Raw genomic sequence first — 72089 nt, forward strand, 5'->3', positions numbered from 1 at the left:
ACTTTATATTTTCAGAATTATCACCAAAAGGCAGAGCAGTAAACTCATCCAATTTTTTTTAATTGAAAGTTAATATGTGCTCCAATATACTGTGAAATAAAAATGGTGGTGTTTTGACTGCCACTATGAGTATTTCAGGTTTTACTTTTTTCTGCCTCCGTGAGAGGGATTTTGGACACGTACTGTAAGATAATAAGTATAAGTGTATCCATACCTTTATGAGGATATATTTGAAATAATGGTCAGTAAATCTAATACCAAACGTGTAGTCTAGTGAATGCCGCTCCAGTTCATACAATTTTTTTAAGAACAATACTTGGCTTGTGGTAGCTGAGGGGAAAAGAGTCCAAATGGCTCAGAAATGTGAAATGATGCTCTTTTCCTGGAATTTACCCATTTTTCAAGTGTTTAGTTTACGGAAACATGGTATCAACATACACTAGACTGTTACTGTGCATTAGAGGATAAATGGAAATACTAATTTACATAAAATTATTCAAATAATACACTTCAATCATAAAACTTACTTTCAAAGATAGGTGAAATGAGTCTGGCTGAACTGCTGTTGTACAAAGCCAGCCTCACTTTCACTGTAGAAGTACATTCTTCCAGAACCTTTGGTGATGGGAGGGCTGACCGAACAAATGATGTTGCTCATGGGTACATAACAGACATCTCTCTCCCTTGAAGGCCAGTGAAATGATCTGGCAGGGCCACAAGGGTGCATAAATTTCACTTACACATCATGTTCTTCCTCCTGTTTAGAAATCACTAATCCAAAAATCACATGGCATGCCTGAAAATAAATTTTACATCATTTTGGCTCCTAAAATTTTAATCAAGGCAGTTGCATTTATTATACATAAAATCTAGACTGGTTTTAAATATTTTTTCATTTCTCTGAGGCTATAGGGAGAATCTACTCCCTCATCCCACTCCCATAGTTACGCCACTGACCTGAACTATGTAACTCATTATTGGCCGTCCCTTACCCTTCTTCCCTTCCCCCTGCCCTTCTTTGATTGTCTTCATAGAGAAATAATAGGACTGTTATATCCTTCATTTCTCGCCAGGCAAGGGCAAACAGGAGGTAGGTAAAGCGCGGAAGGAGCGAGGAGGATAGAGGTGGCTATGAGGTCCCTCTACCGGTGAAGCACGTAACATCTACGAGTCCGGGGGCTACAGAAACCCAAGGAAGCATTTACACTGCCACTTCATCCGCAAAGGGTGACTTAACACTGCTACCCAGCACCATGAGCTCCGAGGCATCTAGGAGAAGTCCACCACACCCTAATTCTTTGGTGGAGGAGGAAGACGATGATGGACTCATCCCTGATTGGTTTTTCTGGTAGCCTAATCTTGGAGCAGGTGATGCTGGCCAGGCCCCTCCGTGGCATCCACCTGGGGAGCCAGGCGTGGACACAATGCCAATGGGCGTTGTGAACGTCATCGTCCGCGTGCTGGTAAAAGAAAAGGAGAAGAGTGGGTGGTGTGGGCGGTGTAGTTCGACTTCCCCAATGATGTCGTGGTGGTCTTCCACGGCCACCCAGCACCTGCCGCAGAGGTGCAATGGCCGCGGGCCGGGCCCCAAGGCGGGGGTCCCATTTGAGGCCCGCAGCTGGCCTCCATCAAGAGGTGAGTGAATCTTCTTTCACATAGCTATAATGACTATTGTTAACACTTTGAAGCCCAAGTCCGATCCACTCTTACCGGATGACAATGAAATCTCAATGAAATTCGAGAGAAATTGGCAAGATAATTGGTCCATTTACAAATAAACAATTGGTGTTGGTCAACATCCCTACACATGGTGATATAAAATTCATAAATACTAGCACATTTATCCGTACCATCAGTTCTCAACTCGCCGCTCTATTGCCACTTCGTTATGTAGTCTACATATACTATCTACACTGCAAACCACCACTATATGCATGTGGCAGAGGTTGTTGAATCACCAGCTGCGTGCAAAAAAGAGAAAACTAAGCATGGTGAGCGTTAGAAATATTTAACCGCTGAATCCCACCCAGAATATATAAAAGCCGGGGATCTTGAATGTTCAGGGGAAAAATGAAAACCTAAACCTCCATATATCTCTCTTATACCAATGTTTTTGTCAGGCCAATGGGCATGGCAGATGTGCCGCTTATTTCCATTCAAAATGTAATTTTTTAAGGAATTTCAAATGTATAAATGTGCTAATAATTCCTATTTGTAGTAGTTCATCATCATCATCATTAGTCAACAATCCTAAGATTGGTTTGACGCAGCTCTCCATTTCTCTCTCCTATCCGCTAATCTCTTCATAGCTACATATTTATCCTCTTTTACATCCTTTATAACCTGTCCGATATAACTCATTCGGGGCCGTCCCTTGCCCTTTTTCCCTTCCACTTGTCCTTCAACGATTGTCTTCATCAGACCATCGTGCCTCAAAATGTGGCCAACTAAGTTGTCCCTTCTTCTGCTTAATGTTTTTAGGAGGCTTCTCTTTTCTCCTACTCTCCTTAGCACTTCCTGGTTACTCACACGGTCAATCCATTTTATCTTCATCATTCTTCGGTAGCACCACATTCCGAATGCTTCCACTCTTGACTTCTCTGCTGCTGTCAACGTCCAAGCCTCGCTTCCATAGAGAAACATACTCCATATGTAGCATCTGATGAATTGTTTCCTTACTTCTATGCTGGTATTTTCAGCTGTAAGAAGATTCTTCTTTTTGTAGAAAGCCCTCTTCGCCTGCGCTATTCTACTATGTATTTCTTTCTTGCTCCGTCCATCACTGGTAATTCGGCTTCCCAGGTAAGAGAACTCGTTCACCTCTTCAAGCTTATGCTTTCCTAGGTTGATGTTTGTTTTAGCCTCCTCTCTTTTACTGCAAACTAATATCTTAGTCTTCTTTTTGTTGATTATCAGCTGATATCTGGCCATTGTCCTTTCCATGTTTGTCAACGTCTTCTTCAAATCCTTCTCCGTCTCGGCTATGACTGCTATGTCGTCAGCAAATCGCAGCATACTAATTTTTTCTCCGTGGATATTGACACCCGAAGCTTTCTGCTTGATTTCGTTGATGGCTTTCTCTATGTAAACATTAAAAATTAAGAGGGAAAGCGCACAACCTTGTCTCACCCCTTTTCTTATTCTTGCTTCTGCACCGTTTGGTCCACATTTGATCACAGCTACTTGGTTTTTATACAAACTATGAATAATTCTACGATCATTGTAGAGTACGCCGATTTCTTTCAAAATTCTAAGCATTGAATTCCATTCCACGTTCTCAAAGGCCTTCTCTAAATCGACAAATGCTATGAAGGTTGGTTTGTTTTTCTCCATTCTCTTCTCTATGATCATCCTAAGAGCCAAAATTGCTTCCCTTGTGCCCCTGTTTTTCCTAAATCCGAATTGGTCCTCATCCAGGAATTCTTCTGCTCTTAGTTCAATTCTCCTGTAAATGATTCTTGTCAGAATCTTCGATGCATGTGTCGTCAGGCTTATGGTCCTAAATTCTTCGCACTTCTCAGCTCTCTTCTTTTTGGGTATGGGAATGATGATGTTCTTCTCGAAGTCACTAGGTAAATCTGTTGAGTACATATCGCAGATAGTTTTATACAGTTGAGTTAAGACCTTTTCTCCTGCATTTTTTATTAACTCTGCTGGAATGTCATCTATTCCTTGGGCCTTATTCTTTCGCAGGTCTCTTACTGCAGCGTCAAATTCCGATCTTAAGATGCTTGCTCCAATGTCATCCTTTTCAACTTCACTTTCCTCTTCGAGAACTTTTGAGCTAAGTTTGCTCCCGTTGTATAATTTCTCCAGGTATTCCTTCCATCTCTCGGCTTTGTCTTCGTTTTCAATTAGAATGTTTCCATTCCTGTCCCTTATGCTATTACATTTTGTGTTTCGTTCCTTGAAACGGTTCCTCACTATTCTATAGGCCGCTTCCACTTTCCCTTTTACGAGGTTATTTTGTACGTCCTCACATATGTTCCTCATCCATGCTTCTCTGGCTTTCCTCGCTTGGCGGCAAATATCGTTCCTTATTCTCTTGTAGCAAGCCTGTCCTTCCTCAGTATTCGTATTCTTATACTTTCTCCTTTCTTCAATGAGGTCTAGGATTTCATCCGTGATCCGTGGCTTTTTCTTAACACATTTTCTTATCCCTAGAACTTCTCTAGCGGCCTCCTGAAATCCACTTATTAAGGTAGTCCAGTTATTCTCAACTGAGTTTTCAGACTGATCTAGTCCTATCTTGCGCTCCACTACTTCTTGAAAGGCCTGTTGATTTTTTGGCTCCTTAAGTTCCTCTAATTGCCAGGTGTTCTTTGCTGATTTCTTCAATTTCTTGAATTTCTTCTTGAATTTCTGCAGAACTCTAACAGCCTTTCTCCTCTTTCATTTCTATTTCCTAATCCATATTTTCCGGTTATTCTTCCATCCTGGCCTTCGCCGACGACAGCGTTCCAATCACCTAAAACAATTAGGTTTTCTTCACCCCTTACCGTTTTGATTACTTCCTTTATATCATCGTAGACGTCTTCAACTTCTTCATCCTCGTAGTCTGTCATGGGCATGTAGACCTGTACCACTACGGTATCTACCGGCTTAGTCTCTATCTTCACCATAACTATCCTTTCATTGTACTGTAGGAAGCTTTTCACACGCATTCCGGCGCTCTTTCTGAGCATTATCCCAACCCCAGCATTACCGTTCAGGGATCCTGTGTGTATAATCCTATAGCTTCCACTCCAAAAATCTCCCTCCTCAGGCCATTTCATTTCGCTGATTCCTAGCGCGTCGATATTCAATCTTTCCATTTCCACTTTAAGGTTTTCTAGCTTACCGCAAGTCCTGAGTGATCTCACGTTCCATGTACCTATCCTCATAACTTTATCACAATTGACCGATGTACCCTCTCGGGTAGTCCCCGCCCGGAGATCCAAATGGGGGACTAGTTTACCTCCGGAATTTTTTACCTGAGAGAATTCCATCATGTCAGACAATTTAAAGTCGGAGTAGCTGTGCCTCCTCGGAATAATAATGTGGTGGTTTCCCCTTGCCTTCCACATCGCAATACTACAGCCGTTAAAGTAAATGTTACCATGCCTGAAGTGCAATGAGTGTTGCTGTACTGACCATCGTGATCTCCACCTTCACTCATATGAAGAAGAGCTGCTGCCCTCTCCTCCGGGTGATGTGAGGCATAATTGTTGGCGGCCTCTCATCGCCAAGTCACGGTATCTTCACAGGTTTAGTGTATCATTTAGATGGCCTATCTCACCCAGGGATAGACCCATACCACCTCGGATAACCGCCGCTTTTTGTCCACGACTGCTTATTCGACAAGTAAACTTGCTTATATCGCAGCTAACCTCTATATCTAGAGGTTGACCCACCATCCGCAACCCGGTGGACGCACTCGGTGGCTTAAAGCTCAGCCACGAGTTGTAGTAGTTATATCATATAAATAGAATTATAAAACAAGAAAGGGTTGCCAGAGGTGGAAGACCGAGTGACAATATCAATGATGCACAAACATCAAGTCAGTCTACCACTGCCTACGAACCAAGAAAGATCCCGTGATGTAAACGATCGGTAGCTGTAACGCCCCAATAGCTGCCCTGTTTTGGCACTTGCATGATTTGAATTTCCATCATCTCCGAGGAAGCATCCAGTGCTAGCTTATATGCCAATGCCTCATTCTATCCTAGATTAAAATGTCCTTCGTGCAGTTCCAATTCAACGGAAATTTAAGATTATTCAGGCATGAGAAATTTGTGTTTGTCATTGTGATTTCATTCTAATTTTAATTTGCAAGATGTCATTCACTACCCAGGAAAATGTGACATCAATTGTAACTAATACTCATATTTTTCGGTTCACAAGGCTTCATTGAGAATAATGAAATTGCAAGAGAAATGGTGGGAAATACCAAGGGTCTAAGGATAGACGAGAGACGAATTGGGCAGTGGGAACATGAGCATCAACTTATCGCATTTTTATGTAGCAAAATATCAAAATATGCCGTGCTGCAGAGATTGCGTTAACGCAAGTGCAGAATCCTGTCCCCATTCTTGCATCCTCTTGCCCCTCTCAAAATTACTCATAGAATTTGCTATTTCTTTAAGCTATTTCACCGCCAAAACGGAATAAAGTGAAAGGCAATTGGTATCTTTGGTACTATACACATTGGATAAAGCACGTTTACCGATATTTTTTCTTGGGTTGACTTTAATATCCGAAAGAAGATGGAATTTTCTAATGATTGCTTCTTCTCTAGTTTACCAAATATTCCATCGGTAGTATTTCCTGGGCATACTGGTTGACAAATATTTCCTTAATAATTCATTCATATTATAAGAAATCATTTTCTCAAGGGAATCTTATTTCCAAGCGCCTTTAATGGCAGCAACAAGCACGGAAATATCGCCCATGACTAACACTTTGCGTGCCATGGGCCTAATATTACGTCCTGCTAATCCTTCAAAGGATTGCCATGGACGTAACAATAATAATAATAATTATTATTTATTTATTTGCCAGACGACAAGTATTGTACATACATTGTATATGGTACGTCATGAATACAAAATCAAGTTATATACAAAATGGCAGTTTAAATTCAAAGGCAGTTATAAAGATAAATATTCATCAACGGAGTAGAAACATTTGGATAATAAAAAGTTTTTACTCTTAGTTTTGAAAGTCGACAAACTCACAGGAGCTTTTAGGTTCTTCGGAAGCTTGTTATAAAGCCTTAGAGTCATTGTTCTAAAGCCACAGATAGCTTTCTAACTACGTACAAATGGGACATGCAAGTCTCCCTGCTGCCTAGTACCCTGGTTATGAATATCCGAGTTTAGAGCAAAGTCCTTAAAGTTTGACTTGGCATATAATAAAACAGAAAGTATGTAGACACAGGGAATAGGTAGCACGCGAAGACATTTAAACAAAGGGCGACATGGGGTTCTGCATGGTTTGTTTGCAATCAAACGCATAGTTCTTTTTTGGATTTTAAAAATGGTCACTGCATGGGGTGAAGAGCCCCAGTGTAGAATGGTGTATAGTGAATGGGGGTAGAATTCTCCATAGTAAATAATTAGAAGAACATCAATGGATACAGTGGACCTAATTTATCTGATTAGGAAACACTTAGAGCTGAGATGACCAGCTAGATTATAGACAAGTTTTCCCAGGAAAGATGCACATCGATATTCATTCCCAGAAACATGGTGTCGTCAACCTGTGGAATACATGTTCCATTTAGGTTAACATTAAGCAAACTAGGGGTTTTATTGAAATTAGAGAAGTAAATAAGTTGGGATTTTGTGACATTGAGATTAAGACAATTAAATTTACACCAAGTAAGAACCTGATCGGAGACAAAGTCTTATTATTATGTCTGTCTTACGACAAAGTCTTAATATTACGTCTATCTGTTTTATTGACTTTGTTTGCGCAAAGCTGTAATATTTCGCCCATGGTACTCTTCCAGTTTATTGTTTAGTGGTTCTGTTATTTCAAAAATCAACTGCTTGATGGAAAAAGTGTCTTGAGGACGAAAAGTCCTCTGTAGCTACTGGCACCCTTATCTCAGCCTACTTTGTGTGAAAATTCTTTGGAGGAAAGAAACGATCGTTGAGGGTGCAGTGACCCTTATTGTCATCCAGGATTTTGAATGATTTACTTGGAACAATACTTTTGTATGATTTCCATGGTTTAAATAGTTCAAATTGAGCGTAATAAAAAATATTATGCATTTTTTGGCGGTACGTCATTTGTTGCAACCTTTTTATTTTTTAAAACAGTGGGTTTTCATTATTAAAATATATATTTAAAAGTTAGCAATAAATGTTATTCAACTCATGCATAAAGAAGAGCAAAGTCCATTTTTATTGAAGTACACATCGATATAAATATATTTTTGATGCTAATGTTTTAAAAAAATTTGTGACTTTAGTAAAAATGGCTGGATTTTTCAGTAGGGCTTTAAAATTAGCGGCCGGCACTCAAAGTGCTAATAAACCACATGGGGTGAATGAATTCAATGAGGTGTGAAGCATTCATTTACAATTTTTTCCATCTAATTTTCGCTTCAATTTTCAGTGATTGCTGCCAATGGTACTTCGATGGTACTTTGAAGCAATAATTATGAAATTCCATGGATTGCAAAGTGCGAATTCATGATTCTTACCATACTTAGCTAACATGCATCCTTTTGCACCGATGTTATTCCTCTATGGGCTTGCATGAAAAATGCCAGGGGGCTGTGGGTTTACATCGCATTGAGTCGAGTTCATACAGTGTTCAATGTATCACGTCAGCCGTTATGTACCCTTTAAATAATTACATACATGTTAAGGGTGTTTGCTGTCCCCATGGTGTTTCATATATTTGCAGAAAAGTAAGCGGGCAAGGACTGGGAGAAATTAGATCTGGAGGTTAATGTGGTTGGATTGGGGGTGGTATCAGAGGATGCTTGCGTATTATTCATGATAGAATTACCTTACAATGGTACTCATGTATTTTTTCTTTTTGCGTTCTTCTCAATAAAGATATCAACAGATGATACAAACATTTGATAGAAATGATGTATTTATTGACTTATTTGATCCCTTTAACTTTATTAACCTCCCTTCTCTTAAGTTTGATTATATCAAACCCCCCTTCGGCTTCTCCAGTATGTACACTGCCAGCTGTGAGACATGGGGACAGCCCTGATGATTCAGGGGAAGAATGATAAGAAATTACTGAGCTGTATTTCTATGTTTCCTCTATTATAAAAGGTTTACATTATTAACTTATCCATGCAATATCATGAGGAATTAAGTCAAGGGAGGGCTTTAGGCACAACTATTACTGGGAGGTATGGAATACCTGCCAGGGTAAGAGCAGGAACTTCCCCCTGAAAATTTTAAGATACATAACTGGTTCAAAATGGAGAGATAATCCTTACGCCAAACCATAAGTAATATTAATCCAATAAAGTATAATGAATTAAACTTAAAGAACTTTATAACAAATATAGACAGAAACTTTGATTCTGAGAATAGTTTGATCTTTTGTTTGTGAGTCATCTGTCCCCCTAATATTAGTTACAAAATTTGCTACATTAAAATATCCTAATAAAAAGAACTCTCTGAGCTCTGGGAGGATTCATCCCCCTAAACTCCCCACCCCCACCCCCATGGTGCCACACTGCAGAGGAGAGCAGATGATGGGAATCTAAGTAACTTGAAATCGGCTAGTAGGTAGGTAAATTTCGTTAAAATTCCAGCAATGCAAACATATTTAACCCTTCACAAACACATGAAAAGGTAATTATTTCATTGATTTACTGCTGTGAAAATACCTTCAAATTTAACCTTAAGTTTTACTTTAATTGCAAATACATTGCAGAAGCGTATTTTTTTGCAAAAAAATAACACCAATTTTGAAATGAGAGGATCAAAGACTGCTGTAATAAATCCAGATTGGCAACATTACCATTTACGACAATACCCTCTATAATATATATCATACGGCCCTCAGATCTGGCTTCGAAGATTTCTCTTAATAGCCAATTTGAAGTCCCAGGAACAGAAATCAGTGTGATTTGGGGCTTTTATGTCTATGGCGAGAAAAATGTGTATGGAGAAATACCTGTATGTTGCCCAACTTGAGTTCAACTGTTGCTGTTGCCGGACGACTACTCACCCTGCTCCACTATGCTGCGATCACCATCGAATGTCTTGGCATCCAGCAGAGGGTGGTAAAGCTGGAGGGGTGTATTACGAGAATTCATCCATTAAGAGCGGCGGTGAATATGTCCAAAAGCTGTAGAAGGAGAGGAAAAACGTAAACAAATTCTAATGATACCATTTGTGAGCATACCTCGTGACATAACATACGACACTAATAGCCGGCTTCGAAAATGTCCATTTTAGAGAAAATCTGACGTCCCAGAGGCAAAAATTCCATGATTTGGGGCCTGTATCTCCAAGGCAGGAATAACATATAAGGAGGTATCCCTGTAAGTTGCCCCACTTAACTTGAGGTGTTTCTGTTGGCGGACGACTACTCACACTCCGTCACAATGCTCAGCTTGCCATTAGCTGGCGTGGTGGTTGGCTGGGGCTCGGCGAAAAGAGGATACGTCAGTCAGTAACAAGACGAGACGACAAAACCGCATCGGCTGCCAGACGAAAATGCTCCTTTGGTGATTTCTAAAAGTTCACACCGTGATTTTCGAGAGAAATTTTATCCTCCAGTCATCGACCAATTAGAATCTGTAGATTGGATAAATTCGTGATTACATAAAATTTATCGGTCAACATCAGTACCTGGTTTGCAATTTGCAAACGAAAAAAATGTTTCCAATATACATATCAGGAAAAAAGTATGCAGTATGCAGTAAAAAGGGATTAATTTATATTCCTCTGTCAAAATTCTTTTTATTCACATTTTAAATATAAAGTTTTGGATTACAGATAAAAATTAACTGTTTTTACATAATTTTAAAATACAACCAAATAAGATATCATGGTTGGAATAAATTTTTTTTAGCAATAAGGCAGAAAAATATTTAGGTGCCCCGATATTTAATTCCGCTTTTCTTGCGAACCAAGGGCGTGAGGAAAGCCGTGACGCTTATTCTAGGTTAGGCGCATGGTGTGCCGAGAGCTACCTCTGGTTTTGTTCCACACGTCCTTGGCGTCGTTTTCTCATTACCGTTTGTTTCTTCACGTCGTACAACTACTGTGTTTGGACATCCTGCCGGGTAGGCATACCTCTTCACTCGCTCAAAGGGAAAACATAACTCAAAGGATTCTACACTTCACTATTAATCCTCTTGGTGCAAATCTTTTTGCTGGGGTGTGCGTTCACACGATGGATTTGGTCTGTGCACAAACGGACAGACATAATTATCTAAGTTGTAGAGTAGGGTACTTGGTGATACCGTGGGCAGTAGGGTTATGACTTTTTTGTAACCCCATGTTCCTGTGCTATAGGGGGCGAAGGATAAGTGATCCTAGGGCAGGCTAGCGGGCCTTTGGACTTGCTGCCTGCCAAGACCGTCATGCGTGGTGTAGAGCCACATCCTCCACGAGGTGCCCCTGGTTTTCGCAGAACATGACGGATCTAGACCTGGCTGGTCGATAAACTGCTCCCTTCACTACGGTGGGCCCCTGCGCCAAGGTGACCACGTGAGGTGGGGCGGAGGGTGAGAAGTCTCTAGCAGGGGCGACTCTGGAAACCAGGCGACCTCCAGTTTTATTTAGCCTTACTCATACATGCGGGGCTCTGTATGGGCAGGACCTTTATTTCCCTAGCTACTCGTGGGATTTTCATGGATATCAAACAAAAATCTAAAACCTCATCGGAGGCTGCCGCAAGGCGGTCTCTGTCTCTATCTGGGCAGGAGGAGGAGGCCCTGTTGATGAGCCCCTGTGGGGATCGAGACGGGAGCAACTCAACCGCCCTGACAAAAGGGGGCCCTTCGGGGATCCCCACCAAAGTTGGCCCTACTTCCAACCCCTCGGGGGAGGAGGAGGGCTTATTATCAGACTCCTCGGAGTCAACACTGAAAGAGATGCCTCATACTCCCATGACAGTGGAGTCCGACTCCGGTGCTTCCACCTTAGGGAGTGTGGCCTCTGACATGAGAAGGCTCTTCACAGAGAGCAAGATTTCCGCCAAGAGGAATAAGAGGTTGCGGAAGAGGGAGAGGCAAAGGGCTGCTAAGGCTGCCGGAGGATCTGCGCCCCCCCCTGCGAAAGGGTGTACTGCTGGGGACAATGTACCCAGCAGGGGCCCCGAGCGGGGTGTGGTTGGTGCGGAGACCCCGAAGGCCGCGGCAAAACGGAGCCGAACCCCTGGCGACACTCCTTCCGGCAAGGCGAGAGACAATAAGAGGGTAAAACCCTCATATGCTGAGGTCACCAAGGACCTCAAGAGGATGGCCATCGTTCCTCATAACTACCCGACAGGGGTGGTGACGGAGGAATGGATTGCGGAGATCGAGGGGCGACTGGAAAAACTCTGGGAGGCTGTCCCAGAGGGCCAGGAGCTCCCGATTTTTATGGGCACCAGGCTCATCAATGGTGCCATGGAGGTTGCCTGCTGCAACGATCTATCAGCGTCGTGGCTGGTGACCGCCACGGAACAGATGGGACCTGTAGAAGGGATCGTCTGTAAATGTGTTGAGGCGGACACCCTCATAAAGAGGAGGAGACTGATGGTCTGGGTCCCAGGACACAGCAGGCCAGAGGTCAAGCCTCTTCAAGAGCGACTTAAACGCGTCAATCCTGGGCTTAACATCAGCCTTTGGAGGACGTATGACAGGCAGGTGCTTGCAAAGGGCACCCGATTCATTTTGGGTGTCGATGAGCCATCTGCCGACATCATATCGGGCCCCAACTTTCAAAGGCATATCGGCCTTAGCAAAGTTGAGGTTGCTTTCCTGGGGACTGCAGGGGGGACGGATAAACCGAAACCCCCTGATGAAGAAGCTGCCTCAACCAGCAAGGAGGGAGTGGAGAAATAGTCATGGCAGGCATCACTATGCTCCAGGCCAATCTCCAACACTCCAAGGCCGCCTCAGGGGTCCTGCAAAGGATCCTTTATGAAGGTAAGGTCAATGTTGCTCTGATCCAAGAACCATGGGCTTTCCAAGGTAGGGTCAGAGGCTTGAGTACAACATCTGGTAAAATGTTTCATTGTACCAATGCTGATAGACCAAGGACATGTGTCTTTGTTAATGGGTTGAGAGCCATGCTCTTACCACAATTTACCTCCAGGGACCAGACGGCAGTCCTGCTGACTCTGGGGACTGGTGCCAACATGAGGAGGATTGTTACCTGTTCCTCCTACCTACCATATGACTCTCCGGAGCTGCCGCCGACTGCGGAGTTGGAGAGGTTGGTAAGTTATTGCAGATCTAATGGTCTAGAATTACTAGTGGGGTGTGATGCTAACTCACATCATTTTGTGTGGGGGAGCAGTGACTCCAACGATAGAGGCAGAGCCCTAGTGGAATACCTCATGACAACTAACCTCCAGGTGCTCAACAGGGGCTCCTTACCCACATTCTCAAACAGTCTGAGGGAGGAGGTGCTAGACATTACTTTTTGCACCAATATACTGGTAAGCTCAGTGGGTGAATGGAGAGTATCCAACGAGGTCTCACTGTCAGACCACAGGCATATTCTCTTCACACTTATGCTCGCCGCTGAAAAGCGAACCACATACCGGAATCCTAGGAGCACGAACTGGGTAATGTACCGAGACTATTTAAGGGATAGCCTGTCACAGACTATTCCTAACAAATTCAACAAAGTGGAGGAGATTGATGCTGCTGCAGAACATCTGCAGAAGTGCATCATCACCTCTTACGAGGTCAGCTGCCCGTTAAGAACCAGGAAAGAGAGTGGTAATCCACCCTGGTGGGGAGCAGAGTTAGAAAGTCTCCGAAAGGAGACAAGAAAACTCTTTAAGGAGGAACCTGCGCTTCGAAATACTGCTTTCATTAGTTAGATAAACTCGATAACAACGAGTTAAAATCGCTAAATTAGTCATTCATAAAAATTAAAAGTAATGCTAAATCAATCAAAATAGATGTACAATGCATGAATTTTACTTAAAATGGAATAATCTAGTGATATGAAGAATGGCTGTTATATTGACTCTTAGGTATCGGAAGAATTTAAGTACTTTCTCTGGAAATACAGTAAAGCTTTGTAACTACATCATTTGTGATGAATAAAATGAACTTAACTAATGAGACCTTTTGCTCTGTTAATTTCAACTTAATTTGGAAAAATGGTTTATTTATAATTGCTGACCACCAACTTGACAACGCTGCCAGCTAATCGTAGTTTCTAGTGATGGGCAAAGTCGATCATTTTAGTGATTCAATCATTTTGACTCGAGTCACATAAGTGATTCAATCAATTGATTCAATCACTATGATCGAAAAGACTCAAATCAAGATTCAATCACTATATGATCGAAAAGACTCAAATCAAGATTCAATCACTATGATCGAAAAGACTCAAATCAAGATTCAATCACTATGATCGAAAAGACTCAAAGGAGTCATGATTGAAAAGACTCAAAAGGAATCATGATCGGAAAGACTCAATCAATGGATGTAATAAATCACTTTGAATAATCGAATAAATACTGCCTCATCTGCGAAGAGCATTGGTAACGCTGACTGCTATCCATATTATCATTTCATATTCTATTTTAATTGTGAATTCCTAGATGAGTAAATTAGATTGCAAAAATGAAGGAAGCAGTGTCATGAAAATATTTGGGAAGGCGAAACTACCACAGTTTCTTAACACTAATAAAATAATTTCTAACTATAGTTGATCAAAATATAACACAAAATACACCACACACTATGCATGAATCTGATCTGCAGGATAATTTTATGAACGGCACAATAAAATATAACCAGCTTTAACTTCTACTTCTTAACGTTCTCCTACAGGAGTCATCTTAATATTTTCCTTTTACGTGTATTGGTGTTATTAATACTGATAACTGCTGGAAAAAATTTAAGAAAAAGATTACACAAGTATTCAGTTCTTCATAACATAGTATTTAATTTTATCACAACTATTTCTGCCCTGACGAAAAGAGATTAAGCATCGGTCGTTCCAAATTTTGAATCAAACCGGAAACCGAGATGATTGATATGAAACCGGAAGTCGGAGTGATTGATGATTGATGATCGACTTGTTTAACGAAATGAATCATGAGTCATTTGATTCACCTAGTGATTCAATCTTTTTGATCGAATCGTTCATGATCGACCCATCACTAGTAGTTTCACAGCGATTGAGCACTCAGAGTAAGGATGGGGGAGAGTGCGCTTTGGCTACTGCGCATGTAGTCAAGATCCCGCATATACAGCATATACATCCCACACTTCCCACAATTCTTCCCACAAGGGATTCCCGCACTACTTCCCACGATCACGTGGTAACCATGTTCACTACAAGAATCTGCTACTGCGCAGCCTGAAAGCGCCCTCTACCCCAATCCTTACTCTGAGATTGAGCACCTTTGTTTGTTTACGTTACCTCGTAGAGTTACGTTGCATTGTGACAATATTACTCGTTTTATTATCCCTTTTACTTAGCCTTAAGTTATTAAATATACCTTTGAGCTGAAGTGATGGCGTCATTATGCCGATTTAAAGGCAAATTTGTGTCTGAGGGTAAAGGTAAGAGCTTGCCCATACAGCACACAAGGTGGAATACACATGTATTGCATCTGTAATACAGTCAAAATACACGAAGACCGGATGCTGTATTCAATTGTAATACAGCAGTAATTTCTGTGTATTTTCACTGTAAATATGCTTCAAATGTCCTCTAGTACACGTATAATACAGTGTAATACATGATGTACACTAGTGTATTTTTCCATGAAAATTACATGATGTACAGTAGTGTATTTTTCCACGTAAATTACATGATGTACAGTGGTGTATTTTTCCACATAAATTACATGATGTACAGTGGTGTATTTTTCCACGTAAATTACATGGTGTACCAAAATGTATATTTCCATGACAGTTACATTGTAACAATTACATATACAAGCTGCCTTCAACCTCAGTAGTTCATGTAAGTGAACGTCTTTTCCTAACAAATTCACAGGGGATATGAGGTGCAATACTTACTAACCGATCAATACAAATAATTAAAGCATAGCTTGGAAGCTTAACATTTTTGTTGCCTCTCATAAAAGCTAATAATATCTTCCTCATGACCCCTAAACAAAGCAAATGCATGCAGTCAAGAGGAAAATCCATAACCATCCTAATGCCAGGGATTGCTAGTAACGGGTTGTAACACAGCCACCTAGTGATAAGGCTTGTTCCCAAGCGTGTGTGGCGAGGCCAAGCATTTGATTAAACCTGGTTGCATTCCATGCACTTTCCTTGGATAGATAATTTCTTTCTAGCAGGGTAAAAGGTGTTCACACAAGGTCCCAAATGGTTCTATTAATTAAGAGTAAATTCTTCTTCAATTGTTCACTGAATTAGACATTGCATGACAGATGGGCTATGAAAATCTTACCCTAGAGCCTGAGTAAATAAGATTGTTCAATGACAATTGCCAGTGAATCATAACATCATTGACACATCTGCTATTATTCCGCTCGTATTCATCAAAATGAAAGCCAAAATTTACATATAGTCCAACCTCAGCTACTAAAACGTACCAGTCCCAGGCGCTTATGCATTTGAAATATTGTTTGGGATGAGCAAAAGTTTCAATGTCACTTTGCAGTAGATGTATCAATCTAATAAAAATTTGAAAGTCCTGCCAAACCACCAGCATAAAAATATGTATAAAGAATATGATATCTCTTAAATCACATCTCAGCTCTTACCATGCATGAGGAAATCACCACAATGAATTATAGTGGCAGGAAAGAAAAAAACAATTAAAATACAGATATTTTATATTTTCATTATTCAATCACAATAATAGCTGCAATCCTCTCTTGTTACCATGAAATGCTTTGCTGAAACAAATATTGTCATTCTCTTTTGAACAAAAATTATTTTTAAGTACATTGACAGAAGCCATACTAACTATCTTCAATAGTTTCTCCAACGAATGTCTATTGTCACATCATCCACTTAAAAAAATCCACATCCACCATAGTTCTATACGTCACTTATACCACTGTCTTTCTGTCTTCTGAATGATAGTTTGGTAACTGAAGAAATGGCACCTTCCTCCAGTCTCGGCACCTTAAGTCAACACGAATTATCTCCCCATCTTCTCGTGCAAGGCCACAGATTCTTTTCTGATGTCACTCGATGTGAAGTGCAGCTCACACACCTAAAATTAATAAATAAGAAAATACCAAGTAAATTACTTAGTCTTTTCAATTTAAGGCATTTCTGAATGAGAAATATATCTAATGACTTGGCTGGTAAATACAGGAGATAACTACATACCTCAATGATTTTTTTTATAAAAAACTAGATATAAGCATACGATAATTTGAGATGATAAAAGCCGGACACAGCTAAATTCCGGTTCATTGCATCACCCATGATTAATACATTACACAGGTTAGTTGTCTTGCAACCCGTTGTAATCCGAAAGCGCTGTGGTCCGACTCCCGCGTCTATTAGTTCCCCACTTTTGCCACTTGTCGCGACAAAAATATTCTCTGGGTTGCTTAGTCATTACATTCCAACGCAAGGCAACGGACGCTTGTGTGCAGAGCTCCGGAATTCATCAATTTGTGAGATTTTCTTTGGAAAATATTTGCAATTCTCGAACTTGTTATGTGTGGGGATGCACGACCGCTTACAAGAAGACGCAAAAAGTGAACACTTCGGTTGATATCTGGAAGAAAGCAGGTCCAAGGCTATGGCATGGTGTGGCTACGGTGAGTACCATTTTAGTTGGTAAGAGGGATTGATCAACTTTGGCCGATTTTTTTAAAATTTCTGTTATTAGACGTTAATATACATATCTTGTGATGAGATAACAATTGGTTATCATTCGCCGTGGGAGGAAAGTGAGCACTGGGGAGGAAAATGTGCTGCTGTTACTTCCCGCCAGCAATGGCGGGAAGTGCCAGCTATATGCAAGTTGGCTAAAGACCTATGAAAAATTAGATCCAAAGTTTTTTGAATACGCATGTTTGCTGTTTATATCCGAATAAAATATTTTAAAGTCGGCCGGTAAGCAATTAATCGCCTTTTTTACACATCGTGGGGATATCGCGGGCGACTCCATTTTGGCGTCCTTATTGGCATTTATACATGAATGTTCTTCTCTGGACTGAAAGCTTTCTATTTGTCTTCTAAATAAGTGGGGTTTAAATCAGGGAAAATCGATGTAGTGTTATGACTTCAAGGCAGAATTGTTGATAATGTGAAGAGATCAATTTAATCTGCCATGTGCTTCTATTTAGATGATGCATATATCTCGCGGATTGATGCGCTGACGCAATGGCGGAATAGGAACCTCTTCGCAATACCTACGAATTTATGTCCGCGCCAGTGAATGCGTTGTGAAAATAGGGCATCTTCGAATTAATTTGATATCTTTTCGTTTTATAAAGTGAGTTCTCTTTCCGTTTGAAACATAAAATCGCTCTTTCCGTTGATAAGAGATATGTTTGTATTTTTTTATGATAGAGTTCTAAACTTTCACTGATTGGTAACTAGAAAATGTTCCATTTGTAATGAGTGTTAAACTATTTCTTATTGAGTGTTGTATTGTCGATCCTTGTGTTTCATCCTTTAAATCAGTTTTCTTACATCATCTGTTTTCTACCTTTTAGGTGGAGTATTGCCGTGGTTTTGCTGTTTCGATTGCAAGGATGCTGGGCCAGAAACGGCCGCTGGAGTAGTGCAATTGGTGGGAGCGAAGTTAAATTAGTGAAAGTGAAGTGCAATTAATACTATTCTGGAGCAGTCAGTGTTATCATAGTGCAATTAGGTTAGTGTAGTGCAAGTGATTTCAACGATACAAGGCTTGAATTTTTGTATCAACTGTTCTCAGTGTTGTTTCATTATTTATTTGTTGTGCTTAATCATCTTAAGTTTAAACTGTTTATAAAAGGAAAGTTATTTTACGTGGTGTGTGACTCACACAGTGAATAGCTATAGTTTGATATTGGACTAAAGAGATTTCTGTTTTAATTTCTATGTAAGTTACAATTTTGGCAATAAATTTCTGTTTGATGTGATTGTGAACAATAATTGGGATATAATTATTTAAGTCTACATGACATCCGGTCCACGTTTCCCGTAACAGCTGCAAATTGCATGATTTCTAATGTGTGTTACAGTTAATGTGAGTGCCACCCCCTCAGAGGCAAGTATTTGCAAATCCATGCACAGGTGAGTTTTGTGTTATAGTCATAATAAAATGCCAAATTTCAATTCTGTGAAGGACAACTGTTAGATAGGGTAGCGCTTTTTAGTCAATAGCATTCTTCATTCTTAATCTTGCACTGTGACATCCGTTGCAAATGCAACGAGCATTGTTAGATTAATTGCCATATCTTCAACGCTTTATGATGCATCACGTCCGAAATGTTGTTTGTATGGTTGTGTTCGGTGCCTTTTTTTCTCGTTGCTTTTGAAATCAAAAGAGTTCGGGGCTTAGTGGGTTTTGAGCTTTATCTGTACCAATCGCTCTTTCCGTTGATAAGAGAAATGTGTTTGTATTTTTTTAAGATCGATTTCTAAACTTTCACTCATCCCTCTCGTGGAAATACTTTCTAAAAGTCATACTTTATTTACGCTTAATTATTCTGTGGTTTTCTTCGCTGTGCCTTATGACAACTAAAGTCAATGTCATACTCCGATAACATTACCGATATACATCGCAATACTTAGAGTAGGGGAATCCAGAAGTTGCGATGTTCTGACATGTTAAGCAGGTAATTGTGCACTGTGAGAGGCGTCGTATATATTACGGAATACGTCGTCTGCTGGTCATGGAGTTAGCGGGAAATTGACAAAAGGACGATTTGTTATTCAGTGATTCGTTGAAATGTATTTATTAACGGGTAGTGGTCAAGTCGAAAAGTTAATTCGGTTTTCTGTCCGTCCTATTGCCCTTTAAAACTATACGTTTCCCCATGCAGCGACCCGTCTTTGCAGAATAGGCAACACTGCGACATTTGGCAACACTTCGTTAGCTCGGGATGCTCATGGCAACACCTAGTGGCAGTCTCTTTAATCTCCTATATAATGTATTCTCCATGGCATCACCCACGATTGTAAGAGAAAAACGCGTATCTCCATTCACGGCGGTTCATACACACTAATAGCATATAAGTTACTGACGAGACTCAATGAATTTCTCAGCATTGCTTTCCATGAAACTTATTGAGTATCGCTGGTCTTGCGAAATGATACATAAGCTCAAATTAATTCGAAAGCATGAATACCTTAAAAGGTATGTGTTTTCCCCCGTAATATACGGTACTACGCCAAAAATATAATGACTCGGAAGCTTCATCGAAAATACCCTAGTATATAACTTAGGGCGTAAATAATTCAAACAGCTTTTCAATTCTAAGTTAAATAAGTATTTTTAACTGAGTACAGAGTTTCAGACGCATAACACACCAAAGGGCAAGCTAAGAAATAATATTCGATACCATAGCTAAATTATAATTCCCAGTAACTCCTTCAACCACACGTTTACTGAACGAAATAATACAAAAAACAACTAAAATAAAAGAATTTTCAGTCGAATTGCCGCTACAATATTTTAAATCACCACTTTTAGTATTGGAGACATTCATCAACATCTCCAAGCCACATCTAGCTAGAAATTACATCCAAATAATTACAGCGTGAAAGGGTACATACCTTACTGTTTTTCGTGGAGATGAAATTGTCTCTTCTGATCGCCCGAATCCACTTGATGTCCAGCTCATGATATCTTGGAAAGCTAAAAACTTAACTTTGGGTCCACTCCTGGGGCCTAAGTCCGTAACTTGAATTCTCCTTTCTCCGGAGACTCTGTACTCTCCCGTAGTTTCCTCCCGACTGTAGTCCGTAACTCGGCGGAGAAAACATCAGTTCCTGGCCGCTACCGGAGAAAACTCTAATTCTCGGTATCGGATAGGAAGAGCAGATAGGTATGAAAAATATTGAATCCGAAGCCGGCGATACCGTGAAGAACCAATAGAAAAGCTTTGTTTCAAATAAAAAAACGAGAGGGAAATCAAACGATTCTCACCTGTAATAAGGGCTACTCGTTCATCATTAAAGTTAAACTTTCAAATAAAAGAAATTGATGCATCGAAATTATAATTGATAGTGGATAAATCGATTTAAATCCATCGCAGATATATTTCTTCATTAGTACACACAAAAGAGTATATTATACCATTGAAAAAGGAGAGACTAATGCGTAACACCAAAGCATTTTTATGTTTTAGATGGAGGTAATCTTGTATACAAACGGCCGCTGTATTCATTGATGATATATATGGCATATTTTTTTGCACTTCGGATGCTTACTTTCATTGGTGAATGCATGATGAGTATGGAAAAACATAACTATCAACGTCAGTATTACATGCATTTATCCTCAAAAAGCTGAAATACACAATGTGGGAGTGGAAAAAGAAAATTGAAAAACTTTACTATGCAGAAAAGAATCGTAAAGAAAATAACGTTAAGATAAATGTGTGAATGGTACATAGTTATTCTTGCAAATACCTACGTGCCAGCAATTAGTAGCATATGTTACAATCTCCCAAAATGTTATAGTTTAGGAAACACAACAACCTGCCTCGCTACTTTTAAAAATTTCAAATACTGACAGCGTAGAACAGCGAAAACATGGGGTAAATGGTTTACTAGAGGTATATATAGAGAAAACAAAGCAAAATTACCCTTACTTGTACATATTTATTGCTCATCATATCACATACAGCACTACAACGCACACATTTCTATCTTTTTAATACTTATAATCATTATATTCGGAATCAACTGTTTCAATAAATATCTTGGCTCACAATAAATATAAAACACTATTATGTAACACTAATAAAACATGATAATCGGTGTTCCAATCACTTTGCACACACTAAAAGAATTTGCACTCCTTGAAGTTCGAAAGGATTCTTTACACCTCACTTCCTACTCATCACTAACGACTTAGAATCAGATTACGTTATTTCACATTAACATTGCGAAGACAATTAAATGAATAGGTTGAAACAAATTGCTAAACCAGTTATTGTGACAACAACAAACTTCGAATTTCACTATCACTCTCACCGTAACATGACCAAAACAAAAACAAACAACAACACAACGAAATGCGTGAAATGTAAACATTGCCAAAACCTCACATCTCACAACGGGAATTGGAAATAGATGCAATACGTAATAAAATCAAACAGAACTTAGAAGCGAACAAACGAATGAAAATTAACAGGCGTTCGATGTATCCCTAAAGTAAGACTAGTTCAAATATGAAACATATCCCCTTCGCAATACATAGTTAGATACCTTTCATCGTAATGTATACAGTTGATTCGTAGCCTAAATTATATACGTGCGAAATAATTTCGTCGAAGATGTTACATTCACAACACACTTCACTCTTTACTTCATCGTCTATGTGCAATCAATTCACTAAGGGGTACACTAAGGACACAAATTTTGTTCACTTATACTAGAGGCACAATGAAAGTTCACTGCACGTAGTTTCCTTGCAAATGCAGCCATACAAAAATTTCTATTCTTGTCACAAATTACACTACATAAGTTGCCTGCCTAACTTGAAGAATGCATTTTCGTGTTCTATTTTGTCACAAATACGTAAAAAACCATATTAGAATACAATTAGAACTGCAGTACGATCGCCCACAACGGTCCGCCATTGGTATTTTCCTCGTTTCTCCCAAGGGGACTCCATTACAGGAGTCTCCAGAAGGGCCAATGGGAAGCCTTTAACCTGTTGCCGTTTGGCGCGCATTTTATTCGATCGCCAACATTGGCCGTATGGCGGCGCCACTAGGCATTGAGATCTGTGTCAGTGTAATTTTCGCTATTAAACTTAATGGAAGTGGGGCGACGCGCTCCGTCTTTAATCGGATTTTTGCAGTAATTTTTGTAGTGAGAGTCGTAGATTCAGTTTTATTCGGCTTTAGCAATGGGGCCTGACCGGCGTTGCTGTGTCCCTGGGTGGAAAGGAGGCTACTATTGCCAAAAGAGACGTAGTAAGGAGCTGGGAGTACGCAACGAAAGCCTCTTCCAAGCAAGGGTAAGTAAATCACCTATTTTTGGTAGATTTTGATGAAATTATTAAAAATTGAAACTATTATTTATTACCGGACTCAAGGTTAATTCCATGAGTCCAACAAGTGATTGTACCGTGAAGCTTTGGGTAGAAATGCAATGTAGCGGCGTGTCTTGGTCGCTGAGTGTGGATGCCGGCATGATTACAATGTTCCTTTAAGAATATGCTTTCAAAGACGAGGAGAATGCAAAGAAATTGGTTTTATGTTTTAAAAAAGCTGTGATTATATTATAATACTGCTCATTATTAGGAATTATTATGTTGAAACTCACGTGGTCTAGATTCTGCCATTCGTAATATGCTAATGGCGTCGTTGGTCGTCTTGCGTTGTGGCAGGATTACTATTAATTTGCGCGTGAGCTTTGGAGTTATGTACTTGTGTTATTTAATCGGAGCTATTATTGGATGAATTTTTTTCAGAATGTTGCCCAAATGCAGGAATGGTGGCGGGTGATACCACGTGAACAGGGAGTTATCGGAACGAGATGTTGGCTTTTAGGACCACTTTCCAGAGGGATCAATTAAGCGGTGTACCGACATTAACCTTTAAGACGGTTCCATCATCAAGTGGCCGGGGTCCGTGCGAAAAAACAGTGGTAATAAATGAGAGCAGCGCTCTCCTAAAAGTTAAGGTGAAGTCCTCGTTTGTCGCTGATTTGTGGTTTTCCGCCTATGAAGTGTGCTTAATGCAATATATACATGTAGTGTCTGTGCAATCGCAAGCTGTGCTTTGAGTCAATATATTTTTATGGGATTTTTTTCAGGTGTTATTCTATGGAAGAGAGATGTCTATTCCTGGACTCAACATTTTTAACCTCGCTGTTTCTCGTCTCCTTGATGGTGTGAATGAGTAACAGATATGTGCTGGTCTGTCTGTTCAAGCCGTCAATGGTGAAAGGTAATCATATTACTGTATTTGTTTATTATAGTGTAGTAATTAAGTGGGCAGTTTCAAAAATACTCTTTCACTTTTGATGAATTTAATACTTGTGGAGTGTCCTAATTCTGGTCTACATTTGTTATGCTACACCCACTGATTCTTCTGGTGTACCATGCAGTCGACATTGGATTTACTAATGTGGCGTCATTTGTCCTATTCCTTTCTTGCCTCTTATATCCTTTTAAATCATCTTAGTAAATGTTCATGAAGTAATGGAGCTGGTGAAGAAATAAATTTCTTATTGTAATAGAAGAAATATAATCTATTGTAGATTATGTTTCTTCCCTTCTAATGTCAAATTTATTTTTATGTGGGAGGATGAAGGCAATACTCAGTAGCCTGTTGATGGGTGGGGCGAAATTACTTGATTTTGTTTGCCTTAGGTGTGTGAAATGCGATGCACATGATATGATAATTGGCCTTATCATATTTCACGAATTTTTTCCAACATTTCCAACAAATTTCAGCAATCAATATCATGACTTAGGCCTGGTCTACAATGGGATATAAGCTGTTAGTCATTTCTTGTCTCCATTCACAGACTTAACCATAAGAGGGAAACAGTTAAAATTTGAGTGCCTGTATTATGTCTGACACTGAATGCTTGTGTTTTCATAGTGCCTTTTTTTCATGATACAGAAGTTTGCAGAGTTACTTTTTGTGAATGTAAGTATTCCACTCTATTAATGCTCTTATTATATTCTCTTCATACTAAAAAACCAACTATTAGTTTCAATGCTTTTCACTTTAAGTGGCATGACACAAGTATTTTCAGTTTTATCTGCTGTTAATTTCTCACCATTGAGGTGTTGAGAAAGTATTGGTTTTGACTTTATTCATAAGTTTTCATTAGTAAGTCGAGTTTTTCAAATTTATGAGTTTTTAATTTTCTGTTGGTGGCGGTGGTTATTGGTGCCGCTGTCCCTTCAGTCATATGTGAAAATAAAACTTTTCCTGAGCATTCAAGTGGTGATTAACTCTCATATACCCTTTTGTGAAGTGGTAGCATATCAGACAGGGGCAGATCCAGGATTTTGTTCTGGGGGGCACAAGGATACCTCGTAATACAAAACGAATGCAATGATAATGGGCAACAATATTAACGCAATTAAAAATCTTGCGTATTATTTAAGGGTCTGGGGGGCACGTGCCCCCCCCCCTGGATCCGCCTGTGATATCAGATTGTTACTTGATAGATACCTGTGATAATTATGTAATGTATGCATCTTTGGTTGTTATGTTTTCCGTGCTTTAACTCCTTGGTGGTTTTAATCATTGCTATTCAACTTTGCAACCTACCTCGTATTACCTTGAGTGAACTAACTCCTGCTTTGCATTGCATCAAATTGCTATTCATTATACGCATGCCCATGGTGTACACATTTCTTATTTGCATTTTCAATATTACAGATAAATGTTACTAGCACCCGTTGGCATTGTGAGACTCCTGCACCTTTTTTGAACATATGGCTGTGGTGAACTGAATCACATCCCACCCATTTCTGGTTTTGCAAGAGGCTACACAAGCAGCAGTTGCTCTAAGATATGCCTTGATTGGCCAAACATCATCTATAAGAAAGAACATTGACTATTTTTCTTACAACTTATGCCCATTGTGGAATAGTATTTTGGCTCCCTTCTGGAATATATATCATTGTAGTTCTACCATGAAAGTGTACATTAATTACGGCTGACTTCAAAAATATGGAAATGGAAGGGCTATTGCATGAGAAAATGCTGTGGTGAGAATAACCTTGATTGTGTCCGTGGAGTCAAAGTTTTTGTGCTACATTTTTGTGAACTGTCTATTGAACCACCTTTTATTATGTCAAATAAATACTGAGTATGATTTTCAATTTGACTTTATCTTTTTCTGCTCTTCTGTATGAGTTAACATTTTTCAGCAACTTAGTGTTGAAGAAGCATTTCACTTGAAGTGAAAGAACTATGATTCATTCATTTAAAAATTGTTCTGGTAGGTTGCAGTAATCTTCAGTAATTATTTCGCATTGCCATCAACTTCCTGCTGCTCACTTATACTTAATTCCTCCTTTTATGAATCAAGTTCTAAGGGTACTGTTTTTATATTAAATGGGTATCAATTTTCTGTGAAATCATAATACATATCTTTCCTAATAAGTGGATTACATCAAGTAATGTGATAGCTGTCTTTATTACATACCGTCTTGGTTGTTGTGCAGTCTTGAGGTGCTAGTATTGGAATGATTGGGAGGCATCACCTCTTTGTTGAGGAGAGTTGTTCATCTACGGCCATGGATCCATTGATCACAGTAAAGGATATCAAAATATGTTATATAATATATATGTTTCCAGCTTAGGAATATTATTGATGCTTACATGGGCATAGCCAGGACTACCTGGAGGGGGGGGGGGGAGAAGGAAACCCTCCTCTGGGGGAAATGATAATATTTTATGCTATTTTGGGCCTTTAAATTACGAAATTTTTGGGTTGTCATGAAGCTGTTTTGTGAACAATGGTTAAGTAGAATAATTTTTTTACGTCAGTATGTTTTCCTTCAAAAAATAATTTGTTTGGGGGAGGACGTGACACCGTGGCTTCTCCTTAGGATGGTGAAATGCCCATGGTACGACGTGAAAGTTCTGGGCGTGATCAAGACGTCAGACGGTAGGGAGATTGCCAGTGCGTTAAATGTGGATGCGTCAAAAGAATTGCTAATAACAGATTCCCCCTTGCTTGTCAGCTCTGATTTTTCATTTTGGTCGATGGTAGAAGTGGTCGGATTGTTTCATTTCAGTTGGCAATTGCCTCACATGCTTTACTTGTGTGGTTAATGTGATTTACTGGCTCAGTTACGTATTGCTGCCGTGTATGTGAATGCGTCAAAAAATTGCTAATAACAGATTCCCCCTTGATTGTCAGCTCTGATTTTTCGTTTTGGTCGATGGTAGAAGTGGTCGGATTGTTTCATTTCAGTTGGCAATTGCCTCACATTCTTTACTTTTGTGGTTAATGTGATTTACTGGCTCAGTTACGTATTGCTGCCGTGTATGTGAATGCGTCAAAAAATTGCTAATAACAGATTCCCCCTTGATTGTCAGCTCTGATTTTTCGTTTCGATGGTAGGAGTGATCAGATTGTTTCATTTCAGTTGGCAATTGCCTCACATGCTTTACTTTTGCGGTTAATGTGATTTACTGGCTCGGTTCCGTATTGCTGCCGTGTATTTCGTCGTGAAAGATAGACACTTTTGCCTGGTGGCGCCGCCAGTGGCGATATTTGAAAACTGAATATAATGCGCGCGGAGCGACAACAATTTTAGCGGCGTACTTGAGAATCCTCTATTGTAATATTCGTGGTTTCTCCTATGGAGAAAATGAATCGCCGGGTCCCGGGCGGGTGACTCCCAAGCTCCCGTCCAGGGCGCGTCAGAGTCTCCAAATCGCGTTACGGACTTCAGTCGGGAGAATGATACTCTCCAGGAGAGTCAGAGTCTCCGTTACTGGGAGAAAGTTTTCTCCGTTACCGTTACAGACTTCAGTTGGATGAAACTGGAGCTTCACGAGTCTCTTGTCTCCCAACTCGGGAGAAAACGAAGTTACAGACTTAGGCCCCTGGAGTTTTCTTCGCACTCCGGCACTGAACACGTGAAAGGCGTTTTTAACAAAAATGTCTCACAAACACACGTTTCTTAAGCCCAGCGAATGAAATTCAAGAATAAAGGAAAATTCACTATCATCAGAAACTTCAATTTTCAATAACTTACACCACAAAAATCCCTAAAAAGTGGTGAAACGTAACGTAAATTCACTCGTAAACAACGTAGGGGTTTCAAGGATATCACTACTTCGCTCAAAGATGATCTTATGAGTGGACTCATTAAAACCGATAATGTGCTAGGCAATTATTAGTTTTCAGAGTGAATATTAATCCACAAATATAATTTTCCTCGGCAGTGTACTCTCTTATATGTTACATTTATATTTTTGGTCGCTAATATGAACTCACAGGTTTATGCATTATACCGGTATGGATACACCAATATACTTAATGTAAATCCCTACATATAATAACGCTGTAATACAGCAATAATACGTTACAAAATACATTATGTATAGTATACATCAATTTCCTTAGTAAATACATTATGTACGCGAGTTCTTGTGCTGTGTGGGTGGATTATTTGAGGAAACGAAATGTGGCCGAAAGTGAATCCATCAATTCCATTGAAGCGATTTCAACGAGTGCATCTGTTGAAGGGTACCGAATCGTTGACGTGCATTTTTAATTTCTTAAGAAATTTTTGCAATATTTCCCAACATAAAGTGTCCATCATTGTTTAAATAATCAATGTTTATGTCTTGATTTATGAAGATTAAAGTCCCTGTCGAATGACTGACACAAAGCTCTTTAATGATTATTTCTTTGTAGATTTTCCATTCAATAGCCTCATCCATACTATTAATAAGGAGTTGATTAGTGAAAATTAGAAACTAATGTGTCATTTATAACCCAAATATAATTCGAATCATTAGTATCAGGATAATTAAATAATACTTGTTCCTAGTGCCGAAGTTTCAGTAAATTTGGAAGGCTGGCATTGCAACTTCTACGGACTCACTTATGTCAGCTGCCATCGACTGTCCAGGAATGCATTCTAATTTTTATCCTCCTGCAATGACTTCATGAATAGGTAAATGTATTTACTGTTGTTTTTTCAAATTATGCTAATTGGACCTTTGGAAAACGTATCAAAGTAAATTGTTTGGTCAGTGAAAAAGGAAGTACTCTTGTCTATTTTATTTTATACTTTCGAAGAATTACATGGGTGAATATTCGATTAATTAGTACGTTCGCGAAGTTGTATTTCCAAATACTACATAGTCGGTACCCAACGGCAATATGCCTGTCTCGTGGTACATTCATTTACCTGTACACCTTATTCTAGACATTTAATATCAATTAAACTGATGATTAAATACACAATGCGCTAGATTTTCTACTTTACGCTTAGAACTTCTATTTAAATAAGTATTTTCTACAAGTTGAAAACATTGCATATTTTTCGAAATAAACGTAAAACAATTTGAAGTAGTATTCAGAAGAACAGATAAACTATCGCAAGTCTCATTATATTCTATCATTTTCGCTTTTGAAGCGATACGCCGACAATTTCAAGGGATGTATTGAATTCCGGTCATGATTATTCGCATGTTTAATAAAATGTTGTCGCATAAAGGAATTACTTTAACAACCAGCACTGATAAATTTCATACTTCGGTGTATAGCACGTTTCGAGATGAACTGAATATTCGTTTAATGAATACGTAGAAAAATGACTCCGAAAAATCCAATTCACTGGAATTATGCAGCGGTCGACAGGTGCAATATCGCTCTTCATATTTAACCTCCGTATATTTGCAACGTTGCCACTACCTCCGCCGCATAATGGCTGCTCGCTCTGCAGAAAACCGGAAGTATGTTCTTTAAACTTAAATACTGGCGCTAACATATCGGTAACCCCTTCTAAAAAAATACATATATTAAGCATCGATGTCTATTCTATGCTGTGCTAATTTTTCAACGATATATTTCGGGCCAAATTTGAGATAAAAAATGTTTTACAAGGGAAGGTCATCATTCTCCCATAAAGACAATGTATTTCAAGGTGGAAATCCGTCATTTTCAAATCCGTAAATCTTTCTTAAATGGCCGGTGACATAGTAATATTTTTTCACTATTCGATAGAAAAAATAATGAGCAACAACATATGTCAAAATAAGGGGAGGTTTTCGGGCATGTTTGAAATGATGGTTCCTCCTTAATAAAGCAAAGAGAACCAGGTTGCCGCAAGATTGGGAAACCTTTAAGGACACCCAACGTAGGTACAAATCAGCGATCAAAAGCTCAAAAAAGAAGTCTTGGAGGCGCTTTTGCGAGAATGTGGAGTCAGTTCCACAACTCTCAAGATTTCATAAAATCATTGCAAAAGACCCGGAAGCCGGAGTAGGGTCTCTTTTGCTTCCCTCGGGAGAATATACGTCTTCTGACAAGGAAGCATTAAACTTCTGTTGGAGACTCACTTTCCAGGCTCCAAAGAGTCGGAGGAGATGCAACAATGGAAGCCTCCCACCCGTCCGGCTGTGACGGACTGGAGACTGGCCTCCAGCATCGTTAAATATGAAGTAACTAGATGGGCTATAAGGAGTTTTAGCCCTTACAAATCGGCCGGCGAAGATGGAATTTTCCCGGCACTTTTACAAGAGGGACAGGAGCTGGTATTACTCCCCATGGTAAGGATATTCCGCTCCTGTCTTGCATATGGGTATATCCCAAAGAGGTGGAGAGCTACCAAAGTTGTCTTTATCCCAAAACCAGGGAAGACGGACTACACTTTGGCCAGCTCATTTAGGGGCATTAGCCTAATGTCTTTCCTGCTGAAAACGCTGGAGAAGATAGTTGACAGATATATCAGAGATGGTCCCCTTAGGGACCATCCTCTGCATCCGCATCAGCACGCCTACCAGAAGGGCAGGTCTGTGGAAACTGCACTCCACAACCTAGTCTGTAGGATAGAGAACGTACTGGAACATGGTTTGTATGGGTTTGGAGCGTTTCTAGATATAGAAGGAGCCTTCAACAATACATCCTTTGAACAAATCTGCCTGGCAGCGGACAGGCATGGAATCCATACACACATTGTGAGATGGATCAGATACATGCTTGAGCAAAGAACTGTTACCGCCCGTCTTGGAGGGAGCTCGCTGACGGTGACTGTGACAAGAGGGTGTCCACAGGGTGGGGTGCTGTCCCCATTACTATGGAATATGGTAGTCAACAGTCTGCTGTCAAACCTCCACAATACCGGTGTATTCACACAAGGATACGCTGATGATATCGTGATCTTGGTTTCAGGCAGATTCCTAGACACAGTATGTGAGCTTTTGCAGAAAGCCCTGGACAAAACAGCCCAGTGGTGTTCCGAAACAGGACTCTCTGTTAATCCAGAGAAGACCAATCTTGTGCTCTTCACTAAGAAAAGGAAGAGAGAGGGATTCACTTCCCCCTACCTCTTGGGAAAGAGACTAACACAGTCCTCATCGGTCAAATATCTTGGAGTCACTCTAGATTCCAAGCTCAACTGGAGAGAGCACATGGATAGCAAACTCAAAAAAGCATGTGCCTCATTATGGACATGTAGAAGAGCCCTTGGTAAATCATGGGGCCTTCAACCCAGAGCCATTAGCTGGCTATACAATGTAGTGGTGAAACCTAGTTTCCTCCACTGCTCAATTGTATGGTGGAAAAAGACCAAACAAATTACTGTTAGGAACAAGCTTAACCACCTACAAAGAATGGCCTGTATGGGCATTACAGGAGCAATGAGGATGACTCCAACCTTGGCGATGGAAACTCTGCTGAACCTTCCCCCACTTTATGTGGAAGTAGAGGTTCATGCAAGAGCCACGTTATACAGATTGAGAAATCTAGGTATGTGGTACGACAGAGGAAATTTCTCTGGACACAGACAACTGTGGACGGGACTGAGGGAGTCTAGCACCATTTTTGAGATGGGGTTGGATTCCATGATGGCGACGTTCAATTCTTCACCGCCTCTTTTTAAAACCCATTTCCCAAACAGGGAATGCTGGGCAAAAGAAGAGGGGAAAGCCCTTCATAATGGAGCCCAAGTGTGGTTCACCGATGGCTCCATGAAAGAAGGGAAAGCAGGGGCAGGCGTTTACAGCCAATCCCCCCCTAGGAGCATACATGTTCCCCTAGGAAGATATGCCACAGTGTTTCAGGCAGAAATTTTTGCTATCCTAACCTGTGTGCACGCTATTGAGGAGACAGGTCTCTACAAGAGACCAATCCATATATGCACTGACAGTCAGGCTGCTCTAAAAGCCCTGAACTCACCTTGGTGCAGATCTAAACTATTGGCTGAATGCTACAAGGCTCTCAATATTCTGGGCAGCCGCTGCAAAATAGAACTTTTCTGGGTACCGGGACATTCAGGTATCACCGGAAACGAGAAGGCAGATGAACTGGCAAAGGCCGGCGCTGAACAGAATCCAATTGGCCCAGAACCAATTGTGCCAGTTGCCCCATCAATTGGGATGGCTGCAATTAAAGTGTGGGGAGCAACCCAACACATAAAGATCTGGCGGGAAACACCGGGTTTACGTCAGGCAAAAACCCTTATAGGAGAGATCTCTCCTAGACTCGAGAGAAGACTTCTTCTTATGAACAGAAGTCAAGTGCGGACGGTAGTAGGCCTGCTTACGGGTCACTATCACGTAATGAGACATATGCACCTGCTGGGGATAACAGACTCAGATAGGTGTAGATGGTGTGAGATGGAAGAAGAAACAACTACTCATCTAATATGCGAGTGTCCCGCAATCATGAGGACTCGATATAGACACCTGGGCTCACCTTTTATAGAGCCCAAGGAAGTAAGAGATCTTCCCATTGGGGACCTTTTGTCCTTCGTTAAGGACATTGGCCTCTATGGATGATCCATTATCGGTGGTTAGCACAATGGACCTATAGGTCTAAGTGCCCTGGGAGCTGATCCCCCACCGCATAAACTAATCTAATCTAATCTAATCCTGTGCTATAAATTGATGAACTTTTGTTCAAAACTAAAGAAAAAGGCATTATTTCTATTTTCTTTTTAAAAAAAGGTCACCCCCAACCCAAAAAAACTACTTTTACCATAATGACGTATTCGGTGAAAAAATCATTTTGTGCCAGTTTTTAAAATTTAGATTATAAATTAAGTTATAATGATGCAAATTTATGACACTTATGCATTAACACACATCTGTTCAATGGCGTAGCGAGGGGGGGTGATCCGGGGGGTCCGGACCAACTCCCACCACCGAAATATAAAACATAATTACTTATCTTCGTAAAAGATTGAAATTGAGGCAGTTGGCAAACAAAATATTGAAAAATCATGAAATTACAAAATATTTCTTTCACAAATGAAGTTATTTCGATTATAAAAAGTGCTAAAAGTAGTTTTAAATAGAACTTTGAACCCCGTTTTTCAAAAATTCCCCCCCCCTCCCCCCGAACGTAATTCATGGCTACCCCACTGGATCTGCCCAACTGTCGGGGATTAATCTAAAAATTTTCAGTAGGTCTTTTTTCTGGTACAAGAATAAATGACAAAAGAGCTAGTATTGCTTGGGAATTCCACCTGACATTACTTAAATTAGGTATTTTCTGAAACTCTACTTTAGAAAATCTTCCAGTTTCTTAAAAAAAAAACGGAAAACCCGAGCTAAATGAATTAGAAATTTCATATCATTACGTCATCCTGCTGATTCAGTAATCTATCCTTTACGATTGTTGAATTTCATTTTTAGCTATTCATAATTATTTACAAGTTCCGGAATAAATGAATATTCAATGTTAGGAGATGTCTCTTTTTCTTCAATTTCACTATCCATTACTAAGTGAAGAACTTGATCAAGAACATGGTGCTGACAGGCAATGGATAGTGACTTTCCTAGTTTCCTTTCAGCAAATTCTGAATAACTGATGACAACGCCATTCTTTCTTCCAGTATTCACATATGTAGTGTTAGCAACAATCATCTTTACACATTTCCATAAATTTTTCCATTTGTCTCGATACTAATTTCCATTATTTTTTTAATTAAAATTTTTTCTAACTGTAGCATTTTCTTCATTTCTTCTTTTATTGTAACGCCTTCTTTAATAGTGGATCTGTAAGTACCCGATTGTGAAGGCATATCCACATTAATCCCATCTTGAAATAGCTGTTTACAAACTGCTGATGCTTAGCTGCTAGATAAATTTAAAATTGTGGTTTTGCTGTACTCCTTACATGTGCTTGTGGTCTCCTCTTCTTCGGACTCTTGATACATATTCACTATCAGTCTCTGATACACAAGCTGACATTATTGTGGTGGTTGCTGTTGAGGGAGTATATGCCAAAGACATTTTTCTTCTTTTGGATGGATGGATAGATTCATTACTGGCTGACTTTTCATTAGAATAACCTACTTTTCCTTTACTCTCAATCTGTGGATGATATAACTTTCTAACCTCACTGCCCAGCCATTCACCATTATCTTTTATTATGCCAAATACCTATTTCACTCAAAGAATATTATTTTCCTTGCTTTACACATTCATCATAGGTCTTAGCACATGTTCTAGTTTTGATTGTACAAGTTGATTTGATAGAGTTAGGAAATTTAATTTCTCTCGCCACAAACTTTTAACTTCTTTCATAAAATTTTTCACTCGTTCCTTCCTTCCTTTAATAGATGTTCTAAGGGTTAGATAGCGGCAAAAAACTTGGATTTTCAGTGGTATCCTGCTGTTCTTTTCCAGTGACTGTTCTTCTAGTGGAGCAGGTCTTCTTTTTTCTATTTGAGTCTTGATATTGAGTAGGATTATTCTCCCAGATCTCCTTGTTCCCTTCAATAGCAGTTGCACTTACCTTATGAGACATTACGATTTCAAATTGCAGTTGGAGACTTGGAACAAATTAATAAGAAATTAAGAATAAGAATCAATAAGAAGATCAGAAACGTATACAGTTATATACAGTTATAAATTGGAGAATGTTCTAGAACTTTCTGGACACTTCTATTGAGTAGTATAAAATTCAATACTGTCCTAGATGACTTCAGAGAGTCTTACAAACATCCAGACTACTCTATAGAGTTCCATCATACAGATTGAGGTCTTTGAAGAATGTTTGACAAGACTCTAGAAATAACTTGTTTAGGGCTGAAATTCTAATTAGTAATTTCTTGTTGGGGGTGACCTTTTTAAAAAATAGAACAAAACTAAGACTTCAGACGTTATTTTTGGGCGAAAGTTCATCCTTTTGTGGCACAGGAAATGAAATTGTGTACAAAAAGTCATAACCCTAGTGGGCAGTATATGGAAATATTTTTTTCCATAGTTTGCTTTTCAGCATCTTCAACCTACCACCTTACTTGAATTTTCAGTCAACCGTAGGATCCATTAGGGGAGGTCGGGCTTCGAAATATTCCTCGGCGAGGTAAATAACATAAAAATATCCCAGGTTGGGCAGAAGCACAGGACACAAAAAGATAAAAAACATAAAAAAATACAGTACTAAATTTTTGGTGAAATATCTCAGATTTAGGTAGGATATGATTTGATTAAAACATAAATTGAATATATAAAAAAATTAAATAATTAATATATTAAATAATAAATAGTTTAAATTATTATTTAAGTAATAATTATATTTATATATATTTGATATAAAACGATTTACACCAAGAAAGAGTGTTCCAGCACTGCTAATTTTGCCATGGCATCACTGGTGGTAGTACCACTGAAAATATAGTCATGTGAGTGCTTCTGCGTCTTTCATAGTCTTAATACTGGGCCTTACCCAACCTTACTTATATATGCATACTTATTGACATCCCTCGATGATATATTTAAAGCAAATATAGCCCGGGTTGGGTGAGAGACAGTATTAAAGACTATGTGGGACACAAAAGCACTCACATGACTATATTTTCGGTGGCACTGCCACCAGTGACGTCATGGCAAAATTAGCAGTGCTGGAACACTCTTTCCTTAACTTTTTTTAGAAGTAAAATATTATTCTGCTTGTTTTGTATTGCAAGATATTATTTAAATTTTATGACTTTTTTTTTAATTACAATTCTATATGTAAGCACTTTTGAAGCAACAAAACTGATAAAAGGGTTATTTGACTATTATGTCTTTTGTTTACCAATGCTAGAATGGCATTCCTGTCACTTTCCAGTACCATGACACTGCTGACTACCACCTTCTTTGGAGTTAGGAACAAGAGGGTGGGATAAGGTTGAAGGAGAGCTGAGTGAGTGAGGATGGTGAGGAGGTAGGGTCAAGGGGGTAGAGAGAGTGGGGTGAGGCAATTAAAGAAATTATCTATTGATGTTACATCCAGGAGGATGAAATACTTTGAACAGCCATATGTATGCTAATTAAATTAAATTGAGTTTAAGTGGGCGGCCTGTGAGAGAAGGGAGGCCAAAACAGGGACATCATAGCTATGTATCATTAAATGGACGCTGATGAGTGGCTGCATGTTTTGCCACAGGGAGGGACTCAGCATGGGGAGAAGTGTGTGATGCCCTGTGGTTGTTAATTCTAAGGTTGAGGGGAGTTGAAGATTTTCCTATATAGATGGAGGGACAGTGCATGCATGGAATATGGTAGATTACATTCCTGGATGCTCATGAGGCTGCTGGGAGGAAGGTAAACAGGAGATGAGATGACTGTGGATAGAAGGTGGGGTGAAAATTGGGCAGGTCTTACATCTGGGTCAACTGCAGGGCGCTGGTGTACTGTTGGGAGTAGTGGGTGACCTTTGTAGAGGGTTTGTTGAGTGGAATAAATCAGAAAGATTTGCTGATGATCTGAGGGTGATACTTGGGGTTTGACAAAAAGACTGGCTGTAGACTAATTATTTTTTAAGATTGGGAAAAGGCCTTTAAGAATAGATAGCAGTGATTGTATTCCAGGAAAGTAAGTGGTGCAAAGGGAAAGGTGTTTTGTTTCTGTTGCAAGGTTTTGGTGGGCATCTGTGCTTGATAATTTTTTTATCCAGGAGGGACTCGATGGAAGGATAACAATGAAAACTGTGGAGGAAGTTGTTCAGGGCATTAGGGTTATTAGAAATGCAGTGATCTTGAATAAAAAGGGAGTAGGGAAGGGAACGTTTAGCGTGGGAAGGATGGCAATTGCTAAAGTAAAGACATTGTTGCTTATTTGTGGGTTTTACTAGGACAGAGGTAAGAAATTTGTCGTTGACAAGGGAGAGATATTGTTATCAAGGAAGGTAATCTGGAAATTAAAAATGGTTGAGGTGAAAGAAAGAGAGGATGAGGAATTGAGAGCGGCAATAAAATTGTTGTGGGAATCATAACCATGTGGCCACAGGAGGATATGCCATCAATAAATCTGAGCCAAAGGAGGGGTTTCAATGGATATTGGGTAAGGGGACTTTATTCAAAATGGCCTATGTAGAGGTTTGCATAGGAGGGACTGAATCTACTACCCATCAAGCAACCTTTGATTTGAAAATATACGGTTTCTGTCGCTGAAAGAGAATGAATTGTACGTTAAGACGATATTATTGAGGCCTAGGAGGAAGTCAGAGCTGGTGGTATGAGGAGTTGGGCATTGGGATAGGAAGTGGCAGAGGGAGGCAAGACCTTCGGAATGAGGGATTGATGTGAATAGAGAAGTTGTTGTGGAGGTGGGGAAGCTATATTAACGAGGGTGGCTAAATCAGGTTTGTAAAGATGTAGAGGAGGTGGAGAGGGAATGACCAAAGCTACATTGACAGGTAAAGACAACCCGGCATGAAAATGAGACTCACAAAGGAGGAGAGCTTTTTTAGGGGTTTGGTTTGGTGAAGTTATAGTGAGCGACAGTATGCAATGAGTATTTCATCAATATTAGGGAGAGAATGTGGTGCTGTCAGGGAAATATTATCAATTAAATTTTTTATAGAATTGTGGAATGTTTTAGTTAGCATATCATTGGTCACTAATGAAACAGTAATGAAGAGATGATTGTTGGAACGAAAAGGCATGAACCCAGCTAGCACAATATAAGTCATTGAGATAAGGTGAAAGGAAGAAATAAGGAAGGCGCTTATAAAATAAGCTTGTTATGGGTTTATTACGGCCAGTCCAACAAACATCCAGAGTAATGACAAAATGGATGCCACACATCATGACAATCACTTTTGTAGATGTTGTTTTTATTCCATCGTTTTAGAGTATTCATTAAGGGATTTATACACAAGAAAAATTTTTCCATTCTTGGCCCTTCTATAGTATGAGTTGAAATAACATCATGCGGCCATAATTTTAATATCATTCACATTTATTAAATGATGATGAAATGACTGTCGTAAGAAAAACACATAATTTCACATGAATAAGTGACATACAATAAAAAAATTCCATGAATCTCGAATACATATATATATAACAGACCTTGAGTAATTTTTTTTTTCTTTTCAGAAATCTGCAGATGTATAGGTCACACGTTCACATCTCCCTGGTGTTATTTTTTTCTTTCCGCCACAGGGATAAAGTACATGTATTATGCTTTGTATCTTCACCAGCCAGTCACTTATAGTTGTTAATTTTTTCTATTTTCAGGAAAATCTGTTATCAGTTGTAATGCTCTTATAAAGACTCACTGAATTTCACTAGTAGGCTTTAAATTCATGCCGGGATGAGGAGCGTAGCATGTGTAGTATGCTGTTCACCTGCCTTTGGTGCTCCAAGAGAAGCAACTAAACAATATCTGAGGATTTGTGACGGAATGCCTTACCTTTTCTTCCCTAAAATCTTACCCTTGCTTGATATATGCCGCTTTCCTTATGATAAGTTGCTTATCAATTTTTTCTGCGAGAAAACCATACGAAACGGATAACTCTCTTACTTGGTGCTATCTGGGAAGGAATGGCTGGGTATTTCACATTAAGGCCATTGGGGAAAATACCTAATAAAATGCATGATGAGATAAATTCTGAATGTTAGGTGTGCTGAGCTAGCTTGAAAGATAATTTTCAAATCTCGCGAACATATGAGGCCACTGCATCAACGTCATTCATGATTGAGAAATTAAGAGAGCAAACTATATGTACTATAAGTACAAAGAAATAAAATAGTAGTGAGGAAAGGAAATATGGTTTGCAGTGGTAACAGGAGAAATGGGGAAATGAGAAATGTGGTGTCCACTCATGGCCCAGGATGATACTGTAACTCCCATACTGGCTTGTCAACTCTAGAAGGTACAAGTAGATTGTGCTGCAACAATATGTGCTTCTTGATATTCCTCAATGAGGTTTTTAACACAAATATAACCCAGTTTGGGTAAGACACAGAATAGAAAACTATGAAAGACACAAAAAACACTCACACAACTAAGCAGAATGCATTTTATGTGTTGAATATTATGCTGATGAAAATCTTGAAATTAATGATGACTGTGATTTGGATAATATGAGTCACTTATTTCCATGTGTACTAGTGAAGAGTACTTTGGAGACTTGCATCCTTAAGTGGACATTCTCTTTTTGCTGGAGGAAAAAGTTTGGTTCAAGTGTTTGAGCGAGGAAGAGAATACTCATTGAGATTTATTGTTTGTGATTGATTATGTGCCATTGTTGGGTCGAGAATGGTCGATGCCATTGTGTCTGAATGGAGACTTATGATAGGTTTCCATCAAACTGAAGTTGAGTCCCAAGTAAAGGCCGTGGAAAATGAAGCAACGAAATTAAGCAAGGAAATATTATTGAAGAGCAAAGCTTTAGCAGTGTCAAGGACATACCCAGGATCAAAAGTAGGGGGGGGGCAAGTTGGAAAGCTTAATGAAAACAAAATTTTAAGAAAATTATGAGAGCGATTTATTAGTTTTTAATAATTATCTGCTTGAAAAAATATTGATTTTTATTCTAGTTCCCTGTCTATACTAATACAATTTTTCTTTAAAAGAAAATTTGTTCAAAACTTTCACTTTGAACTAAATTTATTTTCGCTTCTGGGGGGGGGCCAGCTATCCCCTCATGCCCCCCACTGGGTATGCCCATGAGCAGTGTATGACCCTTCAAAAGACCTATTTTTCATTAGTATTCCTTCTCCTGTTAGAGTGGAGGATGTTTTGGCTATTAGAGAAGGGAATGAAGAAAGGCCAATTAAATTTAGGTCCAAGATGTTGACAATCACACAGCAACGATGTTCTCAGTGAGAAAGAGAAGCTTTGGGAATAATCATTGCTTCGTAGAAATTTCATAAATATCTGTGGGGCAGAAAGTTTAAGATTGAGACTGATAACATGCCATTAAAATCTATGTTCTCACCCACTAAAACGACACCATTAGTATCTGCTCAATGATTGCAGAGATGGTCAGTCATATTGGGCAATTATGACTACTAGCTGGAGTACAGAAAATCAAGCCAGATGGACTCAGCTGGCATGCTATCAAGGTAACTGGTTAAAGAGTATATGGTGTGGATGAAACTTGCAACTTTATTGTAGACCTGCCTGTCTCCTGTGAAACCATTATTCTCGAAACTGACACTAACCCACAACTGAAGGGTGTGACATCTCTTATCCTGAAAGGATGGCCAGAAACTTGTCCTGGCACAGATATGAAGGTCTACTTTGACTCAAGGTATGCGCTTTCAATTGAAAATGCTTGTATACTTCTAGGAGATTGAGTAGTTGTTCCACCATCTCTCCAAGGAAGGTGCTCATCAATCTGCATGAAGGTCATCCCGGTGTGGTCCAAATGAAGCTGAGGACCTGTTCGATCATGTGGTGGCCCAGCATCTCCCAAGGATATTGAGGACTTTGTGGCCACATGTGACCATTGCAGCATGGTCAACTCTAAAGCTGTGTCCGCAGAGCATGTTCCATGGACTCCCACAACTCAACCATGGGAAGGGATTCATATTGAATTTTATTTCCTGAATATGGTGTCACTTACCTATTAATAATAATAATAATAATAAATTTACTTCACCATTGGCAAATTATACATCTGCAAGGCTAAAGTCAATATGAGATACCAGCAAACATACATGATTGAATATGAGATACCAACATACATACATGATTGAAAATTTTCCAGGTTCTTGGGAATTCTCAAGATAATCATTTCACTATATGTACAAAACATTAGAAACAGAGCTGAGAGGGTTATAAACATACTAACAGAAAGTATGGAAAATTATAGGCATTCAAGTTGCCATCAAGAAAATTTCCTTTATAATGCATCCTCCAGGTATTCATTAATACTGTAATAGCATTTTTCAGCTAGGAGGCTTTTTAGTCTTCTTTTGAATTCGGAAGGAGATTTGCAATTTTTTATTTCATCGGGAACTTTATTGTATAGGATCGAGGCAGAGTGGTAGGGACCTTTTAGGCAGAGAGAGCTGGAATATTGGTTGGAATGGAATGGATTAGGTGATCATGGTAGGTAGAGTTTTGAAGAAAATGGGAAGGGTTTGCTTTGACAAAACAGGCACATGTAAGGATATATAAAGAAGGGAGGGTGAGGATTTTAGATTTAGCAAAGAAGATTTTACCGGGAGTGCAAATAGGGACATGGTACATAGCTTTAATGGCTTGTTTTTGGGCTGAAAAGGCTCTTTTTGCTGCAGGTGAGTTTCCCCAAAATAGAATGCCATAAGAGATATGGGAATGAATTTTCGCGAAGTATACCATTTTTAAAGTATCCATTGATACAATCGGATACAACCTTCTAATCATAAATATACCCACGGAGATTTTTTTGAGTACGACCTGTACGTGAGGTGCCCAATCAAGGTTGGTGGAGATTTGAAGTCCAAGGAACTTTGTGGTGTCAACATCAGAGGATTGTGAGATTTTGTCTATGTAAGGGATAAGATCCTTTTTGAAGGAGTTTTTATGTAGGGATTGGAGGAAGACAGTTTTCTGGTTGTTAACTATCAGTTTGTTCCTTTTACACCATTGATGCATTTCATTGATTGTGAGGTTAGTCCGGTCAACAATATTTTGAGCATTATTTGCAGTAATGATGGTCGAGGTGTCATCCGCGTAGAGAGTGATTTTAGAATGAGACAAATGAGTAGGGAGATCGTTGATGTAGAGCAGGAAAAGTATAGGGCCAAGGAGGGATCCTTGAGGCACTCCCCTTGTGGATTTCATGGGGCTCGATTTGATACTTGAGTTGGTGCTACTGCATTGATAGCATACTGTTTGATGCCTATCTCTTAGGTATGACATGATCCAATCCTGGACTGGACCAGTGATACCAAGAGCATTTACCTTATTTTGCAGAATGTTGTGGTCGATCAAGTCAAAGGCCTTGGTGAGATCAAAGAAGATTCCCACTGTGACTAGTTTATCATTGAGGCCCTGTAGGATATTATTTATCAGCTCAAAAGAGGCCGAGTTAGTAGATTTTCCAGCCCTAAAGCCATGCTGGTTTTCATGAAGTAAGTTACAAGTAGTTAAATAGTTGTGCAATCGCTTGAGGAACACTTTTTCAAACAGCTTTGAGAAAACAGATAAGATTGATATGGGTCTATAGTTATCTGCTTTGCTGTTTGAGCCTTTTTTGTGCACAGGGATTACGCGCGAATGTTTGATGGTAGATGGGAACTGGCCTGAAGAAAAGGAAGAGTTTACTATCTCAGCCAATGGTGTAGCAATGACATTAGCTGCCGCTTTTAGTATGGGCATAGGGATATCATCAAGCCCTGCGGAATAAGAGTTATTAAAAGAATTTATAGTCTGTACAATCTCGGAAGGAACAGTTGGAGAGAGGAACATTGTGTGAAGTGAGGGGTGACAATGAAATTCACTGGGAGAGGGGGTATTTGTATCAAGTTGCGAAGCAATGTTGCAGAAATAAGAGTTGAACATGTCTGCAATTTTTTCAGGGTTGGTGAAAGTCTGGCCATTGAAGTTCATGGATGAGGGGTGGGTTTTATGGGAGGAGGCATTCGTTAAGTTACTAATTACTTTCCAAGATGATTTAACTATATTTGAAGAGTTGTTGATGTAATTTTCCACATGCAATCTTCTATGATGAGAAAGGAGGGTTTTAAACTCTTTTCTGGCCATAAGATACGTTTGGCGTAGATTAGGATTGTTGAATTTGTATTGAGAGTGGAGAGTGCAAACATGCTGTGACATTGCTTTGAGCTCAGGTGAGTAGATTTTCGATTGATAATTTGCTTACTTTTGCATGATTTTTCGGGGCGGGAATGCAGAGTTAAAATAAGATATAAAAATATTATAGAAGGCATTGAATTTTTCATTACATTCCGAGGCCAGAAACACATCATCCCAGGACTCTTGAGCCAGGGCAGTTACAAATTCCATCATTGAATTTTCAGAGAAGATTCTTTTCATGGAATAGGTTGGGGAAGAATTTTTAATGGGATTATCAAAAACAATGGTCACATTGAGACCGAAGTGGTCAGTTAGGCCAGTGTCATGCGTTTGGCATAGTAGTTTTGATTCAGAAATGTCAGTTATGAAATAGTCGATGAGGGACTGACATTTGAGAGTAGTTCTTGTGGGGTCAGTGTTGATAACCTGTAGTCCAAAAGAAGTGAGCAAGTTTGAGAGAGAGGACTTCATGCAGCCCTATTGGAAATTTCTTATAAGTCTTACAGAAATTCTTATAAGAATTCTGTAAGACTTATAGATATCTATAAGTCTTACAGAATTCTGATAGGATTCTATAAGTCTTACAGAATTCTTATAGGATTCTATAAGTCTTACAGAAATTCTTATAAGAACTTTGCATTTCTTATAGCATTCTATAAGAATGTTGCGCAGGTCACATAACTTTCAGGTTTTTATCCGGCATGCATTTAAGTCACCATAACTTATGTTGGCAATTTATAATTATTTAAGAAATTCTTATAAGAATTTTTTGGAAATAATGTATAACTCTTTGTTAAGTAATGTTCTGCTAATTTATTGGCGTTTTCAGCATGGTATTTGACATAAATGGTTCCAAGAAGTTGAGGCTTCTTCTTATGAGACTTGTTAATATATATCCCTAAGAGCACACAAAAAATTGTACACTTATAAAATCTGTCTGTTTCGAGTCTATAGATTACTTAACCGATGGAAGTTTGATATGGGCCATGAATAAGCACGATGTATACTACGATTGCATACGTTGCAGGATACGGTTGCCATGGAAACCTTGTTTGGTTGTTAGGTTGCTAGGTATTGCTTTTATATGTTAATCATTCACCATGTTTTTGTGTGACCTGTTTAATGAAATAAGTCGTGTGCTTCTAACAAAAATAAGGCATTGACCTCATTTGGTAAGTCTTACAAAACTGGCATTCCTAAAATCATGTCAACTTAAACAAACAGTTTCGTGGAATTTTAAACTTTTCATCATTAATTTAGATAGACTTGTATATTTTTCAGATTGTGAAATATCTAATATAAGTGGAAGTTTTAATGAAAACAGTGTTTCAATGGACAAAGTGAGTGATTTAGTCGTCTCTGGAGAGAATGAATTTGTATGAGTAAACCTAAATAACATCTGCAAAATTATTATTTTATGGAAAATACATCAACTATTATTCTCAATCAGTGTTTCTGGGATTCCTATTAATTTCCCTAAATCTTGCACTAATTGTTAGTCATATTCTACCTATCCTTTTCTCCAAATGGCATCAAATTCCATTTTATTTTATTTATTTTTTTCATTATCTATCCAAATCTGCATGTAGAGGTCATTCTCTCTGGTATCTTAAATAAACATTTCTCCTATGTATTCAATTTATCAATTTTTCCTTTTCCTTCCCAAATAATTTCTTGAAGTATCCCAAGTCGAACTTGAATTTTATTTCATTTGCTTCTTCAATTTTCCAGGTTAAATCATTCCATATTGCAATTCCTTTATATTTCATTGCGTAGTGATTGCCAAAGCCATATTCTATTATCAGTCCATCATTCCAGGATATCGTTGGTTTCATTGCTTTTAGTTTTTTAGTTTTAAAATGTGGGGGGCGTTAACCCTATGTAGAACCCATGACCTGAAGGACCTCTATGGTATCTCGCATTGTCTGGCCAGTCAGGTGAACTTTACAGAACTTGAATGTCCTTGATTGATGCACACTAAAGATAGACATTACATTTGGTACATTAGAAATCATTAGGTTTGCTGTGTACCAGATATAGGCACCTTCATTTGGAAAAAATTAGGTATAATGCTAACTTTGTACTCTCAGGAGGGATGTATATCTCATGTAGCTTTTTATAGAAGTTTGCACAAGTGTTTTAAGCATGATGATATGATATTTATAATAAATATTTCCATGAGAAAATTTCTAATAAATAACATTTTGTAATTGATAGTTTTGATAAGAAATTTTCTTATAAGAAAAATTCTTATAAGAAATTTTCTTATAAGAAAAATGCCCAATTTCTGATAAGAAATTTTCTTATAGAAAAATTCTTATAAGAAATTTTCTTATAAGAAGAATTCTTATAAGAAATTTTCTTATGAGAAAAATGCCCAATTTCTGATAGGAAATTTTCTTATAAGAAATTTCCAATAGGGAATCTGAAAAATATACATGTCTATCTAAATTAATGATGAAAAGTTTAAAATTCAACGAAACTATCTGTTTAAGGTAACATAATTTTAGGAATGCCAGTTTTTTAATACTTACCAAATGAGGTCAATGCCTTATTTTGGTTAGAAGCACACGACTTATTTTATTAAACTGCTATCACAAAGACATAGTGAATGATTAACATATAATAGCAACCCCTAGCAACCTAACAACCAAACAAGTTTTGGTTGTTAGGTTGCTAGGGAACCATGTGAACAGTATCCTGCAACGTATGCAATCGTAGTATACATCGTGGTTATTCATGGCCCATATCGAACTTCCATCGGTCAAGTAATCTGTAGACTCGAAACAGAGAGATCTTATAAGTCTACAATTTTTCATGTGCCCTCAGCTATATATACTAACAAGTCGCATTAAAGAAGCCTCCGCTTCTTGGAACCATTTACATATGTCAAATACCATGCTGAAAAAAACCAGGAAATTAGCAGAACATTACATAAAAAAGAGTTATACATGATTTCAAAAAATTATCTTATGTGGAATTCCTTAAATAATTATCAATTGCCAACATAAGTTATGGTGACACGCCTGCTGGATAAAAACCTAAAAGGTATGCGACCCGCGCAGCATTATTGTAGAATTCTATAAGAAATGCAGATTTCTTATAAGAATTTTTGTAAGACTTATAGAATCCTATAAGAATTTCTATAAGACTTATAGAATCCTATAAGAAATCTGTAAGACTTATAGAATCCTATAAGAATTTCTATAAGACTTATAGAATCCTATAAGAAATATGTAAGACTTATAGAACCCTATAAGTCTTACAGAATTCTTATAAGAATTTCTGTAAGACTTATAAGAAATTTTCAATAGGGTAGTGGATATTTCTTCAATAGAGAGCCAGTGTTCTGCCAGAACTAGCACATCAGTATCTAGTTCATTTAATACCACCTCAAGTTCAAGATATTTGTTTCTAAGACATTGAATATTTACAAAAAGGAACTTTGCAGAACAATTTTCTTTTACAAATAATTTGGTGGGGGGCTTCTTGATGTGTTTAGATTGGCTCACTGTGTTTGTGTTGGTCGTAGTAGCAGTAGTGTTGATATTGTCTCTTAGTCAGAGCGAGGGAATAGTCTCAGTTTCAGGTGCATGAGCAGTGACCAAGACATCTGCTTTCACAGTACTGTCCTGTCCTGTTTTCAGTCCCATACAGTCAACAATTAGAGCACTTAATTGGTTTTTACCCTTACCATTGAGATGTAGGCCATGATTTGTATAAAGACCACGGTCAAAACCATTGACATCTACTACGGTAACATTTTCAAGGTTTTCGCACAATTTTCCGAGTTCCAAATTTACTCTCTTAGTCTCAATGTTGACACACGAGTCACTGGGAATGTCGTGAGGGTGGGGAATGTTTACAATTACGACATTTGTATTTGACAGCTTGATTACTAGGGATTTGATTCTATTGATTACTTTTTTACCTTTGTTTAGATAGATATCGTTTGTGTAGATTGTGTATTGACAGTTACTCCAAATGAGTTGAGGTGTGGCGCATGTCTAAAACTGATGCCAATGTCATCATAGACAAACTTAGTTTGTGTTTTTTCGAGTGACAATGGACCGCCATTTAGCTCTGTTGAATTCATTAATTTTTGTACAAAGAATCTCATTGTAGTGTCAAAAAGTGTCCCATACCATTGGGCCTGAAATGGTCAAGCTGAGCGGTTTGTTCATAGTGTTAAGACTGGCCTAAAAAAGACTCTCAATGAGACTGACAACATTCCTGTCTCTGTCAAATTGTCTAATTACTTGTTAGCTTCAAGAAAAACTCTGTCTACAGTTACTAGAAACTGTCCCGTGGATTTTATGGTAGCTTTTGTGCCAAAGATCCTTGTCATTGCTATCAAGTTAAATTTAAGATCTTGTGTACCATCTGTTGAACTGAAATTCTCATATGTTGTCTTGTGTACACCTGTATTTTGTTTTATGTAGAGTCATTAAGAGCCATTAAAGTTATTCTCATGAAGATTAAACGTGCTCTGATTTATCCTGATTTGTTTAAAACAATCCTGGGATGCAGAGATCCAAACACTATCTAAGAAACATTTTCAGGTAAATGATCAATTGAAGGTGAAGCTCTCTGCTAAGCATGAGCCCTTTTATGCAAAGATCTTGAAAATTGCTGGACCAACTCTGTTGCCTGTAGAAAGATATGATGATCACAAGGTGGTGCAAGTTAGCACTAACCAGATCCAGGTTGTACCTTGGTGTGCAACAACAACCTGAAACTGATGTTTGCACTGATTTAGACTTGAAACCCAAGTTAGATTTACAACCCAAATCTGCAACTGGCATTGTCCGTACTGTTAGCACCAACCTGTCCCAGGCCACACCTAGTGTGTAACATGAACCTGATATTTCTCCTGACTCCGACCTGCAACCCTGATCTGTGCATGTGAATGTCCCTGTTGTACACAATCCTGCTGTGGTTACAATGCCACCACCTCAGCACACCCTGCGCAATCGTGTCACTTTGTGAAAACCTGCTAAATACAGTAATGCTGACTTTGTGTACCAGTGGTTTTATATTCTGTTGGGCAAAACACGTCACCACTTCTGATTTTTTGAAGTCAAAGTTTTGAGTCTAGTGATATGCCTATAAAGCAACACACTCATGCACTGATAAGCTTTATGCTCCTGAAGCATTCTGACCAGTGTGAAATAGTGCCTTGATTTTTTCAAAAATTTTATCCCTTCCTTACTGCTGTGACTTTTTAAACTTCAGAGTTAAAACCTTTCACATAGATGTGTTATCATAGCATTTGTGAAATGTACAAAATATTTTTATTAATTTATAAAGACATAGTACAGGGATGCATCTGACTCATCTAAGGCCACAATGTAGAGCAGGAGGGCTGAATCTACCACCATGCCACTCAAGTGCAGGATTGATTCTGTTAAGTGAAACCACAGATGCCAGGGAAAAACTTCAAAGGCACAGCATAAAGGTGAAAATGGTAGATGAGCACACTGAGCATTGGTACATTCAAGGGACAAGGTGAGAATTTTGTTTTGCTTGCTTTCAGGCAAATAGATGGAGGAGGGTAAATTTGAGGTCATTGACACAAAATGTGACTGACCAAAGTCCAAGCGGGCTATATCAACCACTGATAAGGCTTTGGAAAGAAGTTAAAATTTATAAATAGATTAGAATAGAATAATTAATTCATTTATTATGACGATTAGAGGACTTTTCAAAATCTCACATTTTTAAACAAAATCTGCTAGCATTTTGAAATTTATCTTGCTTTTAGATTTTGGCTGATTGTTATGTACAAAGTCAGGGAAATTAAAAAATTCAGACTGGAAATTAGGGGAAAGTCAGGGAAATCAAAAATGGAAAGTTTGTACATATAAACCCTGAAGTAGTGCCAAGATCACCAAACATCAGATGAACAACAACTAAAAAATAAAAAATATCTCAGCAGAGCATAACATATGAAAAAAAGAATATGAAAAATTGGGTCTGTGGGTCTTCAAAGGTTAAGGCTGAATCTCTTAACCCTTTGGCTGCTGTGAACGTACCTGGTATGTTTGCACCGCAGGCTGCTGTGAACGTGCTTTTACATCCTACCTGCCATGTGCTCAGTGCTTTCTCTGCATGTGATGGGTAGGTTTCCCGATGGTGGGCTGCAGCAAAAGGGTTAAGGTATTCACTGAATGTATACGATGTGTGAGGCAAACATAAACACATTTCAGACATTTTGTCTGGGTGGTATGTCCCTGGAGAGGAGAGCGGTGATCTACATTGTCATGAGATGGTCCACTCAATCAGTAAATATCTTCCCTTAACAAGAGAGAGGTGAGAACAATTTCAGTCAGAGACCACATATATCCTGTGGTAGGTAAAATGATGAAATTCATTGAGGAAGGATGGGGTATCCTTGGTAAGGTAGAATCTGAAGTGAATTAATACTATAAAATTAAGGATGACCTTCACATAAAGGATAGCCATCTTTTCTTGGGTCATAAAATTGTGGTTCCCTTAGCTTTGAGACCATATGTTTTCAATTTATTACTTGAATATCATACGGGAATTGAGAGAACACAAGCAAAGGGTAGGCTATTATTTTTCTTGCCAGGTATGCCACTTACCTAATATTGAAGTAAGTGAAGTTGTAGCTATATGCAATAAGGTGTGACCAGCCAACTGCAAACAACCCTTGCAACCCCATTAGGTACCTTGTCTCCCCTTCGAAAAGGTTGACTGTGATATTCTTGATTTTTCAAATCATCCAATTCTTGTCTTGGTAGACCACTACTCGAAATAGATGGAATAAATTTCCTCTTGCTGCATGAATGTTACTACCATTATTTATTCTTGGTAAATGTTTCCGCTAGTCATGGGTTACCCCAAGTTCTAATTGCAGATAACATTCCATTCACCTCATATGAAAGTAGAAAATTCTTCCAGAAGAATGAGATGGCAGGTTGAGGAACAAGTGAAATTTAAGAGGGGACATCATTGTCCCAGTTTTATTTGTAAATTGAAAATATGATGTTAACATGGTAGCTATACCTCTTTCCAAAAATTTGATATTGCAATTAGAAAATCGACAGGCCATTAATGCAAACCTATGAAAATACACTCACACCTGAAACTGGAAAATATGTAGCAACACTTTCACTGGATACACTGGAAACCATGTGGATTGCATTGGTCAGGTGGCTAGAGTGTTGGCTTCCTACCATATAAGTCTGGGTTCAAACCCAGCAGTGGAAGTGATTTTTCAGAGACTGTCTGATCACTGCTTGAGTGCTTAGTGGAGGGCACTTAAAGTGCAGCACTCAGTACAATGGATGGAACATTAAGCTGTGGTTCCCTAGGTGCCTTTCGTCAAGATCAGGCTGATGCCTATGCAGTGTTTTTCTCCACCCTTCCTTCCCAGCCCTTCCATATGAGATAGATGACCTAAGCTGCTATTGTTCTCCTCCAAGTGCAATAGAATTGGGAATCCATATGGAACAAAATACCAGTTTGCTCTTTAGCCTACAACTTCCAGATCAGGAAATGAAGTCTCATATCTTTTCAAGGGACTTCAGTTACGTACATACTTGTTTCAGGTCCTAATGGACCAATGTCAGATCTGATATCAATTGGGATTTGTTGTGAAATTTTTTATAAGGAATGCCGAAATCCAACTCAATTAGATGAAGATAAATTGCAAATCCTTTTAAACTGAACTAACCATTAACCAGTCAACGCCCACGGGTGCCATATGCCAATGCAGAGCAGTGCCGAGCCTGAACTCCTGCAATGTATATAATATGTGCTTATTAGCGTAACTTTTGTTGCGCATATTAGAAAGTTTTTTAGAAGGTTTCTTCTCTTATTCAGTCAATGTGAATTGTGTTTTTCACCATATCAGGTTGTCCTATCTGTTTCACAGCAGAAGGTTATTTTCTTGGCCCATCAGTCATGGTTACTCAATATAGGGAAGTGCTTTTGGTGTCTATAATTATTAGTTTTCTACAATAGTATAGTTATTAGCATTACCCTTATCAATTCACCCTGAGGTGCTACTTCACTTAAAGTGGTGCTTTTTAGCTCTATATTTCATCATAAAGCAATTTTCTTCACAATTATAGGTACCACATGTTTTCAGAATGTGTATAAGCTATGTCAAAAGCTTATTTTCACATAAAATATTATTAAATTACATTTCAATAGTAAAAATATGGACTCGTAGATTTCTCGATAGAGCAATTTTCCGACTTTTTCAGGTCAACTAATTAGGGCAGTTCAGAATTAACCGCATCATGTACTATTATGTTCTCAAACCCTAGCCTACGTTCCTAGACCTCGATCAAACCTATAAATTTAATTCAGTAACTAGCTTTCATATGTACAATAAAGTAAGTGAAAGAGAGAACTACACATGGGTGTACCCAGCGAGGGTCAGAAGGGGGCAGCTGCCCCCTCCCTGGAAGCAAAAATTGCAAATGTCTTTAAGGAAAATAATATTGTTTTAAGCGAATAATTGTAAAATCTAATAAAGAGCCATTACATTTTCCTTAAAATGTTAGTTTAATTCACCTTTTTCATGCTTAAATCTTACCTAGTACTTGAACAACCATGGCTTGCTCCCCCCCCCCTAGTTTTGATCCTGGGTAAGCCCTTGGAACTACAGTGAAAGTTAAGCCATAAATATCATATCATTCTACCTCATCAGGGGCCGGCTATCATTTCCTAATACATGGCATCATGTCCAAATAGGAATTGCGTGGAGTCGATGAGTGGTGGCATACAGTGAATATCATAATAAATGGGAGGTATAGCTTTTACGAGCTTCAAGATAAGGATTTGGAGGGCGGGTTAACGATTTCTTCGCATGTCACTCTCAGTTCGATCTAATGAGCTAACCAAGAAAAATAACAACAATTACTACGTTTTGCTTTACGTTACAATTGCTACGATACCATAGGAACACTTATTTTCACTCGAACAACATGGTTTCAGAAAAGGAATGTCTACCACCGCTAACTTAGCTGTTCTTAATAATTCTATAAATAACTCCTCAGATGATAATAAGCAAGTTGATGTAATTTATACAGACTTTGCCAAAGCCTTTGATAAGGTGAATTTTGACTTGCTGCTTCATAAGTTGAGCCTCATTGGTATAAATGGTCCTATGTGGCATTGGATTAAGAGTTACCTGTTGTTTCGAAAACAAATGGTTAAAGTGGAGGATGCTACCTCCAAAGAATTTAATGTAACCTCTGTTGTCCCTCAGGGTTCATATCTAGGTCCCATTCTTTTTCTGATACTAATAAATGATATTAGTAGTATTATTTATCCCATTCCCCATTTGATGTACGCATATGACATTAAGATCTATTATACCATTTGCAACAATGAGGACAGTTTAATACTGAACAGTTGCATTTCTAGGATGATTTCAGTTGCATTTCTATTTTTATGAATGGTGCAAATCAAATCTTATGACTCTGAATGTAAACAAGTGCAGTGTTATTTCCCTCACTCGGAGGAAACTTTGTCATAATTTTAGATGTATTATTGATAACGAAGCCATTCCAAGAGTCTCAACTGTGAAAGACCTGGGTGTTTATTTTGACCAAGCTCTGTCTTTCAATGCTCATATTGAGCATATTGTTTCAAAGTCATTACGTATGCTAGGCTTTATAAGTAGGCTGTTCAGTGATACAAAAAACATTTATTTGCTTAAAGTCTTGTACTCAGTACTGGTACGTCCTAATGTTGAATATAACAGTGTTATCTGGTATCCTTATTACAAAGTACAAATAAATAAAATTGCAATTTTATTTACTATTCTTATATAGTAAATTTCTATGCTGGATTTCATGCTCAATACACCCCATATAGAGAAACTCTTCAAATATTAGATTTGGAACCTTTACTGGTCAGAAGGAAACTTAATGATCTGTTGTTTCTATATAAACTATGCCATGATTTGGTATGTTGCACTTGTCGAAATGATATTAGTTTTAATTGCTTAGTTACCTCAACAAGAAATTGCAACACTTTCTTTGTTAAATTTTGTAAAAACAATATTTTTTATAATAATTTTGACACCAGGTCAATGAGGTTATTTCAACAGTGCATCACATGTGACTGATGCTGACATATTTTATGATTCTTTTGACTCATTTAAACGAAATATGTTAACATATTTGCTGCCAATACACTACCTATCCACTTAATGAAATTGTATATGATATGCTACCTTTATTGTACAATAATTGTAACTTTAAATGTATTACTTTTCTTGTAATTTTCCTTACAGTTAATATTTGTAAATTGGGTTTACTCCCGTAAAATAAATATTATTACTATTATTTTTTTTCCGTTGTTTGTGGCCCTAAATTTGTTGCCACCATGGCATTTGTATTTATTCAGAGTGCTTAAATTGTTTTTTGCCAGAAGTGGAAATATGCCGAGTGGATGTGATAAATATAAAATAATTGAAGGTGTGCGTCATTTCTAGATGCAAACAGACCAAAGTTAGCATTATATAAACGCTGTTTTCTTTACATGGGGCCAAATTTATTTCATTTACTGCCCGCCAGAATTTAAAAAAATAAATCCTCAAATGTGATGGTAAGACTGGTTTTTCTCGCAAGAAATAATTGAAAATTTATTTTGATGTTATTTATTTAAATCACTCATGTATCATTTACTGCATTATTATTTTTTTATTGGCATACATTTTGTTATTTGATGGTGGTTCCATTCTGGTCCTATGACCTTGGAGACCACCTAAAGCTCCTTCTCTTGTTAATTTTGTATTCAGATGTAAAAAAAATGGAGGGGTAAATATATTAGGTATTATTATTATTACTATTATTGTTATTATTATTATATGAATTACAATTAGTATAATAGCAATATATTCACTCCGAAGACATCAAAATCTTCCGCCAAAACATTGAGTTGGCGGGAGATCTACTTCTCCCGCCGAAACATTCAGCTGGCGGGAAAGCGAGGTTTTAATTAGAGAGGTTAAGTGTTAATGGCATCTTATATATGTTCAATCACTGGATTTAATTTCTTAAATAAATATGTAGACTGAAGGCAGAAAATTACGGCATAAGTGAAACCATAAATGTTATATCATACCTTGTAATCAAGCTACGGCCACATTTTCGTTATAGAGGGCCGCTCGTCCGCATGGGCATTGCGTAGCAGTCAATGGCTATCAACAGTGAACGGTAAATCCCAGCTAAGCTTGAGCGTTTTATTAAATTATATAAAAAAAAATAGGAGGTAATAATTTTGCGAGTTGCAGGATAACAGTAATTAGAAGACTCAGGCATACCATAAGAACGATCTCTGAGTGCGGGTTAACGACGATTGCCTAAGTCACTACGGGTTGAAAGTATAAGGTAAGATATAAATTGAAATTTGTGCATGGTTTGGCCGTTTGTTTATTCTTCGGAGGATTCGGAGGAGAATTCTGTATTATGTGCTTTCCTCGTTAACCATAATTAATTATTCTGGGAGTGTAATTCATGGCTAATATTTAAAGCGTAGAATAAAAGAGATTCTTCGTGTTTTAATTATTAGAAGGAAATACTCGATTTTTATAAGCTCACGTAGGTCACATATTTAAGTATGTTAATGTTGACAGTGAGGGCTGGTCTCCATTTTGCTATGATAACTGACAGACTATCTGTAACTTATATGACTAATATATCAAAGGTTAAATATTGCCGATGCTGATTCCTTTCTCTTAGTAGTCCAGCTAAGGTGCTGACCACAAATAGGAAACAATTTTTTGATGAATTTTTGCATTAAATTAAATAAAAATGTTGTGCTGTATTGACTTCTGTTAGAATTAAGTAATTTGCAGTTGCTACTGCAACTGCATGACTTCGAAGTTAAACGTGAGAAAGAAGCTTCATCACGTGTCAGGCATCTTTGTTTGGACGATACACTAAAGGCATAATTATTTACAGGAGAAATCAAGAGGAAGAGTATTGCCGGAGCAAGCTATTGCCTTTAGGTTCCCACAATAAACTCCGTCGGTTGTTCATCTACAGGATCAAGAAGGTCGTGAAGGTATGCGTTTGTTTCTTCGTTGCATGATTTAAGTTTTATGGGGGCATAATTTACATTTATTATACATTAAAGAGTTCGATGTAACAGAAAATTGTTCATGTATTGATTAGTAAAAGAAGTAGTTGGCCTATTTTAATCTATTCAATCAGGTTACATAAAAAACCTATTAATTACTCTCTGCGTGTCGCCGTATTGGGATTATTGCAAACGGACTGCAGATCGTTTCAAAAGAACTGAGGCACGAATAATTAAACAATTTGTTTTTAGGGCAACATTTAACATGCATTTTAAGTACTTTTATGTTGAACATGTACTTGAAGTGAGGAGGTGGTAATGAGGGATAAAAATATACTTATAGCCTATCAAACACATACTTACCCAATTTACCAAGCGTTTGATATTATGTTCACTAGTTCCCATCATGTCGTAGTCTACCTCGCTTTGCACTACTAAGAAATACCTAATTTTGGAGAGCTTTGGTAATAAATTAAATTTAAATCGCAAGTAAAATATATCGGGAAGGAATTAGCTTGTCTAGGATTAAAATTATATCCAGTTAAAAATGGATAGTAAATTTAACGCAGCTATAGTTACTTATAACTTGAAATAAGAACTAGATGTGTGTAAATATCTGATCATGCATGAGTGTGAAGCCCGTGAAGACATATTTTTGTATACTTTCTACAATAATTCACATTTTGTGGATTGCATTACACGTGCATCCTACATTAAATAGTCTCGAGTAAAATAAGAAATATCGTATTAAAAAGCATCACATGGAAGTACTATCCCCATTTAAGTGAGTGCACTCGAGTAACTTGTGTAAGGATATTTATAAAACACCGTGTGTCGCTATTTGTTATTGATTTCCAATGCATTGCAGCCTGCTTCAGGTGAGCTGTGGAATGAATAATTACAAAACGTAAAATATCTCGGATGTATAGCATTTACCAGGACTTTGAAGTAATTGTATGTTTTAAGTGGATTTGTAACATCTAAAATAAATTTGGAGTAGTGTTTCTAGAGGCAATTTGAAACTTTCCTTCGTGACCAATTATACCAATCTTTTGCTATTGCGGATGCCGATTCCCTGTCCTGGAGGTTATACCAAACACGCTGGTCGCCAATAATAAATCCCGTATTCTACTGATTTTTGCTTGTAACCGAATTTATGAATCAAAACGAAATAATGCATAAACAAAAATTCAATCAGGTTGTACTATGTGGCTCGTATTTAAACATCTGCAGATTGTACCCTAAGGAATGGATTTCATATGGAAATACATTAAAAGCCACAGAGCAGTGCTCTTCAGGAGGTGCCTACTCATTGCATAGTCCTTTTGTACACAAAACGCATCATACAAAATTAGATCAATAGTATAAATTTAAACTGATTATACGACATTACGACATTTGTCTACATTCAATTTTCATTGTTGACGCGCTTTGAAATTCTTTGGACTCTCCACATAAATGATTTAATAATGTCGGTAGGTGCTATGTTACCGAGTCTCAAATGCGAAATATACCGCATATGCATAGTGTATATTGCGGGAAATTTATAGAGAAGATTATCCCTTAAAACTATACTTAAACTCCTTTGATTGAAGCTTTTTATATTTTCATTGAATTAATTCTGTTATTAGCATAGTATATCATAAACAGGGCATCTCTAGTTACATGGCATTTTATGTGATACACCAAATATATTACTATGGTAACTTTACAATTAAGCTTAGAGCATCGCATGCTCATGCTCATCGCATTTAAAATTACTGTCTAATGTACCACCTGAATACTCATACGTGTACTCAAGGGATCACATTGTCATGTAATAATTTGTTGCTAATTGTGAAGGCTCGCATAGTCACGTAGTACTATCCAAAAAATCTTGTGCTCATGAAATCTGCATTAAAAAAGGGATCAATTGATATTTTTTCTTGTTAATGGCTAAATTAAAAATCTTGAGACCACTGAACAAACACATTGAGGTCACGCCACATATTTTTTCATGCTGTTGATTGGTCTTTATTTGATGAGATAAATCTAATTTCATCTGCCTATAATCTCATGAAAGAGTTTTCCTCATAGCTGAATAACGTCTTATCAGAAATATTATAATAATATTTGCACTGAAATCTATCCTTGTGGTACTCCACACAGTAATTTCCTTCTTTCACAGTAATTTCCTCCATCCAGAAATCCAATATCCATAGATTCCTTTAGATGGTTATTCATCGAAACCACCATATCTCTTTCAGACGTATATTTTGAGCATGACCATAATTGAATCTAAAGCTCAGGTAAAAAGTGTCTTCAGGGACTTAATTCCAGGGAGGATGAGGTTTTCATTACTAAGACAATAATTTATTAATATAACCACAACAGTGCAAACATTTCTAGGCACATGGATTCCATACATACACTCGGAGCCATAGGCAGATTGAGGGAGGGGGGGGCACGGGGGACGTGCCCCCCCTCCGGGCGCTTAAAAATAGACAAGATTGTTAATACGGTTATCATTCACTTTGTTTTGTGCATTAAAAAGCCTCAGTAATTAAATTTCATATTAATAACTTTCATATTAAAATAAAGAGAATACTTCGTACAATAATCGTTGTATGATGTTTTTAATCTCAAGTATGACAAGACCATTTGCCTTTCAGACCCTTGTGGTCCCCCAGAAAAAAATTCTGGATCCGCCCTTGCTCGGAGCTACACGTTTCTGCATAATTTAAATGAAATAACATATCTTCCCCCACGAAGAGCCGTTATCTACCACCTCTTTAATTACGTCTTGTTTTACAGTGTTCATTATATACTGCACAATCATTTAATAATTACTTCCTTTGAACTGATATTATAACCTATGCCAAAACAAAAATGTTCGTGGCGTTTATGTCTGCATTAGACATAAGGGCCTACCGAGTGAGTCAAACTAGGGGGGCAAGCCATGGTTTTTCAAGTTGTAGGTATAAGATTTAAGCATGGAAAAGGTGAATGAAATCAACATTTTAAGGAAAATGTAACAGCTCTTTATTAGTTTCTAAAATTATTTGCTCGAAAAAATATTATTTTCCTTAAAGACATTTGCGATTTTTGCTTCTGGGGGGGGGTTGGGTGTACCTCGCTGGGTACACCCAAGATTAGACATTGAAAATGGACCTTTAAACTATCTCAATGTTTCCTTAAAGACCTGAAATTCAGAAGAATAATCGATTATGCATATTCTTGATTCTTTGATGTTTAATTTCTTTCATGGTTTGAAATACCTAAACGCTTATTTGCTCTTTTTTTTAAGTGATTAATATACCAATAATAATTAAATGACTTACATCACACCACGGATGGCGTCCGTAGAAGTTTATTTTAATATTACTCATTTGTAATGTTTTTACTTCACCACTATCTCTTTTCTGAAGGGAATATTTTGCATTTTAAAATCAAATATGGTTGTAATCTCTAGCTCTGTAGTAGTAGCAAGTGTTCCATAGAAGATTCCTCTGAAAGAAGCTGGATGATCATTGATCAACACTGATCTAATAGACCTAGGGCTTGGTTTTATGGAACCTTTTTTCATTTAACCATCAAAGTTTTAAATTCTAACTCGATATTGAATCTATAGCTTTTACAATCCTTTTTTATTGGGGGTAATGAAATGACAATCTTCAAATTATTTCAGTAGGAACCTTTTAATATTCAACCCACAGCCTAATTTCACAGCCTCCTCTACCCTCAATTACGTCAATACTTTTTCCTTCATCATTCTGCCCTACGACTTCCGTTTCCATAACAAGTTCCCTTTCGTCTATAAAATGCAAATTTTCTTGTAATTTGACATTTTTTTTCATCTTTAGATCGCAGTGCATTTTTTGGTCAACAAAAACTTTGTGAAAGTCGTTATGAGTATTCAGATAATTTTGAATGCAGCTTAACAGTTCAATGTTCTCGTATGGGAACAGATTTATAAAAATTCATGAAAATTAAATTTCGTATCTGTGATTACTTTCATAACTTTCATTATGTAAACGAAGTATGGTAGTATATTTTAAAGTGAGTTGCATGACTTGTGTGTACATTGGTCGTCAATTATACCTTTTCAAAATTGGTCATTTTCATCACCTCTGTAGCGAGTACGCGGTTTATTCCTTATTTTTCCATACACTCGCTCTCCAGTAACAAATGCTCATTTGTTCAAAAGATCAATATATATTACATTTTTAAACTTAGTTTTTTGGTGAAAATTACATTCATTCCTTAAGCAAAGGCAAAATTTTGTGGCGTGTTCCCATTTGGGAACATGCTTGAAAGCACATTCAAAAATTTTTATTCGGGTTTTCTTTCATAATATCTCGTAATTGGTTATAAAATAAATAGGATTTGCAAAAAGATAATAAAAATCAATTTGTTAAGATAGTTCGATTATTAAAGGGTTAACATATGAATCTTGCAAATGAATTAATTATTTTAGTCTAATGTTGATATCCTGGAAATTTTTGTTGTCGCCCGTTCCTTATCTGCCTCGCATTTCTGGATTTTATTCCTGGAATTAGGGCATCATCAGGACTCAATTGTTTATTTGGGCATGGAAAGGTACGTACTTACGGTCACGAAGCGACGCCCTGCAAATTCTTAGAGCAATTTCCTCTGAATATTGCCTACATTCCATAAAATTAACATCATCTCAACGAGAGCAGCTCAGCTGAGTTTATATTTTTTTAAATTATAACAGTATCACTTAATATCCGCATTCAAAACCCTACGCGTGAGCACAGTTATACAATCAAACTCTTATGATGACATTTCGATGAAAATAGAAAGGGCAGATTTTGGGGAACAAACAATATTAGAATACGTATGGCAGCATAATACTGGAGACTGTCTCACGCGCTTATTCGTTTTATCGATTTTGAAATCAGATAAATGTAGTTAAAGCCAGTAAATATCACACCCACATAGTCTGTCAACCCAAAGAATGGTTTGTTATATGAGGGTAGATCTCACCCCGGATTAGCGTACAGGTGCGTGAACTTCACGCATCCACGGTATGAGGGCCAATTCCATTCCCTGAGCTAGCTCGTATTTCGAGGGTTTTATCTTCGAGGAGCCTGGAGAATTGAATCCCGCCACAAGCCAAATTCTCTACCCATTGGACTACCACGATTCCCAGTAAGAACAAATAGAAAAATAAGTGATGAAGATACGTGCGTACTTCTAATACATGTCTTTTTCAACGATACCTTATTAGCCTTATGATAACAACATTGAATAAATGACGCATGTATGCTACGCACAAACTCGGCTGAAAATTTCGTTTGCATACTACTGAAATTTAAATTCGCTGTTGGTTTTCACCGATATAGCCGTATTACTGCTTGGTGTCCATGGGCATTTCTTAACGGAATTCGCCTTCTCCTCCTGGAAATGGATATCTGATAAATATTTAACACGAGCTCTTACTTAAGATTGTCGGTGAAAATTTTTAACGACGTTCACACACCTCAGGATATCGCATTGATTCTATTAAAAGGAAGCTATCGTAACACTAACTAATTGAATCACATACTCGCGCCTTTATAAATCAAGTGGTGGTTATTACGCTGGTCTATGAAAAATTGATCGTATATTTTCTTCTACATAAGAGGTTGACAATACACCTTACATATACCTTAATACAGTTTCGAGACCAGAACAAATGCGCGGGCGAGCTCCTGTACTCCTATTAATCCGAGAAAGTTCAATTTATTTTAGTAATTTCATAATCGATACCGAATACATTTAAAGTAAATTAATATCTTTCATAGTAAATATAGTAGAAAAGGCACGTTAAACAATATTTTTTCTTGGCTTGGACTTCAATATTTTCAGTGATTTTTCTGCGAAATTTTGGAATTATTGGTTATACATCGTGTAAATGAAACCACCACTAGATCCACCAATCATCTATTACTCAATATTAATTATTTTCTAATTAAGTACCCTAGTACCTACATTAAGGAAATTATACACAACACATCAGTGCCATTAAAATTTCAATGGAGCCATATGCTTTGAAGTTAGCAAGTTTACAAAACTTACTTACTCATTTTTGGCGGTGTTAAAAATTTGTTCCTTGTACACAGTTGGGAATGCATCCAGCTTCCGTGAATCCAAACTTCAAATTATTGAAAAAAAAACTGTGGGAATTGCAAGCACTCAAGTTTGGTTAAGCGCAAGCGACAGAGCTCCTTAAACTTTGGTGTTTTTCTTTTATAGACAGTGGATGAAATTTTTAAAGTCGAACAATGCAGCGTTGACCTCTTTGCATTACGACCTATTTCCTATCGAACATCTGTCATTGACCTCCTGTTGTGACACCCACTTATTGCATTGCAAATTTTCCCTCTTCTTCATTGTAGGGTGCCATCCAGGATGGAATTCTATGTTGAGATTCCAGTCGAAATGCAGGAGGAGTTGGAAATTGAACAGGCCACGTTGGACCAGCCGCAGGAAGTGAATGTTGACCCCGGTCCTCAGGTGAGATGGTTATACAATTAATTCCATGTGATACCTATGATGTCGTCTTCCGGCATGGCAGCAAGGCCATTTAATTCTCCGTGTCTGTTGCCCAGGCTTACAGGCTGTTAGCTCAGAAACAGGATGGTGATCATACCACCGATTGTAGAGTGGGACGGTCTCCTTTCTTTGGCTTTTCAATTTAAACAGACGCCAGATGCATATTATGGATGCTCCGTCAAAAGAGAAGGCATGCCAAGCACACAAATAAGGTCACTGTAAAAAAGTCAGACACCGGATTGGATCAACATCATCATCATTAGTAATAATCCTAAGATTGGTTCGACGCAGATCTCCAGTCCTGTCTCCTATCCGCTAGCCTTCTCATAGCGACGTATTTCTTCTCTTTCAGATCCTTTGTAACCTGCCCTATGTAGCTCATTCGGGGCCGTCCCTTGCCTGTCTTCCTTTCCACCTGTTCTTCTACGTTTGTTTTCATCTGGTTATCGTGTCTTATAATGTGACCAACTAAGTTATCCCATCTTCTCCTTAAGGTTTTTAGAAGACTCCTCTTTTCTCTCACCCTACTAAGCACTTCATCATTACCTACCCGGTCGATCCTTTTCATTGTCATAATTCTTCGGTAGCGCCACATTTCGAATGCTTCCACTCTAAACTTCTCTACTTCTGTCAACGTTCAAGCCTCGCTTCCATAGAAAAACATGCTTCATTTGTAGCATCTGCTGAATTGTTTCCTTACTTCTATGCTTGTATTCTCAGCGGTAAGAAGATTCTTCTTTCTTTCTTGCTTCGTCCATGGTTGTTATATCGGCTTCCCAGTTAAGAAAAACCTTTCATTTCTTCAAGCTTATGCTTTCTTAGGTTAATGTTTGTCCTAGCTTCTCTCTTTTTCTGCATACTAATATCTTAGTCTTCTTTTTGTTGATTTTCAGCTGATATCTGGCGTGGCGATTGTCCTTTCCGTATTTGTCTTCTTCAAATCCTTGTCTCGGCTATCACTGCAATGTCGTCAGCAAATCGAAGCATACTAATTTTTTCTCCGTGGATTATGTCACCCAAAGTCTTCTTCTTAATTTCATTGATGCTTTCTCGATGTAAGCATTAAAAATGATGGGGGAAAGTGCACACCCAGGTCTCACTCCTTTCCTATTATTTCTTCTGCACAGCTAGGTCCACATTTTATCACAGCTACTTGGTTTTTATACAAACTGTGAACAATTCTACGGTCCTTGTGGAGCAGTGGTGCAGCGAGGGGATTTTTTGGGGGATTAAACCCCCCCCCCCCCCCCCCCGAGCTCAGAGAAAGTTTTAAATTCAATCTATTTTAGCTATTTGGATTAATATTGCGTATAGAATAGTGTGAAGATTAACAAAATATCTCTCAGAAGGCCGTAAAACTCAACATTTTGAACCATTTATCTTAATTTTTTTCTAGCGGAGGGCCCCCGCACCTACCGCCTACCCTGACGGGTATACCACACCCCCAGGCACCCCAGTATTAGTTGCCCCTGAAACCACCCTGGCCTTGATTCCTAGCTGTTCCCCTGTAGTGGAGTACTCCTATTTCTTTCAGAATTCTAAGCGTTGAATTTCACTCCACGTTATCAAATGCCTTCTCTAAATCGACAAATGCTATGAAAGTCGGTTTGTTCTTCTCCATTCTCTTCTCTGTGAGCAGCCTACGAGCCAAAATTGCTTCTCTTGACCTCTTTTTTTTTCCTAAAACCGGATTGGTCCTCATCCGGGAATTCATCTGCTCTTCGTTCAATTCTCCTGTAAATGATTCTTGTCAGAATCTTCGACGCATATGTAGTCAGGCCTATAGTCTTGAAGTCTTTACACTTCTCTGCTCGTTACTTCTTGGGTATAGGAATTATGACATCCTTCTCGAAGTCACTAGGTAAATCTGTTGAGTACATATCGCTGATATTTTTATACAGTTGAGTTAAGACTTTTTCCCCTGCATTTTTCGTTAGCTCTGCTGGAATATTATGTATTCCTGTGGCCTTATTCTTTCGCATGTCTCTTATTGCAGCGTCAAAGTCCGATCTTAAGATGTAAGCTCTCATGTCTTCCTTTTCTACTTAACCTTCCTTCCCGATAATATTTTATCTAATTTTGCTTCCGTTGTATAACTTCTCAAGATATCCATTCCATCCGCCGGCTTTGTCTTCGTTCTCAATTAAAATATTTCCGTAATTGTCCATTATGGTATTTCGTCTTGTATTCCTTTCCCTGAAATGGTTCCTCACTATTCTATTGGCCGCTTCCACTTTCCCTAGTGCGAGGTTATTTTGCATTTGTTCATCATCCACGCTTCTCTGGCTTTCCTCGCTTTGCGACAAATCTCGTTCCTTATTCCCTTGTAACAAATCTGTCCTTCCTCAGTATTCGCATTCTTATACCTTCTCCGTTATTCAATGAGGTCTAGGACTTCATCCGTGATCCATGGATTTTTCTTAACACATTTTCTACTCTCCCTAAACCTTCTCTATCGGCCTCCTGAAGCCCACTTTTGATATTTTTCCAGCTATTCTCCACTGATGTCTTAGTCTGATTTAATCCTATCTTGCTCTCCACTACTCCTTGAAAGGCCTGCTGATTTTTTGGCTCCTTTAGTTTCTCCAATTGCCATTCCTTTTTCGCTGATTTTTTTTATTTCCTGAATATAAGATGACATTTCATCATCACTAGTTTATGATCGCTGTCAATATCGCTGATTATATCTGCCCCCGGGAAGCTTTTGAAGTCCTTTATCTGGTTCCTAAACCTATGACCTACTACAATGTAAGTTGGTTGAAATCTTCTTTCGTCTCCTGGCATTTTCCATGCACACCTCCTTCGCATGTGATTCTTAAACAGATTTACGCAACCATTAATTCGTGTTCTATACAAAACTCTAGAAGCTTTTCCCCTCTTTCATTTCGATTTCGTAATCCATATTTTCTGGTTATTTCCATATTTCTTCTATTGTGACCCTCGCCGACGACAGCGTTCCAATCGCCTAAAACATTGAGGTTTTCTTCACCCCTTACCTGTTTCATTATTTCCGAGATATTATCGTAGACGTATTCAACTTCTTCGTTCTCGTAGTTTGTCGTAGGCATTGAAAGCTGTACCTCTACTGTATCTACCGGCTTAGTCAGTCACTCTACCATATCTATCCTTTCATTGTACTGTACGAAGATTTTCACACCCATTCCGGCGCTCTTTCTTTCTTACCGTGTAGAGATCCTGTGTGTATAATCCTATAGCTTCCACTCTAAAAGTCTCCCTCCTCAGGCTAATTTATTTCTCTGATTCCTTGCACGTCTAGATTCAATCTTTGCATTTCCACCTTAAGGTTTTCTGGCTTACCGCAGGTCCGAAAAGACCTCACATTCCATGTACCTATCCTCATAACTTTATCACAGGTGACCGAAACCCTCTCGTGTAGTCCCCACCCGGAGATACGAATGGGGGACTAATTTACCTCCGGAATGTTTTACCTGAGAGTATTCAATCTTGTCTTATTATTTAACTTAGAGTAGCTGCAAAACCTTGGGATAATAATGTAGTGATTTCCCCTTGTCTGCCACATCGCAGTACTACAGCCGTTAAAGTAAATGTTACCACGCCTGCAGTGAAATGAGTGTAGTTGAACTGGCCATCGTGGTCTCAACCTTCACTCGAATGAAGAAAAGCTGCTGTCCTCTCCCCCGGGTGGTGAGAGGCATCTCTCGTTGGCGGTCTCTCGTCGCCGAGTAACGGCATCTTCACAGGCTTCATGTATCATTTAGATGGCCTATCTTACCCAGTGACCCATACCACCGTGGAATGTGGCCGCTTATTGTCCACGACAACTTATTCGAGAAGTAAACTTGCTAACTTCTATATTTCGAGGTTGATCAGACCGGAGATAAGATCTTCAAAGACAGGAAGACGTGAGACAGCCGGATAGGCAAAGAACGGCTCTCAAAAATGGGTAAATTATCAGTGAAAATTCAGTCAATTTGAAAATTATGTATCAGTATACAACTTGGAAAGTGACAATGGCTGCCTCTTTCAGCAATGAAGTAGATTTTCTAATATAATCTATTCATGAATCAGATGACTGTACTTTTTGACTAGATTTTATTCTTGGTGGAGGTATGCCTTTTTTTTCAGAAAATATGCAAAGAATGTTGAAATAAACTTGCACAGATCGTAGCCTTTTCCAAGGAATTCGTGATAAATGTTGCAAAGTAATTAATTGCAATCATCCCACAAATTGGTGGAATTAGCTAGAAACTGTTTAAAATCTAACTCATATTTGTAGCCTGGAGCAATTTAATCATTTGGAGAATTATTTCATGATGAGGTTGTATCGGTTTATAGCGCTTTTGCGCACGAGGAAACTGAAATATTTGGTATTTTATTTTGATGCACTACTGAAATCCAAACCAAATTTCATGGAATTTTTTCATTTACATTTTGTCTCGTCAATGAACATATCTGAAATGGGGCTCAATGTCATTAATCTTCAGCAATTATACGCCATATATTTAATATGTAATGATGCAGACCTTTATTTTTCGAAAAAAATATAAAAATATAGCAATGAGCAATTGATACCTTTATAGCAGCAAAGGATCTATTGAAGCGGCTACCTTGTTATCAGTCAAAAGGATTTTACTCTCTAGCAAACGGCTTTTAATAATTAGACCAACGAGTCACAGATTGTATACCCAATCATCATGGTTATAACGTGGAATTCTTTTCTAGGGTTCCCAGATCCAGCATGGTACGCACGCAGGAAAAAAGACCCATGTCTGTAGAATATGTTCTAAGACATTTGGCCAAAAGAGCTCCCTTGTGAAACATTTACGAACCCACACGGGAGAAAGGCCATTTCGATGTTATGTCTGCGATAAGTGCTTCTCTAGAAAGTGCACACTAAAAAACCACCTGCGTACCCACACAGGTGAAAAAAGATTTCACTGCACCGAGTGTGAATATTCATTCGCTAATAAGTGCAGTCTAACCGACCACATGCGGAGACACACCGGAGACACACCGTATGAATGCTCAACATGTTTACGCCAATTTTCCAGGTTGTTTAGCATGAAGAGACACTTAAGAATTCATAAAGAGAAATCTTAGAGAAACCTCTGTTGCATTATTTCTTACTACTATAGGCCGTTTTACACGGGGCACGTACTTGCACAATCTGACGTGTGTACGAAGGAACAGTCAAAATTGCGTCGTGTAAAGTGGTGAATTACGAGAACACATGCGAGGACACGTGGACGTGAGATGGCAAAATAGCCCCTATTCTAATTCCGTTCATGCATTCGCGCAATTCCATGCCATGTTAGAAATTAATGCAGGTCTAACCTGCGCAATTCCGTGCCCCGTGTAAAACGGCCTTAGTAGATAACGGCACCAATACCCTGTGTTGTGACTCTGGTCGACGTGACGATCGATCGATCCTCTCAATTTTGACGGGCTTATATACCCTAAATCTGTCCAGCCTCCGGTGAGTATATATACCACCTCTTCGGCGGCGATGATTTTAAGCTAAGTGCGTAAGCAGGAAAAATGACGATTCAAGTGTAAAGGGACCAGTGTAACCTTTCCAGTGTTAGTGAAGGAGAAGTAGAGTTTTTCGTACTTAGCAGGGAATACTATCCGTCCTTGTGTAATGAGACAGCAGTTATCAAGTGCGCCTTGTGCTTTTTACTGGACCGGAAGAGAACAAGTGACGAATACAGGTGCTTACAAGACAAGCCACTCAAGGCGCTGGCGTACGTGGCGGTAAGCATAAAACACATGCAAACATACAACACTTCCCCTTGATTTTCTAAACATAGACAAATCATAAATGATGATCAAAACAGTACTTTCAAAATAAAATCTTGAAACCTTTAAATCATACATGGTCAAAGATATTTAGCAAAGATCACACAGATAGTACAAAATCAAGCAATACGTTTAGTTTAATGGCTATCTGACTCATGTATGTTCAAGTGAAACAATGAAATGGGTCTCCCCCTGGAATAAACAATAGTACATAGTCAATTAGAATATACCATCAACTTCATGGACTTTCCTTAAGCCAATCATCACACACAACTGCTGTGTTTTAGCTCCAGGGAAAACCCTTAGTTAGTTAATTAGCAATATTCATATTGGATGACACATATTCAATGGAAATCTTTCTCCTTTCAACAACGTCTTTCATAAAATGTTTCTTCACATCAATAGCTTTAGATCTGTCACCAATGATGTCATCTTTGGCAAGAGTGATAGCTGTCATATTGTCAGCACAGATAATAATAGGAACTTTACACAGATTTTGCACATTCAGTTCCTTCAACAAGTTTTGAAACCTAATTCCTTCCTTTGCAGCAATAGCCCTGGCAATATACTCAGACTCCTGCGTAGAGGTGGCAACAATAGTTTGCTTTTTACACAGCCAATGGATAGCAGCTCCAGCCATAATCACAGCCATGCCACTAAATATTTTCTATCTAGTCTATTGCTGGCAAAATCAGCATCACTGAAGATTACAGGTTCTTTATAACATTTAGAGTACACTAATCTATAATCAATGGTAGATCTCAAATAGCGGAGTACATGTTTAGTACCGCAGTTTACTTTTTTCCGCTTAAAATTCAGTTTATACACTAGAAAATGACTCCCAAAAGTCTCCCGAGTTTCGCAGGCTAAAAAATACCGCCCACTAATCTTACGCCGTGACTCCATAATTCAGTAGGAGTCCAAGATCCAAGCCCAGTAGCTGCAGGTTTGGAAGAGCCACGTTGTGTTTAAAGGAGAACATGGCTGAAATAAGGAAAAATTACAAGTGGTGCATTGCTACTCTGTGCAATAACACCCCAGAAAAAAATTTCGTCTGCATTCCCACGGAGGAAATTAGAAGAAAAGCCACGATGTATGCCGTCTATCGGGACGAGCGTTACGGAAAAATAAGAGTATAATAAACGGAGTGATAAACCCGTGTGCTATGTGAGCGAAGATAACTTTAATATATATAATATTTTCATAGTTCATCGACTGAATAACTTGAAACTGAGATTTTTCTATGATTCGGCCGCCGTAGAATAAAAAGTCAACTTCTCAACAAAAATCGAGATACTTGTTTCTCGATGGGTACGATGGACTCGAATTATTTATGGCACTTGTTCAATTTCAGTTACGGAAGGGCATAGAGAATTCCATGATGTTTAAAATCAAGGGAGGAAATATGAAAATAAAGAGCAACGTTGATCCTCATGCATTCGAGTGCCAGCCAAGAAGACAGCATTTTCTTCTACTGTCGGCGTCAAAATGATGTGCCGTTGTACTTTGCAAATTTATATCATGGCTTCACTGCATGCTATAATAATGAACTATACGTCATTTCAAAGAAAATTTTATCCTGAATTCTGATTTATTTTATTACAAAAAAATTCAAAAATGTAGACACACCAGTGCAATAAATGACTCAGCGCACCGAAAAATTAGCTGTTTTGTCAACTTCATGAACTTTGTAACTCAACCTAGGGAAAACTACTACGCCTACAGCATTCATCTTCCACAATAATTTACACTCATCAGTGCGGATTTTTAAATTGGCTTTTGGGTATTTCTATAACTTATATTATGTTATAAATTAATGAAAATATTTAAACATTATCTTGTCCCATAGTTTACCCCGAAAGATAAAATAAAACTGATAGAAACACTTCCAATTTATTTGTAATTTTCTTATGGTCCATAATCTATAAAAATATTGATATTTGTGAATGTTAATCAACTCTTTAATGCTATGTTGCCAAACGGGGCCGCGCCGGCAAGCAGCTGCTGTGAGAATGTATAGGAGACGCATTATAAAGGAAGTTGTAGATGGAAAAAGAATTGAATCCAGAGGTGGTCACAAAAATGAATCGCAGCATTCTTTCATTTTAATCTACGCCGTTGCTTGCTTTTCAGAAAAAGTTGAGTCACAATTAAAGGAATGTTCCGCGGCCCTTGATTTGGAAACTGTGGAGATAAGAAGAAGACACGTGTGGATCAGCAATTTCCATTCAGTTGGCTGTCAGGATAAACCAAGGATCCATTTAAAGGTTGTCAGGCCATCGTATAAAGTAGGATTGATGTGCACCACAGGGGAAATGGGGTGTTTGAGGGAAAGTCAAACCCAAAGTTGCCCAAAGAATGTGCAGTTCTCTCGTATGTTGCTCTTTCCCCAGTTAAAACCAAATAGAAATTGGATTGGGATGATATTTTCACCACGGATTCCAGTGATAGTGAGAGCAGGTGAAGCTTATCCCTCTAGGATTTCCGATACGGAATTTTTAAGTGACAACGATTGCGATGGCGATGAGCTCATCTTGAGAGTAGGTTCCAGATGTGTCGTGAGAAAAGCTCCCATGGCCTCTGCTTGGAAAATATTCATATTTTAATGTTACTTCAGGAAGGCCTTAATTACAAAAGTAACTTATTAACACCTGAAGACGTTGTGTTTATTATATTGATCGAAGTGCGATTGACTGATTCTTTCTGCAGAATAGGAAGTGGCTTCGGGGTTTTTGAGTCACAAGCTGGTAGATTGTGTTGGAAATTAGTGCATATTATCGCTACTAAATTGAAACAATTAATAGTCTGGCTTCCTCAGATTCCAGTCTTAAAGAGCTTCCTGTCGCCTTAAAGGCAAGGTATTTTTAAGTTGAAAGTATCATCGACAGCTTCGAGGTGGAAAATAAGTTCACCATAAGACTCTCTACCGGACTGCCAAAAGAATACACATTTTACATGAGTAAAATGAGTAAACGCTTTCGCCAATATTACACGCAAGTCTCACTTTGTTATGAACTATAAAACATTTCAGATGCACATCAACTACCTTTCCATTTCTCGGCATCGACTTTCGGCGCCGACGAAGTCTACAGTTTCACTAAAATACCCTGGTATCATGATGGAATCAGTAACAGGAAGCTTGCTAGGATCAGCCTAAGAATAACCATATTCCTTCATCTTTACGCAATCTATTGCTTTCAATGGAGGAGAAATAGATCAAATAATAGCTCTGAAGTCACAATGAACAACTCCGATACGCCTGCACTTCAATAAATGAATCATAACTACGCCGTAGCTTGTATGCAACCTCTACTATGGCCGTGCCGCCGTGCCTCCTCGTACTGAATAATGACGTCACTTTTCTACCAGCCAATCATCGGGCGTTTTCGATTCTCACTTTTATTTGAAAATTCTCGTGAGCTTTGATGCATTATATATCGCAAACCACGTCATAAAACAATAAAAAAACTTTCACCGTGGTATGCAAACATATATTTTTATATGATTTAGGTGCTCTTGATTATATTTGAAATGTATGCAAGTTCCCTATTGCCTTGATTATGCCCATTCATGAGTGTTGGATTCATGCTAATTACCATTGTGGTAAATTATGTCCTTTGTTTTGATGTAGAAGTTCTTTATTTTTAATCAAAAATATCCTTACACCATGGAGTGATTACACCGTGGAAGACGATTTCATTTATACTCCTTTAATGATATAAGTCATACCATTTTTAGAGCCTTGAATCTTTCAGAGAAAAAAGAACCTTTAATTTGATCTTTCTTATTTAGATTATTAATGGGGTACATTCTTAGTCACTGTAAACCATTGCATCTAAAGTCCCCATTGCGATTCCGAGATACATTATAAAATATTAATTTTGACAATCTTTTTCCAGTCAAACGGTTCCTCTTTTGGGTCATATATTCGGTGCCTTTGAAAATAAACGTTCTGCTGGCGCGGACGTTGCCTCAACTTGCAAGTACTTCGAAGCTATTTTATACAAGGGTGTAACCAGGATAATAATTAGGGGGGGGGGGGGGCAAACCAAGTTGTGACATTAGTTTATGAGATTATTTCCTTGAAAAATACTTTTATTTTAGTTACATATCTTATACTATCTAATACATATCATTTTTCGTGGGTTTAAAGAAAATTTGTTGAATGCTTTCGTTTCGATTCAGTACTGATTTTGCTTAAAGACTTTTGCGGTTTTTGCTTCTAGGGGGGTGGGGGGAATCAGCTGTCCCCCCTACCCCTCGCTGGGTACGCCCATGATTTTGTGCCAGGTGGGATAAGTAAGTTTTAATTTATGCCATTCCTGGATAAGGTCACTTTCTAATGGAGAAATAGATGACGCTAAGTACCGAGTAATTTCATTAGGGACTTAAGTGTTGTCCATTAGTGATGCATCCATTCTTGTTGACACCTGCTGTTTGTGATGGCTCCATAAATCAAACTTTCCATTTTGTAAAGCATTAATTTCTGCATTATTTGTGGCAGCGATTGAAACGGCTTCATAGGAATTAAGTTCCCTCATCATGGATGATATATTTTTTATGGCCTGAGAGCATAGAAGTGGGCACTTGAAATGAATTTTTTTAGGCGAGGGTCTAGTAAGCTGGCTGTGGTTAAGATGGCTACCCCCTCGATCTTGCTCTTATTTGATCTCTTCCTGCAGTTTTCTCTTGAGATTGATACTGACATCAAAGGTGGGGTTAGCTGCTTCAACGTGCGACTCCAAGCAATGGACGAGTGGAATGATTTTGTGCATATAATACATTTGATGTCACTACTTTCGGTTGCGGTGGACTCTATTAGTCTCAGCAATGCAATTATTTCTATCTTCTATTGTACCTGAGTTGCTGCAGGTAAGCATAGGTGGTGCTGGGGAACTTGATCACAATATTATTGACATGGACACTCAATTCCACAATTTGGTCCAGCATATAAAACGTGGAATTCCGGCGGGTTGCAATGAATTCAGCCGCTGCATTTGCACTTCTGATTTACCCATATCCAGTTGCAATTGGGGTTGTATATCCGCTCCTGCAACGCACTGCTTAAACCAGGAGACTTAGAGGCTTAATTTGAGAGATTAACTCCGGTAGATCACCTGTGGCCTCAATTGCCTTGATTGGCACCAAATTCAAAGTGTGTGCGAAGCACGTCCAGTGCTTTTTATTTGTGAATGTGTCATTTACACTCAGGGGCGGTCTGGGGTGATTGGGGGCCCTCCTTATCAAGGGATTTGTGGGTC

The 72089-nt window shown here is 38.4% G+C and overlaps 1 protein-coding gene and 3 long non-coding RNA genes across 6 annotated transcripts; all 4 read left to right on the top strand.

Annotated features, from left to right (window-relative positions):
* The first annotated feature begins 12525 nt into the window (after positions 1 to 12525).
* Positions 12526 to 15662, top strand: LOC124171199. Its single transcript, XM_046550339.1, has 2 exons — positions 12526 to 13374; positions 15654 to 15662. Exons 1-2 carry the CDS (start codon positions 12526 to 12528, stop codon positions 15660 to 15662), a joined length of 858 nt encoding a protein of 285 aa, XP_046406295.1.
* Positions 15663 to 17107: 1445 nt separating this feature from the next.
* On the top strand, positions 17108 to 18733 carry LOC124171483. The gene is made up of 2 exons (XR_006867741.1): positions 17108 to 17409; positions 18313 to 18733. It is a non-coding gene; the product is annotated as an uncharacterized LOC124171483 (long non-coding RNA).
* A 3799-nt stretch (positions 18734 to 22532) lies between these two features.
* LOC124171484 lies at positions 22533 to 25607 on the top strand. 3 transcript variants are annotated; one of them, XR_006867743.1, is made up of 4 exons: positions 22533 to 22775; positions 23232 to 23443; positions 23576 to 23709; positions 25162 to 25607. It is a non-coding gene; the product is annotated as an uncharacterized LOC124171484 (long non-coding RNA). The 3 variants fall into 3 exon arrangements; XR_006867744.1 differs by having other exon boundaries at positions 23232 to 23407; XR_006867742.1 differs by having other exon boundaries at positions 23232 to 23709.
* A 28000-nt stretch (positions 25608 to 53607) lies between these two features.
* LOC124171824 lies at positions 53608 to 65947 on the top strand. Its single transcript, XR_006867976.1, has 4 exons — positions 53608 to 53816; positions 54390 to 54492; positions 60891 to 61008; positions 65752 to 65947. It is a non-coding gene; the product is annotated as an uncharacterized LOC124171824 (long non-coding RNA).
* Positions 65948 to 72089: the final 6142 nt, after the last annotated feature.

This window comes from Ischnura elegans, chromosome X (genome assembly GCF_921293095.1).
Source record: "Ischnura elegans chromosome X, ioIscEleg1.1, whole genome shotgun sequence".
Taxonomy (NCBI): domain Eukaryota; kingdom Metazoa; phylum Arthropoda; class Insecta; order Odonata; family Coenagrionidae; genus Ischnura; species Ischnura elegans.

Coding starts and splice junctions, on each gene's coding strand:
- LOC124171199 (XM_046550339.1), top strand. CDS start 12,526: ATGGCAGGCATCACTATGCTCCAGGCCAATCTCCAACACTCCAAGGCC.